The sequence below is a fragment of the Malus sylvestris genome, chromosome 2 (genome assembly GCF_916048215.2).
Source record: "Malus sylvestris chromosome 2, drMalSylv7.2, whole genome shotgun sequence".
Classification (NCBI taxonomy): Eukaryota; Viridiplantae; Streptophyta; class Magnoliopsida; order Rosales; family Rosaceae; genus Malus; species Malus sylvestris.
The window spans coordinates 34,801,934-34,874,022 of NC_062261.1; the positions used below are offsets into that span (position 1 = coordinate 34,801,934).

Below are 72,089 nucleotides of genomic sequence, written 5' to 3' on the forward strand. Positions count from 1 at the left end.
TATTTTACTTTTTATTTGAGGAATCCAAAGGCAAAGGTGCTTCAATCCATGGCAAATACTAGGAAATTATGCATAACAAAAGGGCTTATTTACTCCAACGCTCCCAGAAACTCAAACTTCCTCTCACTTTGCCCCCTGAAATTTTGAGTTTCATTGTGTAAAATGAGAGGAAGGTTGAGTTTCAGGGGGCTGAGTGAGAGGAATGTTGAGTTTAGGGAGCGTTGGTGTAAATAAGCTAACGAAAAAGCTTATTCTGGACGATGTTGAAAATCCTACTTTATTCCCCACACCGTAAACATAATTTACCATAACATCTCTTTTTCCACTCAGATGATTGTTTAATTGTACTTTGTACATTCTATTTAGAAGACAAACGTTGCATTGTAAACATAATTATAATGTAAAGCTGCAATTTGAAGTGGTTTGAACAAGAAAATCAGCTTATTGAAATGGTAAAATGTCTCATTGATCGATTGATTTATTTCAGTTTCTTTTAATGATAACACAACACTCATACAGAACACTATAGCTATAACAGCCATGAAAGGCCAAACAATTGAAAAGAGTAACACAGAGACCCTTCAAGTAATCCCAACAAACCCCAAATTTCTGTCCTGCCGTTTTAGTCAGCCTCCTCGTGCAAGCAAGGTGAGTAGGAAATCCTTATAGTTCCCATTAGCCATCTCTTCAATTTTCTCGACTAAAGAGACTCCGTGGTGGTTCTTGAATTCCTCCTTGATCTCCCTCATGTCCGAGTCAGCTCGGGTAACAATTACTCTGGTCAATCCCTTTTTGCTATGCTTATGCACATCAGTTCTCAATGAAACTTCCAAGACCTAATGAAGAGAACAAGAGTTTAAGAATTTCATGCACAATGTTGCCTGAGAGGTTATATGTAATACTGCATGAGTAACTTCATACAAAAATATATGACTCTGGCTTACCTTGCTGAAATATTTATCAGGAGTACATAGGCATTGCACCGTCTCTTTTAACCTCACAGCATGATCAAGATCCTAAACGAAAGCAACAATATGACTTTAGAAAATAGATGTAAGAGGCATTCTGAATATTGGAAGTATTTTGGGTTGACAAAATTTCTGGATAATGTTGCACAGCCAACTCCTTCTCCCAAGTTTTTTCTCTTGACATTCGTTGGGTTGCATATCACATGCCATGTAAGTAGGCGAAGAAAATTCGGAGAAAAGCTGAGAAGTTAAGGGTCTATTTGGTACTCTACTTGAATTCAACTTTTTAAATTCAAAAACAATTTTTAGGTTTTAAGTCTTAAAAACTTGTTTGGTAGGATTGTTTTCAAAATTGAACTCAAGACTAACTAAAAAAATATAGTCTATTATCTAAAAACATAAAAAGTGAGTTTTTAGAGTTTTTAAACTTAAACTCACTCCTTTCTTTTCTCTCCCTCCTCCCCTCTCATTCCAAATCTATATATCTCCTCCTCTTTTTTTTTAACCTTTTTCGTCTTTCCTCCAATCCGCTCTCTTCATTCTCTCGGTTCTTTCTCTCACTCATCTTCCTCTCTATCTCGTCTAATCATCTCTTCTTTCTCTTTCTTTCAATCATCTCTTATATTTTTCCCTCCTCTCTCCTCTTTCTCTCTCTCTCATGCGACCCTTTCTTTTTAGATATCTTTCTCTAATTTAAGTCATAAGATTTGAAAATTTTAAATCGCAAACCAATCAAGTTTTTGAGTCTTAAAAAAAATTGTTGTCAAGAAATGTTCTTAAGAAATGTTTGAGAAATGATAAAAAAAATTCAAATACGATACCAAACAGGCCCTAAGGGTTTCTCTTTGGACCTTATATACATACCTCATCAATGTTGTGGCCAGAAATCTCCTTGTAGTGTTTATAGACTTCCTTGAGATGGGGCTTGCTCCTTGTTGATAGTATCCTGATCACCTCATCATCTTCATTGGGATTCCTCTTATCGGCATGCTGAATGGCATTAACAAGTGTTTTGGCCTCAGATTTTGCAGTGTCATCCTTAACCTTTGATCCTTCATACCTATAGGCACTCACAAGGGCAACCAAGAGCTGGACAAGAAATCAAAACACCAGTTAAATGCGTTCACATGTTCATTTTATATACACCCATATTACAATTCATATATGTTTATTACCAAATCTGTTCAACCGATGGAACCTATGTACAGCACAGTCCTAGCTGTTAAAATACCGTACTGCGCATTTGGTAGCACTACCAGTATACTATCCAGTTTTGAAACCTATCTTTGTTTCAGACGTGGTCAGTAAATATGAAACAAATAGTCGTGCAGTACAATTTGAATTACCCCTGCAGAAGAGGATCTTGTCAAATTGAAAAAAACCACAGAATACCAAGGCCCATATTTCTCAATTCTCACTTGGATGATCTATATCAAATCACAATTAGAAAATAGGAACTATTATCCATCAAACGAATGAAAACTAAGAGACAACTATGCAGGTATTAAGTACGAAAGATGACATTTACCTTGCCTTCAGGGCCATCAATGTGGTAGGCAACATCTTCCTCAATGGAGTGATCAAAGAGGGAATGGTAAGCCTTCCTAGCTCCTAATAGCTCCTCGGACGATCTAGTGCATGCAATCTCAACAAGAATACCATATGATTCTGGACCTTTTTTCAAGGCCTCCTTTGCCAAACGAGCATCTCTTTCCCATGGATGCATTGTCCATAGCACCACAGCATTCTGAAAAAAAAAATCATAACAAAGAGCCTCATCACTCCAATCTCATCATTTGTGCATAAATTTGAAGACTAATGTTGCTTATTAGACTAATCTTACAATTCAAATTATCGGACTGTGAATCTAAATCACATATGCAAACATAACTTTAATTTACCTAATGAGATCTAATGAGATTCTCAGGCCGCCTTCCTTTTGAAAGGACGGATTTGCAATAATGTGTTGATGAGTATCAGTAACGTGTTGATAATCCGTTAACATCGATTTGTTATTAACTTATTAGCATTTAACTTGTCCAGCTTTATCAAGTTGTGCAAGTATGTTAAATATATTGGTAGAACTTCACAACAGACATACAATTCTAACCAAATTCGGAATGATAATTAGAAGTGAAACCCAATAATTGTTCCGTCGATAAAATAATCTCTTGTTGTCATATAAGAGGTCTCATGTTCGAATCTCGTTTCTATCAGAGTGGAGGGATGTGATAAGAAAACTAAAGTAAAAATGCCTTAAAAATAAGATAAAATAAAATGGCCAGAAAGTTACCTTAAAACGCAGGAACTCATGCTTGAGAAGCTTGACATGGTGATCATCCCAGCGCTCAAAGGAACGTTCATCTACCTTGAAAAAGTGGGGAGTTGCTTTCCTGAAGGATTGCCTTTCCTCAGGATGCGATTTTCCCAGTGTTGCTACTAGTGCCTTCTCATCAACTCCAAGTCCTGCTTCAGTTAAATTAACAGTAATTAAATAATAAAACAATTATCAATAATTTTTAAAAGATTAGTGAAAAAATTCACATTCCCGTCAAATTAAGTACAAAACGTGTTTATAAATTGACTTCATATCACAGTGAGAAGGAATCGGGATGAAAAGGAATCCAAATGAGAAGTATAAAATTACCATTTGATGGAAAATTGGGCAAGAATTGGATTTTTGGTGTTTTTGAAGCTACAAAAAGATTAGTCCGTATTCTGTAAATTTTTAATTTTTCACAAACCAGCATTTTGCATTTTGGGGTAGCGGAAATCGAACTCGGAACTTCATGAATGAAAGTTCATAACCTACTGAACTGGATTTAGCTATAACATTAAGCAAATGGGGAAAACAAATATAATCCATCAATGTGATTGACTAATTCACTAAGAAAAAAAATTTGAAAAAAAGAAAAATAACACTAAAGAAATAAAAGAATTAAAATTGGAACGTAAACGAATTGTAATTGTAAGGGAATTAACGCATTGAAATTGATATGATAAAATAAAACAGAAGAAAATTAATATTTATATGGAACCTGAGAAAGCCTTGGTGAGAGTTTGCAACTCAGGAGTAAGAGCCATCGTTTGTGTTGATTCTGTTGGTGTAGAGATCTTCTGACAAATGCTGCAATATATATGAGCCCGAAAGGTTATAATTGTCATTTCCTGAAGGGTACTTTAGTAACTTTATCTATATTATAATAGTCGGTAGACTATAGTAATGAGGGTGTAATGAACTGATTAAACGGCAATGAAACAGAAGTAGAGTTCAATGTCGTATTTTACAAATTTATAAAAGTGAGTAAATATATGTGTCATTAATCCATTTATTCATGTAGCGTTTCTCACCTGTACATTCCTTGTCTGCATATTTTGGTTTCCCAATATTGTTATAATTTGTAGTTTTCACCCCTAAAATTTTGATGTTGCCTAAATCAAATAAGTGGTGAAGGGTGATGGGAAATGGGTCAAGATTGAATCACAATACTTGTGTCATGACTTGTCATTTTGGGTTTAAAATTTCATGCCTTTTTTTACAATTTTTTTTAAACAAGCTATTATTATAGCCACGATTAAATTTTGATACAATGTAGTCATAAAACAATATCCTGTAACAAAATTGTAAAACTGTGGAAACCAAATACAATTACTATGATATGAATGTTTGATCAGTTCAGCTATTACAATTATTACGATACTGGTGTCTGAGTTCAGCTTTTGTATTCATTGTCATGTTGGCCTCTCAAAAAATACCTACCTAATGTTTTCCCTATCTACAAAGACTTCCATGTCAAACTCCCTCATTGGGTACTTAACCTTAAGGTAAAACCTAAATACATTCAATTATGTTAGTGTTACTATGCTCACCACCTATTTCATTTTCCTTCACGCACTATATAGATATGGCATCTTTATTGAAAATTTTTAGTTCAAGTTTGTCATTGCAAGTTTGTTGTGTTGTTGAATGAAAAAGAATAATAATATATGATATATAATTATATACAGTTGGTGTTATAAATTATTTTGTTACAACAAGTCTAAACACAGATATGAATGTTCATTTTGAAACCCCATGACATGATAAATGTGACCCTATTTAATTTGTTATTGACCATATCGTGCAATGGCTATAGTCAACAGCTCAATGCTATATTGTCTATTAATTCCCATATGTGTACACAACAAATACATGACACATGCCTTCTCTAGAAGGGACATCCATCTAGCACATGGACCTCACATCCACAATGTCAAATATAAATAAATCAAGAAGTTAAGGCTAATTTGAAATGTGTTTTTAAATGATTGGAAGAGATTTTAGAAAAAAAATATGTTCGTAAAATACACGACGTACAAAATTATGAATATAACTCAATTAATTGAAATAAAAAATATTATAAATTCATTGAGACAGTTGCATAACCCGCTAGACTATATTGTGAATTATTATTGTAAAAATAATGAATACAAACACTTATAATTAGAGAAAATTAAGTAAGGGCTCGTTTGGAAGTGTTTTTAAAATGACTAAAAGCGCTTTTGGTAAATTGATTTAAGGGTAAATTACATTTTGCCACCTCAAGTTTGAGGTTTATTGCAACCTTATACAAAATCTTCAAAAAATTTCACTTTCATACCTCACGTACTATTTATTTCAGTATAATACATCTGTCACATTTTTCATCCATTGGTTCGTTAAAAGCTAACGTGGTTGCCAAATTTGTGCCACGTGGCAAAAAAAATTAATTTTTATGCATTTAAAATATTATAATAATTTACCTTATTAAAAAAAATAAAAAATAAAAAATAAAAAACTGAAACCCAAAAACCCATTCCCCCCTCAACCCACCTCCCTCTCCTCCACTCTCTTCACCTCCCCTCCCATCTAAAAACCCACCCCACCCCTACCTCCCCTTAGACCTAAACCTAGACTGCTGGCTCCCCAAATCCCTCGAATTCGAACACATTGGCGACCTCCCCTCAACCCTTTCCCTCATCCTCTCTCCTCGAACTTCTTCCCGAACCTCCGCCACGACAACATTCCACTCCCGTTGCCTTCGTGCCTGGACCTATCCTGCTCCAATCGAAACCATTTTGGAAACTCCACCGATTACCTCCTCGACGCGAATAAGCTCTTGGATCGGTGCCGATTTTTGCTTTGATGATTTGTTCATGCCGTTTCTCAACACCATCTTCCAAACACCCAAGACAGCACCCACCCCCCCACCATTTTTGGATGGGGTGGGTTTTTGGATGGGAGGGGAGGTGAAGAGAGTGGAGGAGAGGGAGGTGGTTCGAGGGGAATAGGTTTCTGGGTTTCAGTTTTTTTTTTTTTTTTTAATTTTTTATAATAAGGTAAATTATTGTAGTATTTTAAATGCATAAAAAATATTTTTCTTGCCACATGACACAAATTTGGCAGCCATATAACACAAATGTGGCAGTCACGTCAACTCTTAACGGACCAATGGATGGAAAATGTAACGGATGTATTATATTAAAATAAATAGTACATGAGGTATGAAAGTGAAATTTTTTGAAGATGTTGTATAAGGTTGCAATATACCTCAAACCTGAGGTGGTAAATTGTAATTTACCCTTAAATCAATTTACCAAAAGTGCTTATCATTTTTAAAACACTTCCAAACAGGCCCTTACTTAATTTTATCTAATTATAAGTGTTTGTATTCTTTATTTTTACAATAATAATTCACAATATAGTCTAGCGGGTCATGCAACTGTCTCGGTGAATTTATAGTCTAGCGGGTTATCCAAATGACACTTAAAGTGCAATAGACCTCAAACTTGAGATGGTAAAGTGTAATTTACCTTTAATTTAAGGTTCTAAAAACACTTAAAGTACTTTTCAGGATAAGCACCAATTATGTGCCTCTTGCAGGAAACATTTTAAATGTTTTTTCATGATCCATTTGGTTTTTTATTAAGGATTGGTTCAAAAATATTTTCACTAAAAACGTTTTCAATCATTTTAAAAGCACTTCTAAACAAGCTTTAAATCAAATCTTAATTCTTAACGGAGAAGAAATCCGAATCCTTGCCTTCCAGCGTATGAAATACCTTTCGGCAAAGCTGTGAACATACATGTATATCATATACCTATAAAATTGCTATTTTCCTACTTTTTTCTTTAAGGCAGCATGTGGTGCTCAACCATCCATGCGAAATTTCTAATTTTCTTCTTTTTCACGTGCGAAATGTATAAAGATAAGCAGTGATCCATATGATATCATATATAATTCTGACGTAAAATATTTTAGATGAGAATCTTCCTCTCGAGTGAAGAAGCTCGTCGGATTTTTCTTGTTTAAAGTAAAGTGCCACCTGAAACACATGCACAGGCAGGCACAAATAAAAACAAGAATTATTTAGTTCTGTAGGGCAGCCTAATCCCATCATTTTCCGCTGGTTGTTGAACTGGAACCATATGCATGATTGCATGCACATAATTGCTAGTTATAGGTAAAGAGTCAAAATCTTAGGGTGCAGGTACAGCTAGGGATAGATATCGATCAGATAAGATCATATATTAACAAATAAAAAAAAATAGAGGGTTATAATAAAATTAATTGATAATATAAAGAGTACATATAAGATTATTTTTTTCTTTCTCATGTATAAAATTCATTCTTCAAACTCCTCCTCACGTGTGATACATTTTCAAGCTTAACATGTGAATAACAAGAATTAGATAACGTGAAGTGTATGGCCACTAAGTTTCATATGTGAAACAACTTATTCTAATACCATAAAAAAATTACATTTTCATCATAAAACTAATTGATAATGTAATAGTTAGCCCTACTTATAGGCAAATTCAAAATTTCATGTTTTCTCTTCACTCTCCAACAAAAGTGTTCATAATATTGTATGTGATTTCTGGGATATTGTGGCAGTCGCTGATTGAGCATTTGAAAGCTGGAACAGGTTGTCTTATCTTTTCAATGTTTTCTTAAGTATCACGATTCCCATGTGTTTTAATAAGGATTTTGTGCTAATCCTGGCCGATAAACAAAACGATAATCTTTACGATTTTTATTTTATTTTATTATTTTTTATTATTTTTTTTTTTTAGCATTTGAATGCTAACACATTAATATAATCTAAATTTAATTTTTTTCCCTCACTTTCCTCACTTGTTATCCCGAGATGAAATTTACAATGTTGAGAAACTATAATTTCCCCAAAAATAAATGGCGGACGAGTCTATTGAGAAAATTTTGAGTACATAGTCAAATGATCGAGTAAGTAAAAAAATGAAATTATTTATAAACCTATACTCAATTTCTTACGTAAAAGTAATGGATATTTTTGGACTAAGAATGCCCTGAAAAACAAAGTTGCAAAATATTTCCACAATTGTAAGCAGTCTTCTTTCTTGGTGTTGGCTTTGTAGTATATATAGACGTCATTACACATGATGCCTTACCGCAATAACAAAAAACAATGATGTGTATGCACTTTAGTGCTAGTTAGATTTTCATCAATTTTCCTCATTCTAATATTTAACAAGGGAGACTTTGGATGCGGTCCCTAGTTATGAATAGTCTTTGACTGAAACCTTGTTGGTTTTCAATTTTTGATCCAAGTCCCTGAAATTAATTGATAATTTATTTCTATGTACGTTACTATATTTTTTAAATTAAAAATTAAAATTTATAGTTGTTTATAGTAATGAGATTTTAAATAAAAAACCATAATTTGTGGGATTAAAAATATTAAAATATAAATATACTATTGTGTGTGTGTGTAAACATGGGTACATTCATAAAAAATAACCAAAAAATTATTGTATCAAAACATGGATACATTCTTCAAAATGGGTACATTTAGCAAAAATAAAAATGGGTACAAATAAATAAAAAAATATGGGTACAATACAAATAAAACTTTAAAAAATATGGGCACAAAAAGAAATTAATATATGGGTACAAATTAAAACTGAAAGGAAAATTGGTACAAATTAAAAAAGGGTTGCAAATTAAAAATGGGTACAAACTAAAAATAAAAATATATGATAAAAAATTTAGCCATAAATATAAATATACTAATTGTAATATTTTTAATATTAAATGAATATATTTAGAAATAAAAAATATTTTATTATTGAAATAATTAATGATATTATTAATACAAAGGACCTTGATCAAAAATTGAAAAGTAATAAGGTTTTAATCAATAGAGTAGTAAAAATAAGGATGAAAACCTAATTACTCCATTTAACAATCTAACTCACTAACGCTCTTGTTTGTTAAATACAAACATAATATGATATTTTTTTAATGAAGATATTGTGGGATCTTACCAAGCTTATTTGTATTACTGCACTCAAACTGACATGTGTTTTATGATGGATTACATATCCCTATCAAACCAGCTATTATAATAACGAACCAGAAAAATATCTATACATGCATGGATGATTGATTACGATATGGAAATTGAAGTTTAACGCTCGAAAAGGGTTTGGAGTAATGAGAACCTGGTAGCCGACCGAATGTGCATTTGTAGTGGCTGCAAATTGAAGAATAAAAAATCTCCATGGTGAACAGAAAATTAACAAAAGTGTGGTCTCTAGTGTCAAAAGCACAATTTACAAGGGTGCACCAATGATGCAAAATGATTTAAAATCGGTATTTGCATTTTTTGGTTGACCGAAAAGTTCTTCAGTGAAAAGATGTAAAATACACATCTTGATCAGTTACATCTTTCAATGGTGCGTCTTGGTCTTGCTAATCAAAGAATTAAATGGGATCGTAAATTTACATCTCTCTCGTTGGAGTAGAACTCCATTTTAAATTTACCAAAAATGTGGAATTAATGAGATATAAATATGATTTTCCATCTCTCCATTTTGATAAAAATAACATTTTTAATAGATTAATATTAAAGATCAATAAGTCAAATTCAGAATCGACAACCAATATTAAGTATAAAAAATAGTGATCTAATGAAATTTATTTTTTTACAACAATATATTTGTATTAAATGGTGAGAGAAAATAACTCAACACATGACACGTGACCAGTGATCATAATCTCTAAAAGTCAACCTAACGGCTAAGTGAAAATTGTCATAATTCCGCAACATCCAAATACCAAATTGTTACAAATAAAAACACGAGTTAACTATCTTAAAATGGTAAAGTTCAGGTACTATAATTGAATTAAATAGCCTCAAAATATTTCATCGCAAAACAGGGGTAATCATGTAAATTTATTTTTTGTCAAAGGGTAGTCATGTAAATTCAAAATATATAAAATTTAGGGGCAACTTTTCTATTGGTCTGGAATAAGGGCAAATTTGTGAATATGAAAAGATGATGATACAAAATCTTTGATTTTCCAGCGAAGGTTGAGGCGGAAGAAGAGCAAGAAAAAAACTGAACAAGGAGAAGGCAACGGCTAAATGCGGAGGTTCTTTGGTAAAAAGCGTACCTCGTCACTTCCCAAACAAAACGCTTCGGCTGGAAGCTCAGCTTCAGAGAAAGGTTACAAGCTGATGAGCGGATCAATGGGCAGTCTCAAAATACCAGAAACTGTTCCTCCTCCCGACCAAGACTGTCAAAGACTCAAAAAAGCCTTTGATGGTTTTCTTCTCACTCACTCACTCTTACACATGATTCAATTAGTATTTACGATGGTTTCGATGAAGGGTTTTGCGTCTGTCTTTGAATGTTTTATTCACTGGCTGAACTGGGCTAGCGAAGTTGGCTAGAACAGTGTGTTGGCTCGTACTGCACTTTGAATTCCCGTCGATAAACTTTAGGCTGGATTAGGTTAGAATATCGCTTTGTCGAAGAAAAGAAAGTTTTATTCAATCTTGGTTCATCAACTTTGTTGGGTTATGATGAGATTTCTGATTCTCTTTGTGAAATTTGAATGGAATGAGTTTGGATTTCTTCATGGTTTTTAATTGGATGAAACATATGTGGCTTTATTATGCATGTCACCCATCTTCTCTTATCTCTGATATTTTTTTCTTGATTCAAAAGAATATGATTGTTTTATGTAAAATTGATTTTATTAGTTTTTATTGTAAATGGATATAGGATTTGGAACGGACGAGGATGCTGTGATATGGATATTAGGACACAGGAATGCAAGCCAAAGGAGGGAAATCAAAGACACTTACCAACAGCTTTACAATAAATCCCTCATCGATGATCTCCAATCGGAACTTTCGGGAGATTTCAGAGTAATTTTCTCCAACCCTTTATGCATCAAATTTCGGTCTTAAAACTAGTACCTGAATTCGTCAATTCGCAGATTTAATCCTTCATAAGAATGTCATGTTGTTATTATTTTTATTGATGTTCTTCCGTTGGTTTATTAGTAACAATTCAAGTAATGATGCGTAACAGGATGTGGTGATTTTGTGGACACGTGATCCTCCCGAAAGGGATGCAAAGTTGGCGAGAGTTGTACTGACGAAGAAGAAGAAAGTTGTAAAACACCTAAAAGTGTTGGTTGAGATAGCTTGCGCATCTTCTCCGAACCACTTGATGGCAGTGAGGCAGGTCTACAGTTCACTGTTTGATTGTTCACTTGAGGAGGACATTGCCTCAACCATTTCCCTCCCAACCAGAAAGGTAAAATCATATTTACCTCTCTCAAGAGCAGCAGATTCAATTTTTTGGTAAATAGTCGTTATTATGATGCTTGGCAACTACGAACAGTTCGTCTGGAAATATCCTAGAAATAGGTGAAGATTCTCAAAGTAATTATCCTAAAAAACTTCTTATATTCCACTCTTACATTGCATCCTATTGACTCATCATGTCGGTTGGCACAGCTTCTCGTTGGTTTAGTGACCTCCTACAGGTACGACAAACAGCTGGTGGATACAGGCATTGCCAATTCAGAGGCATCTAGATTACACGAAGCCATTGAAACAAAGCAATATGATCACGATCATGTTGTTTGGATACTCAGCACAAGGAACTTCTTCCAGCTCAGAGCAACATTTGAGTGCTACAAGCAAAAGTATGGACATTCCATTGACCAGGTATTTATCACCTCTACTTCTCTACCCTTCACTAGTCAGAATACTTGCGTTCTTTTTAATCCCTCGTTCTTCCTTTGGAACTTGGCACTTTTCTTGACAGGACATTAAGAGTTGTGGCCATGGAGAATTGGAATCTCTCTTGATAGCGGTATATTGGTGCATAGCATCACCTGCGAAATACTTTGCAGAGGTTAGTTCATTGCCTCTGCACAAAGTACTTATATGAAGTATTATTGTTTTTGGTTAATTAGACTCCAATACTGATGAATGTGTTAGGTTGAATTATTGAAGCATTAATATCAGTTTTAACCTTCGTCGCACTGGAATTTTTTTTACAACCAGGTCATCAAAGATTCCATTGTCGGACTTGGGACGGATGAAGATTCTCTGAATAGAGCCATTGTCACCCGGGCTGAGATCGACATGATCAAAATCAGAGAGGAGTATTCAAAAATGTCAAAAACCAGCCTTGTCGATGACGTTATAGGTGACACATCAGGAGACTACAAAAACTTCTTGTTGACCTTGATTGGAGAAAGACTCTAAGTTCATTCTACCAAGAAGCACCTATTTCACTACTGTTTAGACCTCGATTGATTTTATAATAAAACTGTTATGGTTGTGTTAGAGTACCGAAACTTGTGGCTTATTTTTGATGCTATTGACCGTTTGTAAATAATTCGAAGATTTGTTTCGCTTTCATTGTCAAAGGAAAACTGCTTTTGCATAAGTAACTGGATTGTTGGTCTTCATTTCTACCAAGTGATTATTTTGGAACTAATGCAAATCTTTAGAGAGAATACAGAGAATAAGGAATCAAAATCAGCATAAGCGAGTGCCTGTCTACGGAACATATTACACATTATGCACAAAAATCTAATATAAGAATTGTACAAAACAAGTGATACTTGCTTCATTTAAATGCCATCTAGAACACTACCTATCGCTTCAAAAATGATGGAGGCTAAACCTTCATCAGCTGTACTAATGACAGTGATTGTCTCTCTGACTTCTACAAGAGCTTGGTTTGGATGGTGGACATGTACTAGAGAAGCACTTTCTGATTCAGAAACATTTGGTACTTCTCCAAGCATTTCCTTGATGTCTCTGGTTGACAATGTTGGATTATGTGGCCAAGTGGCCATATACTTTAGAATAAACAAACCAAAAGGGACAACATTATGATGTTTCTTCCTTGTTTTGGGGAAAAGAAAAGCACTTTGTCTAAAGTTTTCTTGGTCCATGGGAAGTCACGGGGTGACTTGAATGAATGACTATGTTATGATAAGGAAGTTGCTGCCCTTTAGTTTTTTAAGTGAGCAGAAAATTGGTGAGCCGAAGAGAAGAGAGGGAGAGAAAGAAGGTACTGCTGCAGTACCATTTTGAGAGAAGGAGTTGTTGTTCCTTTCATTGGATAGTTCTCACTCCATCAAAGTGTTATTGTTGTAATAGCTTTGAGCTTTGTATAGAGAAGAAATTAATCACGATATTTCTTTCTCTATTTGTTTCTTTAGAGTGTGAGAGTTATTGGGTGTATTGGGTTATTTGGGTTGTGAGATTGCCAACACTTTGTAAACTCCCATTTGGTTGATAGTGGATTATTGGGTGAGCTCCTACTGCTCCGAGGACGTACTCCAGTTACACTGACTGTTGAGGAACCTCGTTAAAATCTTGGTGTCTTTAATATTTTGTTCTTGCATTTTCATTTGAAAATTTCCTGTGGGTTAGCTTGAGTTGGTTCCATTTGGTTTGGTGCTATCCTAGCACAACAGACAACACTATCAAAAGCTTTTCCAAATTGGGTGAACCCCAATGTACCAGCCGTCTACTCTGAGGACTCTTTGCTGTCTGCCATGATCTACGAAGAACTCCCCGTTTAACCTTGTCATTTTAATATTGCCCTGCTTCAAATTCCTCCATTTGACTTGGGTAGCCAAGTCTGTAGCAATTTCTAGTTCTGGACTGTCCTTCAAGCTTGGTATACGCAAAATGTTTCATTAACGCGGTAGTGAAAGGAATTTGTTATTGAAGAGCTATCCCGGTTCAGCTCTTCAGGTAACTACTTGTGTAGAAAATTAACAGAGGACTAATTAAAGAGATGAAATCTCATATATCAAGAAAATGAAAATCTACAATACATAAAGAGATGCAAGTACCAGAACAACTTTTGGTTGCAATATCTTCAGCAACGCCTCAACTTTCTGCAACCTACAAAAAGAAGATATCCCGATGAAAAATTGTGTACTTTTTTTAACAAGTTGCGTAACAATTCAAGAGGAAGCTGTTCAATGGAGTGGTCGGGGGAGTTGACACATTAAGACCCTAAATATCAAGTATAATATTGAGTCCTGTTTTCTGGTTGAAAGTTGTAATTTTTTGGTAGAAATTAGTATGTTAAGTGTAACGTAAGTTACGAAGCCCTTGAACACAAATTAGCAAGCCAAAGAGTTTTATACACTTGATGAAATCTTCACCGAAACCAAGCGGTGTCCAGTATTTCATCATTTCACAATTTCATGTGGTTGATCCTCATTATTTGCACAGGGATTGGCGCTACAAGGATTTTCCTTCCTTCTTTCTTTTTTTTTTTCATTAAGAAATAAGATTGTCACGTTACGATAATATACATCGATCAAGAAGGAAGAGAAACCCTACCTTATCCCAGAGAGGAAAGAGCATTGAAGAACCTTCATTTCCATTGGCTTGAAAGGCAAAGGCTGCAAACTTAATAGGATTTGAGCAGTTTGTGGTTATTACTTGGCATATATAAAACAAAATATTTGAAGCCCCTTTACAAGCCAGGCATAAAAGGGATTTAGCATGGATTATAACCCATCAATGGCAAATTCCATAGATAAGAAGCTCGGTTTACTTGTGGTGCAAGCTTTCACTGAAACTGATAATGTAGTTCAATTTTTCTTTTGGTATAAGCCAACAATGGCACACCTGAAATAATGATGGCTTCTCTCTCCTCTGTTAACCACTGACGTGGCAGGTGCAGGCCTACTCCCTCGCCCAACTAAAACAAGAGCAGATGAGTAGGAGAACTTCAAGGGCGGCATACGATATAGGAGATTCCCGAGCCTGGATGGAGGCCACGGTGTTCTCGTACAGAGGCCCCACATTATTCATAATGGTAGCCACAAGGTCTTCATATGTTATAGGAGAACCAGAGTGCCACTTGATCAGCCAAGGGGTTGATTTTATCCAAGAAGTCGGTGATTGAGAGGTCATGACGTCGCATGTTCATAAGCTCGCAAGGGAGCTGGACGACACGGTTATGCGATGAGGATGCATACCATTCTTGCAGAGTCTTCCATGCATCTGGTGCACAGGTTTTGTTCACAATGACAGACAGAACATTGGGAGTTAAGTAACTAATTAACCAGGACTGTTCCAATTGATCTTGCTGTATCCATGCTTCGTAGAGAGGGTTAATTTCCTCACTTAATCTTCTCAGCATTGGAAACAAAGGCTGGAGGACAGACCGACGTCCCATCAATGAAGGAGAGCAGGCCACGGCTTCTGAGAAGGGGAATAAATGGTGCACGCAACCAGGGGTACTTAATGTGGTCTAATTTAATCGTGAGAAAGTTTGCAACATTAGGGTGAGGGATTGGGTTGGCAGCGGTAGAGGCTAAGATCATGATGAGGGAAGAGATGTTTGTCGTGGGACAGAAACGGATGATACCAAGATAGAAATTAAAGAGGAATGAATTGCTTCTGTCTGTGTTTCCAGTTGCAGCGGCTGAGATGCTGCTGATTTTGAATTTGAGTTGAGATGGAATATCTGTTTATCAACTAGGACTTCCTGTTGATTGATAGCTTAGGCATGAAAGATAATGTCAATGTTGTTAAGTGACTAATCTATTTATTCCAATTTGTTATACTGGTTTTCACATAAATGAAATTCAACAGAGGGCTGGCAACCTCGAAGCGAAATTCTGTACCACGAAGCAAAAATCCACTGCTATATATGTATGAAATGCATAAGTTTATGAATGTCATTTACAATGGTGCTAATCAATATAATGAAACTTGTACTGTGTGCCTGTTGAAATAATAACCCTAACCAAAACCGAAAATAGAGTAAAGAATAGCTGACATGACTTCTGTAAAAGTGAGTGTGGTCTCGCTGAATGCTACCATGTTAACTCATGAGAAACTGCACAATCGTCACAAGTATCAAACCAAGAATGGTAACCCCAGATCTGTCGCCCTAAGGTGCCAAACAGGGCCTATGTCCAGTGCTACAGCGATGGGACAATGTGAATGATTGACGTGAGAACAAGGAAAACCATCACGCTTGTTGTTATCAGCTTGAAGGGGTCGTTGCAAGCTGAACCACTAAGGTCTATCGACCCTGGACTAACAGATGCAGTTCCGGTACTTGTATTCGTAGAAACGCTGACTGACTGTGAACCTGAGAGAAATATTCATAGTTCATACATTCACAAATAAAAACACCGCTAGTATTTTCTGGTGCTTTTTTGCTCGTACTTTCGGAATATGATTTTCATATGGCTGATGAAATGAGTGCTGAACACTTGGAATAAGATATAAGAGTAATATCCGAACTTACAGTTATATTGAGCCCAACCAATCCGTTGATTCGCCAAATCATACACAATGATCTTGTCTTTTAAGACGAGGTCTATCAGAAAAGATGAAAATATTACTGTTATCTTAATGAAAGGAAAAATTTAGACAGAATTATATGAATGAATAAGCTATATCAGATGTGATGACCTAACAAGCAGATTTCCAGTCACACAAGCAAAATTTACTTTTATGAAAGAGAGTATATATAAACTAGAACCTAATCTGCAAGTTTATATTTAACGAATTCGTCAAATTTGTCATACAGAACTAACACAATGGGAAGGGTTGAAAACTTTTGAGCTAATAGCGTTAGCCGTTGGATTTGCACAAGCAATCTGATGAATGACTGCTCATCAAGATTTAAAACTTTAGGCTGTTAGTGAATGGTGTTGCAACAAACTTGAATAAAAGTTGCATTCATTTTTCATACCTCCTAATACAGTTTGTTGACCCTGATTTTTTGCGATGCCGATGCACCATACTTCATCACCATTCTATAGTCGGGATAAAAAAGAAGATGAAATCTTTGGTTTCAGTTCAAGATGCAGCGTAAGAAGTAGACAGAGTCATATAACAAAAAACCACTCAGAAGTAAATAAAAACTACACAAAAAGATACTCACCATAGAGTTCTGCTGTAAAAGGTAGTCCTCGGGTCTTAGAATCATGGATGCATTGCCATCAAAGTTCAAGCTAACTTGAGGAAATGCAGTCGAGATGCTGAACGGAGTTATGCACACTTTAAGAATTACAGTTCGAACGAAATAGCAATGCTCAATGACGAATAGTGCAAAATATTGAAAATGTGAACCTGGAAGTGACTATGTAGCACTGCTCTCCCTGAGAGGTGACAGGGGTCACGGATTGTGAAACAGCGCTTGTTATCTGCAAAGCAACGAAATAACCTGTTATTCAAACAGTAATCCAGGTTGAATTAAGTTTGAAAGTACGAAGAGATAACGAATCACCGGTACACAAAAGAGATCAATTGAAAAGTAAATTTTTTAACAAAAAATATTACAGCGTTGACGAAAGGATCATAGGCATTTTCTGCAAGGTATGCCAAAGTTGTTCCGGAGTCAACTATGGTTCCTTGGGTGTCCGATGTTGCAAACACTGATGAAGCAATGTCCAGTATTTGGCCATTAACAGCAATGTTCTTCAGATTTAAGTTATAGTGAGGCCTGAAATTTCGGACATGAACAATTAGATATAGTTAAACGTAATCATCCAAAGGTTATATGATTCAAAATCCTCATGTATCACTAAAAATATCTTTTATGATGCACGTAAACTTAAGTGAAATTTTACAGCTGTTCACTTGTCAAAGTGGAGCTTATGATATGTTAAGAAATTTAGATATTACTTGTACTGTTGCACATACTGATTCTGGACAAGTGGGCTATAAACTATGTTTGGTTCCGTGATCTCGCCAAGAACCAAAATCCCTCCACCGGTGTCATCTCCTCTAAAGCAGTGAGAAAATACTTTTGGTGCTAATCCCTGTGAAGACAGCTGGGAGATGACGGAAAGTTCCTGCTGCCCAAATCCAAAAATCCCATCAACTGCTGCAGCTGTTTTCTGCAAGACCCCTGTTGCTGAGGTGCTACAACTGTTTCATAATACACCATTTCAGGCCATGTTCAATCAAAATATGGACAGAGTATATGACCGTTGTGCTTACTTATAGTGCAAAGTACAACATATAACTTACCCAAAGACAATTTTAGCTGAAGAGTTTGAGGTACCAGACTGATCACCGCCGGCTGTGTCAAGAAGCAACAAGTCTGATACATAGTAGCCTGATGTGCCACTGCCATCTCCGTATTCGAAATCGTAAGTACACTGCTTATTCTGTGCATCACATAGAGAATCTTGAGTCTGCTGTCCAAGGGTACACAGTTTATCCGAACAAGAGACCAACGAGGCTGTTGAGGAGCTACTAGGATCAAAATCTTTCAGCTGGATCTGCATGAAGAAAAATGTTCAGCAGTATGTTATTTCTATGTTCCGAAAACTTGACAAATTTGAATTCAGAGAGGAAGGATGAGAAGGATTAAGAGAGGTGATGAGTTTACTTTGAGTCCAGTCGATTGGGGGCAGCCATTGCAGGAAGTGCAGCCAACCCACAAAACATCACTTCCGGTATCAATCTGCACATAGTACTCTGTTGCAGGTGTACCCAATTTCACGCTTGTAAAATAAAGCCTACGATCAAGTCATAAGTCCGAAGAAATTAAGGAATCAATATAAGAAGTACGACAATTTATCAAAATAAGACAAGTATGTGTAAAATCTATCACTTAATGATTCTGATACTACACAATTGTTATGTGTTGTGAATCAATACAAAAACTGTATGTTACTGTTTGGGCCCAAAATAATAGTTTGGGCCGAGTTTAGGATCATTCTCGGCCCTGGAGGCCGTGCGGCAAGAAGGCCATGGATCGTTCAGCTCGTGGGCCTCCAAGCCTAGGCCGGTTAGATCATAACACAAGTCGAGTCCTAGTACAATAGGGAGTCTCGGCAGGATCAGTGACCCAGAAGTGAATCCGGCTCAGTTAAGGACTAGGTTCACAATCCTAGTGAAAATAGGACTGGTCGAGGTGGTGTTGATCCGGAGAGGAAGACCTAGTCCGAGTAGGATTTTAACTCGGATTCAAGATCCAGTACTATAAATAGAGGAAGCTGTGCATCAACCAAGCCCTGCAAATCAATACAAAATTGCCCTGCGCAAACTCTCAACAACTTGAGATTTTTTTCCTTTTTCTTTTTTCGCTGACACATCTTCCGTTGGCATCAACAGCACTATGGAAGCAACCGGTGATATCTTAAGTCGGCATAGATAGCTCTGTCACCGTAGAATTAGTCGGTCTCGCAATATCTTCCGTTGGCATCAACAGCACTGCGGCGAGAACGGTTGATTACCTATCCAAGTCTCGGTCGAGAAGGGTTTCTAAATCCTTATTGGTCGAGGTCATCTCATCAGCCTTCTCGGCAAAGTGAGGTGTTACAGTCATTACATTCGGCACATTGAAAGCCGGATTTGATATTGAACTTCGTAAGAATAGTAACCTTGTCTTCAGGTTCGAGAGCCCAAGAGGCCGAGACGTGTTCCTTTCTCGGCCGCAATCGCAAGACGCAGAAGTCAGCCGCGCACCCAACGCAACATCAACAAAATTTACTCCTCGGCCGAGCTCGGCCGATGAGTTGGCACGTCCCGCATTCACCAAAGGACGTAGTTAGCTTATTAATTACTCGGCCTGCGCGCCACGTAGGCTTGGTAGTTTCTAGGGTCAACAGTTACATATTGATGAGCTTGTTTGGTTTTCTTTGTTTTAATCAGTAGCTAGTTTGTATTCTAAAAAGACATACTGCACCAATAGCCCATGGAGTTTACTTGAATTTTCACTTTCGTCCATGTAGTTTTTTGATACATTTGTGTCCTTGTAGTTTTGTTTTTATTCACTTTAGCCATTCCGTCAATGAAGTTGATTTTTTTGTCCTTTTTTTGTTCGCATCTTCTCATTTCAAAAATCCAATAGGAAGGAATTTCTCGACATTTAACAGATTGAACTAATGGTTGTGATGGAATTAATGAAACTACAAGAACAAAAATGCAACAACAGAAACTACGAGGATGAAAGTGAAATTCCGAGTCAGTACTACAAAAGGACCTCCTTAAAATACAGTCCCTTAAGCACCCTATCAAACCCATGTCATTCTACAAACAATTGAAGGAACCCAAAACAAAAAAAAAACAAACAGAAAAACAAAAAGTTTGCCCTCTTGTTTCCAAGTAATGATGTGGATTAGATAATGTGATTGCGTCCCTTTGTCGTTACTTTATAACCAACTAATCTAACCCTATCTTTACTTCAAAACCAATATGAGTAAAGCGGAAGAAAAAACAAAAAGAAATGTAATTAACAAAACAAAAGCAAGTAAACAACACAAAAACATATATATATACGAATCCTTTAACAGGAGGTATCTCTATTTTTCTAAAAAAATGGGAATATCCTCTTGACCGTTGGATTTGACTTTAATGAAATTGTGTGGTTGAGATTGTGTGACCTGTGATTTAATCTCAACCACATAATTTCATTAAAGCCAATCCAACGGTCAAAAGGGTGTTCCCATTTTTTTAGAAAAATGGGGATCCCTCTTGTTAAAGGGTCTAACTCAAAGAAGTATTTGCATTAATTCAATGATTATTGGGTCTGAGTAAACGCTAATAAAATATTAGGCATAATGTGATAAATGATCCCCGTGATCATAAGGTATTCAAAAGATAGCCCCTATGGTAAAAAAAATTCGATTTAAACCCCTATGGTCTAAGTCTATTAGGATTTATACCCAAAATTGAAACTTCCGTCATTCCTCCGTTAGTAGCATGCACGTGAGTCTCATATGTGAGGATTAGATGGTCATTTCATAGTTAGTAGCATGCCAATAGCTTAGCTAAAACCCTCATGACGTTCCCAATTCTAAAGCACGAACAAAATTCTTTTATTGAAATCAAAGGTTTGGTTCGTGTTTGAAAAGCCACATTGATGGCTAAGCAAAGAATTGAGGGAGACGTTGCACCAACATACTCAGGTATTGCTACAATCTTGGATAACTTTAGGTGATTGTTCTATTTTGAAAATGGTTTGTTCATAATCGTATACACCATGTGCGGTTTTATGCTTGAAAGTTTTTTTCTTTTTTTCCCAGTCGGTCTCCTCCTTATTATGCTTCAAAGGCTTTTTTTTTTTTTTTTTTTTTTTTCCAGTTGGTTTCTTCTTTTTTTTTCCAGTCGGTCTCCTCCTTGTTATGCTTGAAATTTTTTTCTTTTTTCTAGTCGGTCTCCTTCTTAGTAGTATATAAAGGGGTTTACGTGTAGGGTTTTGAAAGGGAAGAATGCAACAAAAAGGAAACAAACAGAGCAAACTAGAAGGCAAAAAGCTAATTAGTTGTTCAATCAAAGAATTCAGCTGCGCACCCGGATGCGATTTCAGTTCGTGATGTCTTTGTTTATGAATGGAGAGTGACTATGGAAGGGATGAAACAGGGGATGAAATGACCATCTTACATGTGACACTCACGTGCATGATACTAACGGATGAATGATGGAAGTTTCAATTTTGGGTATAAATTCTAACAAACTTAGACCACAAGAGTTTAAATCCGATTTTTTTTACCACAAGGGTTACCTTCCGAATACTTTATGACCATGGAGACTATTAACAAAACAAAAGCAAGTAAACAAAACAAATATATATACAGAGAGCTTAAGGGGAGGGATCCCCATTTTTTGAAAAAAATGGGGATTAGGTGTGGGGCCCACTTCACATCTAATTTCAACGATCCGAACCGTCTATTTTGTTAGTCTCGATTCATAGATCATCCTTGCAAAAATTCAATTCAATCCGAAACCATTTGCCTATTTAATTATTAATATCAAATTTCATATTTTCTTATATAACAAAGTATTCGTTAATTTCCTTGAACCCAATTAGATATCTTAAACATTTCCAATTTAGCTAATATTTTGCACAGATGATCTATGAATCGAGACTAACAAAATAGACGGTTCGGATCGTTGAAATTAGATGTGAAGTGGGCCCCACACCTAATCCCCATTTTTTTCAAAAAATGGGGATCCCTCCCCTTAAGCTCTCTGTATATATATATATATATATATTAACTCAATGATTATTGGGTCTGAGTCAACGCTAATAAAATATTAAGACGTGAATCAAATGAATTAGAACGTTGTTTTTCTACAATATTATGATATATTAATTACATCATGATTCCGAAGCACATATAATTATTATATTTTCCAGTATTTATCACGACAGAAGACGTGTGGACTAAGCGGCTGTGCTGTGAGAATAAGCGGCTGGGCTGGTTTGGTATTGCTATGCTTTGAAAAAAAGCTGCTGTGAGAATAAGCGGCTGTGCTGTGAGAATAAGCGGCTGTGAAATAAAGCCAGTAGAGTGTTTGGTAAACTTTTTTGTGAAAGTGCTTTTGGAAAAAAAATCAGGATGATAGTGTGTCTTTTCATTAAAGGAGCACTGTAGCTCCGTGTGCTTTGAAAAAACTGGCTTTTTTTCAAAGCAGCAAATAGCAGCTTCAGCTTTTCCTTTGATTTTCAGCTTATTCTCACAGCAGCTTCCAAAATAAGCCCTTTTTTTTCAGTTTACCAAACACAAAAATGACCCTCAGCTTTTTTTCACAGTGGCTTTTTTTAAAATCACCTCAATCCCAAACGGGGCCTAAACTAAACATGTTTTGCAACATCTACAAGAAAAAACAAAATCAACAATACAGAGAGGAATAACAAGAGTTAAATCATTAATTAATTACTGAATATGCAAGAAATTATATTTACCCGACAAGGTATGGATTGAAGGTTCCTCCAACAGGGAAACTGACGACACCACTTGGCGACTGCTGTAACATCCTTCCATGCCTGACTCGATCTCGAGCTCTGAGTTGACTCATTTCCACTTTGTGATTTGTTGGAAAAGCTCTCTCCAGAGATAGAGTGGCGGGAAAACTGCACAGAACCACCGCATGCGGCATCAGTAGCACGACGGCAATCAGAAGCTTGCCCAGCAAAACTGCCGCCATCTCTCTCTCTCTCCCTCTCTCTCTCTCTCTCTCTCTCTCTCTCTCTCTCTCTCTCTCTCTCCCCCACCCCCTCTCTCTCCCCCTCAAAGATTCAATATATAACAACCGGGTAATAGAATTTCAAAATAGGAATGACGTTAGCTTTTATATTTTATTTCATATCATAAATAAATTTAATGCTTTAATTTGGTTTCAACTTCCTTTTTTTCTTCTTCTTCTTGCCAGCAGCGTTTCAGCTAGGACGACCTCCACCGGTCCCGAGTCTCTGCATTTAACCTAACATCTATACGCAATTAGGCTAATTTTGACGATTTAATTAATTTATTGAACTAAATCTATCCCACACCATGAGTCTTCTCTCTTGCCGTCTACCCCGCTTTTCTTCCGCCGGCAGCACAACGCCAAAGTAATCGAAAAGCTTAAACTACTTTGTCGTAATTGTCCAAATGTAAAATTCAATTTCGAAAACTAATATTCAATTTGCCTTCGGCGTGACAAAAATAGGGTAGTTACGAAAATAGGTGTGCTTCGACTTTTTATTTTTTATTATTAATCGTGTCTTTCTATTGGATCACGGCAAAAGACATATAATTCGTAGGATGAACTGATGTCAGTTACCCCAAAATTCAAAATTCATATCCTAAGATATTACTCCTTACCCTTCAGGCATCCATCATATATTAAGCCTGTTGTAATTTGACATTCTATGGTAAAAGACAAGATACATGGCTGGAACCACACATCAACCACTGGAAGTTTTTTGTGATTTTGCAGAGACATGCTGAATGAAATGATGCGAAGGGGATTTCAATCTAAATACGACGTAGAAGAATTAAATTATGTTAGATTAGTTGAACCGCCACGACTAGTCTAAATACGTGTAAATGCACAGATAATAAATGCAGAGATTTGGAATCCACCTTCACCAGGTGCGTTTAAGCATGAGGTGTTTTTTAGTTTAAATAAAAAATTTAGTCATATTTTTAGTTTAGGTACTAATGAAAAAGTCAACCAAAATAATTCACTAAATACTACTATATATATATATTTTAAAATTAGTACATAATTGTCACTCAATCCTACAATGTTCCGACATGTCAAGGTATTCCATTTCCGGTCTCTAGGTCACTGTTCAACAGTTGCTTTTAAACATAACATACTAGGTGATGAACTTTATTGTAAGGTCTCTAGTTTTTATTGTGTGCATGTAAAAAACAGTAAACTCACATAACAAACAGAATTGAAGATGAAAAAGTTTTACCTATTGCTATTTTTATGTCATTGTTGAACAATGGCTTGAAATTTTGTAGCGACTTGAAAAAAAAATTCTGGCATCAATGACGATGGCCAACAATAATTTTTGACACTGAAGTCGGTGGTCTGTAGATCGTGTGTAATGGGGCGAATATATAATTATTTGACACAAGAAAAAATATAGTTGTACAACCAAATTAAGCAATGGAGTTTCTTGTTACCAGAACAGGACCCCACAAAATTTCAGGATATGTATATTTGGCGAGGAACTATGTTTAGTTTCATTTGATTGAATAGTTCACTCTTGTAAATAGCATTTTCTCATTATATAAATTTCATGATCAGAATGGTTCAATTTCTTAATCCTCAATTTAAAGATCATTCTACAAAAAAATCATTTGAATCAGAGATCGTTTACTCATTCAAATGTAACAGATGTGCATTTTTTCTTTCTTCTTTTTGTTGTGTTTGTACCTGAAAATGCTTGGGGGATTTTCTTATTCCCTTCTCCACTGCACATTAGGAATCACAGGTGGGTTTGCTTTCTCCTTTGACAAGAGGCTTGGTTTAATTCATCAAGAAGACAATTTTGGTTTCATACTTGGTTTTATGCTTAGTTGCTTCAAAAGGCTTTGTTTCCACTTTCTCCTTTACCAACATGAATTGCTAGCTACAGCTTTTAGTGCTTGGGTGATATTTGATGAAATTGTTATTTTGATCAATCAATCTGGACTTTGGAATTTTTTAGGTAGACGGGCCGATGACCCACTCTAACAACACCGATACTGTCCCCACTTGGCCACCTGCTCAATTCATCAGGTGTGGGTTTTAATACAAAAGGCCTCAGTGATAATTAGAGTGGGGTAATTATATTTAAATTGCTTGTTCTCAAGCCTTCTGGCCGAGGTGGTACAAAGGAATTCTAACACTCCCTTGCACGTGAGACCCCACTTTATGGGTCACATGTGGAGTTCCAAACATTGGCAAGCCAAGTCGGGGCTCACCCGTTTGCGCAAGGCCAATGGGGACCTACCCATTCACATGGCATCTCTTGGCCTACGTGGAGCCAAGTCAGGGCTCACCTGTTCGTGCGAGGCCAAAAGGGACCCACCAGTTCACGTGGTAGTACGGGCCCGTCTACTGGCTTTGATACCAATCTAGAATTTTTTTAGGTAGACGGACCAAGGGCCCACTCCAACAACACCGATATTGTCCCCACTTGGCCACCTGCCCAATCTGTCAAGTGTGAGGTTTTAATACAAAAGGCCTCAGTGATAGTTAGAGTGGGTTAATTCTATTTAAATTGCTTGTGTAAGCTTAGATGTATATTTTTGGGATTTAATGGTCAGCAAAAAGGGCACCGGTGTTACCACCTACTAACCAAGCATACGTATGTCACCATGGATGTTACGTTTTCTGAGCATGAGATGTTCTTTGTCACTAATCACACCAACTATAACCTTCAAGGGGAGATACGCACACATGAAGATTACAGTTGGATTGATCTTCCAACTGGGCAAGAGGATGGTCACCGTGCAACCCAGCAGTATGACACCTGCCAACATGATATCTGCCACGGTGACAGCATCTGCTAGCAGGGCCGACAGTTGCCAGTTTTCCCAATCTGTGAGTTTGAGCCCAGTAGTGTGAGTGAGCCAAATCTGGGCTTGGCTGGTTTGGAGAACAATGAAACAGCAAATGAGCTCCAGTCGGGGAATGGGCCTGAGGGCTTGGCACAGCCCATCGCACTGGTCAGTGGGCAGTCCAGCGTATGGTCAAGTACATAGTCAAGTGCACAATATCAAGGCAGCAACGAAACAACAAATAACCTTCTTCTAGTTGTACCGTCCATGTGCTCGAGAATATCCATGAGGTAAGTTTATCCCAACTTGATGGAGCTCGTAATTTGACTAATATTGAAAGTATGTATATGTTACCATCTAGACAAAATCGTGGGAAACCACCTGATAGGTATTCTCCTGATGGAAAAGTCAGATATGCTATTGCAAAGTATGTTTCTACTCATCGAGTGTCCTCTAAGTACCAAGCCATGGTGAATACAATGGATGAAATCAAAATCCCAACAAGAGTGGAAGAAGCTTTGCTAGATCCTCGATGGACAAAAGCAATGAAAGTCGATATGAAGACTCTACAGAAAAATAAGACTTGGAGCGTGGAGTCACTACCACAAGGGAAAAGACCAGTGGGGTGCAAATAGGTATTCACCATCAAACACAATGTAGATGGGAGTATTGACAGATATAAGGCAAGATTGGTTGCTAAGGGGTACACACAGACTTGCAGAGTAGATTATCAAGAAATATTTGCCCTAGTAGCAAAAATGAACATTATTCGAGTTCTTTTGTCTTTAGTTGCTAACTTTGATTGACCGTTGAAGCAATTTGATGTAAAAAATGCTTTTCTACATGGAGACCTAGAAAAAGAAGTTTACATGGAGCTTCCACCCGGGTTTGAAGTGCCGAACAGAGTGGGCAAAATGTGTAGGTTGCGAAAAGCTCTTTATGGACTCAAACAATCACCTAAGGCGTGGTTTGGAAGATTCACGGTGGCAATGAAGAAATATGGTTACCGACAAGGAAATGCAGATCACACTTTGTTTATTAAAAGTAGAGAAGGTAAGGTCACCTTGTTAATAATTTATGTGGATGATATGGTAGTTACTGGTGATGATGTTGAAAAGATGAAGAGACTACAGGGGCATCTCTCTTCGGAGTTTGAGATGAAAGACTTAGGAGGCTTGAAGTACTTCTTGGGAATTGAAGTTGCTCGTTCTTGTGAGGGTATTTACTTGTCACAATGGAAGTATATTTTGGATCTTTTGTCTGAGACAAGGATGTTAGCGTGTAAACCAGCAAAAACGCCTATAGTTCAGAATCATCATCTAGCGATTTATCCTAACCAAGTCCCAACAAATAGAGAAAGGTACCAGAGGCTAGTAGGAAGGTTGATTTACTTGTCTTTCATGAGGCCAAATATTACATATGATGTAAGTGTGGTAAGTTAATTCATGCATTCCCCTAGTGAAGATCACATGGCTACAGTAATGTGAATTTTGAGTTATTTGAAAGGTGCACTTGGAAAATGGTTGATTTTGCGGAAACATGGGCATTTGAAGGTAAAAGAATACACAAATGCTGATTGGGCTGGAAACATTACTGATAGACGCTCTACATTAAGGTATTTTACATTTGTTGGAGGTAATCTTGTAACTTGGAGGAGCAAGAAGCAGAATGTGGTTGCTAGATCCATTGCAGAGGCCGAATACCGTGGTATGGCACATGGGATTTGTGAATTGTTATGGCTAAGAATCCTCCTGACCGAGATTGGGTTCAAACCACATGGAGCTGTGCTGTTGTATTATGATAATCAATCTGCGAGAGAAATAGCCAATAATCCAGTTCAGCATGATCATACGAAACATGTTAAGGTGGATGGACATTTTATCAAAGAGAAGTTGGATGTTAAGTTGATTGATATTTCGTATGTGAGATCTGAAGTTCAGTTGGCCGATGTATTAACTCTGTGTCATCAAGAGTGTTTCAGGACTCACTTAACAAGTTGGACCTAGGTGATATCTACACACCAACTTGAGGGGGAATGTTGCCATAAGTAAACCTTTGGGAAATAAGGGATGTAAGGATATTTTAGGCATGAGATTTTGTAATAGATATCCTAGTATATTTAGGATACTTGTTTCCGAGTTTGTAGGAGATTTGTGTAAGCTTATATATATTCCTCTATGTGAGAAGAATAAATCAGATTAATATTCATGAAAACCCTAGAATTCTATCTTGGTATCAGAGCCAGAAGGCGGGCCCGTGCAGCCACGTGATTGGGTGGGTCCCCATTTGGCCCTGCACGATGGGTGAGTCACAACATGGCTCCACGTAGGCCAACGATGCCACGTGATTGGGTGGGTCCCCATTGGCCCCGCGTGATGGGTGAGTCCTGACATGGCTCTACGTGGTTGTTTGTCCCACATTGGCTAAGGGAAGGAAAGCAAACCAATTTAAATAGAATTACCCCACTCTAATTAACACTAAGGCCTTTTGTGATAAAACCCCACACCTGAGGATTGTGCAGGTGGTTAAATGGGGACAGTATCGGTGTTGTTGAAGTAGGCCCTTGGCTCGTCGACTGGAAAAATTTCCACATGGACTCTCCACTATAGACTTCAAGCCAATAATTGTTTCAAATAGAACTGCGTCAAATAAGGACTGAAACTGAATCAAAAGGCTTGAAATATTAAATAGAACCAATAAATTAAGAACTCCATCAAAGTGCATGAACTCGAGGAAGGTTCAACAACACTTTTCTTCCAACATCCTTCAAAAACTTGATTTTGATTTTTTTGAGCATGGCTACAGCTTCTTGTATGTTTATTCTCTCGTCCGGTGGCTCTGCACAGCAAACAAGAGCTAATCACAAAATGGACGACAAGCAATCTATCTTAGACATAAAATCATTATCTTCCTCTTGTGTTACCAGTAGATTGGCACCCACAACTTCAACTATTGCTTCTGATAGTAATGCATTTGCAACTCATTGCTTTAGATTCATTTCCTCAACAAACATATTCATTCGTAGGCTTCATTTTTGTGAATGTTTCCATGACTATAATACCAAAACTGTACACATCCCCTTACGTCGAAACAATTCTACTCTGCAATATATTAACATACCAAATAAAGTTAGAAGTTCAATTATTCATGATTATAAAATTGAAGGACATTAAACTAGCAAAACCCTATTTGTCATTTTCGTTTTGCAAAACAAACACTACTACGAAACCTTTTATTAGTGTCGCTATGATAATTGACAAGAAATGTATATTACTGTTGTAAATTAAGCAAAATCCGACAGAAAATGGATGCAGTGGCGGATATAATAAGCGACAGAATTGGCAGCGTCAGGAAATGAATTTTCCGACAGAAAATACTCTAAAACCGACAGAAATTGTGTCGGATATAACGATAGAGAATATATTAATAATGGATAAATAAGAGCATTCTCTTTCGAATAAAACCGACAGAAAATTTATTAATAATAAAAAAATCTAAACCACTTTCAAGAATAAAACTCGTTGGTTACGATCAAGAATAATAACCAATTCAATAAATCTATTCTACAGAGTTCCCCCCAAAATTTATTTATTTTATTATTCATTTGAACTTGATTAACTACTAATAAAATTTATTTGAAATAAAACACAAAGGTGATGAGATTTGGTCATAGCCTGTAACATCCCACATTGTCCAAGGGAGTGGATCCTCTAAGCCTTATATGTATATTCTCACCTCTACATAGCAAGAGGTTTTTTGAGAGTTCACTAGCTTCGGGTTCTATCGGGACTCCAAAGTTAAGCGAGTTCGCGCGAGAGCAATCCCATGATGGGTGACCCACTGGGAAGTTCTCGTGTGAGTTCCCAGAAACAAAACCGTGAGGGCGTGGTCAGGGCCCAAAGCAGACAATATCGTGCTACGGCGGAGTCGAGCCCAGGATGTGGTGGACCCCGAGTCGGGATGTGACAATTTGGTATCAGAGCCATTATACCGTTCGGTGCGAGTGTGCCGACAAGGATGTCGGGCCCCTAAGGGGGGTGGATTGTAACATCCCACATCACCCAGGGAAGTGGATCCTTTAAGCCTTATATGTATATTCTCATCTCTACCTAGCACAAGGCCTCTTAGGAGCTCACTGACTTTGGGTTCCCATCATAACTCCAAAGTTAAGAGAGTTCGCACGAGAGCAATCCCATGATAGGTGACCCACTGGGAAGTTCTCGTGTGAGTTCCCAAAAACAAAACCGTGAGGGCGTGGTCGGGGCCCAAAGCGGACAATATCGTGCTACGGCGGAGTCGAGCCCGGGATGTGGTGGAAGCATATGGAAGGACTTACAGTGCTTTGCTTGTCTCTGTGCTCAAGGGCTTGCATAACTTCTACCTTGTTCATCCATGGTGATTGAAGCGAGAAGGAGAAGGGGAGAAGATAAGGAAAAGGAAATAAGGAGAGGAGAAAAGGGGGAAGGAAGGGAGAAGGGAGAAGGCACCAGCGCAAGGAAGAGATGGAGGCGTTTTATTTTGGAAAATTTTCATTTGTCACTCAAATACAATTGTTTTGGGTATTTATAACATTATATATAAGCAATTTAACTATAAAATCCCTAAATATCTTTCGAAAAATGACTATAATGAACAAATAAATCCCTAAATATCTATGAAATCCCAATAAGATGGAGCCTTTATTGATATCTTCCAAAATATGAATTATTCATATCCAACAAAAAAATAAATTAAATCATAGGTGGAAGCATGTGGAAGGATTTACAGCGCTTTGCTTGTCTCTGTGCTCAAGGGCTGGCATAGCTTCTACCTTGTTCATCCATGGTGATTGAAGTGAGAAGGAGAAGGGGAGAAGAGAAGGAGAAGGAAATGAGGAAAGGAGAAAAGGGGAAGGAAGAAGGCACCGGCGTAAGGAAGAGATGGAGAGGTTTTATTTTGGAAAATTTTCATTACTGTTGGTTATAACCAACAAAAAAAAAGCGGCAAAAATCCCCCCAAAATTCCCTCCCAAAATTTTAAATTCCCCTCCAAAATTTTGTTACGATTTTAAAAAGTAAAATAATAATTGTTTGGTTTAATAAATAAATAAATAATATGTATTTATATAGAATATGTTTTTAAAAATTAAATAAATAATTGTTTGGTTTAATAAATAATACCCATGTAAAATAGGCGACAAAGAAACAAAAAGATAATTGTACAATGAAAATGTCATCACACAAACTAAATATTGTCTAATCAATACTTGAAAAACATAAATAAAAATTTAGCACAAATTACTTTTCCCACTTCAAAATTTAGGCAAATTTAACGGAGATAAGCATTCTACGAAACTAGTTTCCATGATCTAACAGTAAAAAACAAACATTCAAAGATCACGTAACGAAACAAAAAAATTCGACGGTTATAAACGAAAAATCACAATTTAATGGTTATTTTAGCTTTGATTTTAATGATTTTTTACAGCTACACTCCTTGACCCTATAAGAATGTAATGAATAAATTTGGTCTTCAATTTAAAATATTTACACTAGTGGATACCACAAAATTTTATTTTTTACTTAATGGAAGTATAACATTAACTCTCAAGTGTTTATTTAATCTATCGTTTTGACGCGATACACATTATACGAAACTTTTTTCAATGATCTAACCGTCAAACTTGTTGTACACATTCTGAGATTGCATATGTAAAAAATCACAAAAAAAAAAAAAATTCAGAAATTAGGTAACAGAACAAAAAAATTTGATGGTTATAAACGAAAAATCACAATTTAATGGTTATTTTAGCTCCGATTTTGATTATTTTTTACAGCTACACTCCTTGACCCTATAAGAATTCATTGAACGAATTCAATCTTCAATTTAAAAAATTTACACTAGTGGATATCACAAAATCTTATTTTATACTTGATGAGGAAGTATAACATTAACTCTAAGTGTTTGTTTAATCTACCGTTTTGATGTGATATGCATTCTACGAAACGTTTTTCAACGATCCAACCATCAAACTTGTTTGTACACACTCCAAGATTGCATACATAAAATATCGCAAAAAAAAAAAAACATTAGAGATTAGGTAACGGAAAAAAAGTTTTCGAGAGTTATAAACGAAAATTCACAATTTAACGGTTATTTTAGCTCTAATTTTGATGATTTTTTTATAGCTACACTCCTCAACCCTATACGAATGCAATGAACGAATTTGATCTTCAATTTAAAATATTTACACTAGTGGATAAATCTTATTTTATACTTAATGGAAGTATAACATTAACTCTTAAGTGTTTGTTAAATCTATCAATTTGATAGGATATGCATTCTACGAAACTAGTTTCAACGATCCAACCGTCAAATATGTTTGTATATACTATGAGATAGCATGTGTAAAAAATCGCAAAAAAAAAAACATTAAGAGATTTAGTAACGGGACCATGAGTGAAAAAAAAACATTAAGAGATTATTCTGGCGGCTGCCCAAAATTTTGCTTTGTTCATGTCTGTTATATCCGACAGGGCCATGAGTGAAAAAAAATATATTTAAACCATGTGTTTATTTATTTATTTTTAATCAATATAACATTTTAAAATAATAAAATAGTCAATTTTTGTCAGTTATAACCGCCAGAATACTAAAATAATAACCGTCAGAAACTAAAATAATAAAATAGTCAATTTCTATTGGTTATAACCGCCACCATTAACTTAAAAACCGCCGGAATATGTTAAAAATATTTATAAAAAAAGAGTTCAAAAATACTGGCGGTTATAATAACTTTATGGCAGTTGTATCCGACACTAAATATCCGCCAGGAATTTATGTCGGATAACCGACAGGATTTCATTGTTATCCGACACTAACTAAATATCGGATATCTTTTATCCGACATAATAGCTTATTAAACCGCCACATATAAAGCTAATATTGTAGTAGTGAAATATCCAAATATCATTTTTGTAAAACGTTACCAAAAGGACATTTAGTCATTAAGGAAGTAAAATTAAAAGATAATGCAGGCATAGTAAAAGAGAGGAAACAAGTTCTCGCCGTTGTTGTGTGCGCTGAGAACAAAGAAGTAAGAAGAAATGGGAACTCAAGGGTAGTCTTTTTTAACTTTGAAAACTTGAACTATATATTGATTAAGACTGCGAAAAAGAAAATAAGTTATTGACTAATTAAACATCTAAAACACAAAAAATCCTCCATATCTTTTTTTTTTTTTAAGAAAAACTAATAAAAAGGACTTCAAAACTTTGCATTTTTATCAAAAACCACCTAATAACTTTATTTAATGATAAGGACTAAAGAATTAAAAAAAAGAAAAAAAAACATTGGCCCAGCACCTCCCACGAATACACCACCCCCCCCCCCCCCCACCAAACCAAAAACCTTTCTTACTCGTCATTGTAGCGATCAAGTCTTTGATAAAAATCAAAGATGATTAGTAATGATGATACTCCTCGCCACAAATGATGGTCAAATATTTACATCAATCTCTAGGAAATTGGCTTGCCTCAGATATTATAGGATACAACTTTCCTCGGTAGGCAAGCTCTTGTTCCAACATTAGACGCACTTGACCATCCAATATCCTTCAACAATACTTGGAATTAACTTTAATCTTGCATTGCAAAACATGTCATCTCCATTCACAAACTTAGCCTTTGACAAAGCACGATAACGTAAACACACGTCTAGTACTATAATCTCATAAGGTGTATTTTCATGTGTATAATAAATAATATATATATATATGTAGATTTCACTCATACCTAATTAAGGCAAAAAATAAAAAATAAAAAAAATCTACATATATACACAGTGTAGTACCGTTAAGTTTAATAAATAGTGTAGTAAGTTTCATAAATAGTGTAGTACTGTAGTACCGTTAAGTTCATAAACAGTATAGTACCGTTAAGGTTCATAAGCAGTGTAGTATCGTTAGTTTCATAAACAGTGTAGTAAGTTTTATAAACAGTGTAATACCATTAAGTTTCATAAACAGTGTAGTAAGTTTCATAAACAGTTTGTGTGAGGACGTAGTCAATTTTTTTTTTAATTTTTTAAAATATTAAAATTATGTCTTTTCATTAAAATTTAAGTTCTTTCATCATTTTTATTAACATTTAAGAGTTTTTCATTGAAATTTAAGTCTTTTTCATTAAATAAAGTTATAGCATGATTTTTTATTTTTGTTAAAATAGACTTAACCCAAGCCCTTTTCATGAAAGTTCCTTTTTTTTTAATGGGATGTGTATCTTGTTGAATATGTCTGTGGAAACACTTCAACAAGAAATTTTATTTGAATTCATATAACATTTTTCAACACCAAAGCTTATTTTCTACACTCATATTATTTTTAATTAAATTATTATTATTTCTTTAAACTCAAATTTATTGCCTAAATACCTTCACGAGTCTAATTTTTCTCTTTTTCAAAACAAGTCCAATTCAATATGTCAATTTATCTTTACACTCATTTAAAAATAAAAAAACCAAAATCAAAGCATTCTCTCATCTAATGTTCTCTACTTCCAACAATTGCTTTTGATGGAGTCTCCATCACCCTCTACAACATTGCTCTCAATAAATCTCAAGTTGTTTTGTGTGACCAAGTAAGTTTGAATATGAATTGAAGATTTTTGTGTTTTCGACGATATTAAGACTTATAAGTACAACCTATAATCCTATATAGCTAGAAGAATCATGTCTGATTTGGACAAATTGAAAGAATTAAGTAGAGGACGTACCTTATACATTACGCGCACTTATGAATGCGGAGGCCGGTTTTTTTTGCTTACAAAATACAACAATGAACATTGAAAAAAGGACAATCAGTCGTCTGGTAAACGAAGCAAAGCTGACTAGAGGCGAAAGTATGTAATCGTAGGCATCAAATTAAATTTCGATGAAGTAAATGTTCACCAACACATTAAAATCTCGACATGTTAAGGCTTATGTGGCATGTATCATGTATCTGACAAATCGTACACGTGGCACGTGACTCACCAAAAATGGACGACATCAAGAGTGACACGTGTCGAAAAATGGACGACATCAAGAGTGACATGTGTCCACATTTCACCAACACTTTAGTAATTCTTTGATTAATTTAAATTTTCATTGAACAAATTAATTGATTTAAATTTTAAATGGGAATAATTATTTGATTAATTGATGAAGTCAAATCACGAACCAAGCCCAAAATTAAGTCTTGGTTCTCTCATCAATTAATCAAGTCCACAATCAAGGCAAATCTAGCTATAGGCAATATTTGTAGAGCCTATATATACGAGGCTCCAAGACAAAGAAAGAGGCTAAAAAATTCATCCATATGCCCAACTGCTCAAACTCTCAAGCCCCGAACACTCTCAAACGCTCAGAAGATTCAGAAAACTCTTTGCATTCTTTGTCACACCCTTGAAGAACCACCAAGCACCCCTACACGTGCCAGTTCCTCCATTAGCACAAGCCAAAACCTTGAGAAGTTTGTTCATTCAAGACCAATTCACCACATACCTCGGATCAACAACACACATACTTTTCACCCTAGAGGTCGAATCAGAAAATTCAAACCTGTAACATAGATTGTAACCCTACCTTTACATTAATACAATTATTACTCTGTACGCTTGTTCTTGTGTTATTTATCGCAAGAATTTCTCGTTTACAATAACGTTTGTGTTTCTTTGCCAAATAAAAGCGATATGAAGGCCAAGATGGCACAAGAAAATTGAAGGATAAGCAAAAACCAGGAAGTCAAATTTTTGTTTATTTGTTTCCTTCCTTATAATAAATAACGTTAGCTGTTGTATACATCCAATTTTAGTAACCATCATTTTCAGACAAATTATAAGTTTTATGTGTTGCACAAGTCTTGAATATATTTTAAAGGAGGGAGGTAGCGCCTTGGTCATTCAACTACCATGCACATTCAAATTGTAGAAAATAGTAATATATATATATATATATATATATATATATATATATATATATATATATGATAGACTTAAGAAACAGATAATACGATTGGAGTAGATGATCTTTCACTTTCATTCCCAAAAGTATATATCTCAGTTATTTAACTATAATAATGCTTCACCTTGTTGCAAGTCCAAACCAAAAAAAATGCCAATAACTGCACTTGGTGAAATAGTGGACGGTGGGTTTTCACAACTATATATATTCGTTTTTTTAAAACTAAATAACATGCATGGTTTATAAAATTTGCATATGCGGCTGCCTTATTCAGCTGCTATATTTGATTCTTAGCTGAGCTCCTTAGCATTTGGCATTTGGCATTTGATGCCAAGAGTTACGTACGCTCAATTTCATTTGATTGAATAGTTGACCAAACTTTATATTGTTTGAAGAACTTTAATTGGTGTATATATATATAGGAATTGCTTAAGGGGAGGGATCCCCATTTTTTCAAAAAAATGGGGACACGCTCCCCACCGTTGGATTTGACTTAAATGAAATCCTGTGGTTGAGATTCTATGGCCTGTGTTTTAATCTCAATCACACAATTTCATTAAAGTCAATCTAACGGTGGGGAGTGTGTCCCCATTTTTTTTGAAAAAATGGGGATCCCTCCCCTTAAGCTCCCTGTATATATATATATATATATATATATATTTTTTTTTTTTTCACACTAAAATCTTCGTTATTCAAATTCAAAACACAATATTTATGGTCACTTAGTATTATGATCTAGTGATATTCATCTTCATTGGTAAGTGAGAGGTCTTAGGTTCGATTCTCGCCAAAGACAAATTTGAACCATATTATTGTTTGCTCACTCCCCCACCCCTTTAGTGTAAATAATATCTATGGATTTGAATACAATACTTATAAGTACTTAATACAATCATCATTTCAACGGTCAAATTTGGTCTTCAAATTTGTTTATTGATTAGATGGTGATTGTACTAAATATATGATATTACCAGAAAATAAGACTTGCCCTACAAAAACTTGCCCAACGGAATAGTTTTCGTCGGTTAAAAGCCTTTACCCGACGAACTTTTCATTTAGTAAGGGAAATCTGGTCAATATTTAGGGTTTACAGAAAGCCTTTACAAATATTCGCAGAGCAAGCTTTTTTCCGTCGGGCAATTTTGGCACCAAGAGGGAAAAAAAAAACATGCAATACCTTGAGGTTTGCAGTAGTTCGTCGGCTAGGTTCCCTTGCCCGACAAACATATTCGTTGGCTTACTATTGCGGGTCGTAGGGCAAAGGACCACAATGATGTGTTAAAAGCTAGCCGTGAAACCCTTGCTCGACGACATCGTAATAATTGCCTGACGGAATGGTTCGTTGGCCAAACTCTTATTCATAAATTAGGTATGTGGACAACTAAGGATTCCCATCATATGGTATATTGTCGAGATGGAGCACCAACAGTTATATGACATGTCCAACATGCGGCGAGGACACTCCGTCCTTTTGGCACACTAGAAAAGTATGCTACTTGGGTCACTGAAGATGGCTCTTCTAAGATCACAAATGACGTGACAAGCCTGAAACATTTGATGGGACAACATAGTATCAACCTAGATTCAAACTATCTCTCTTATTTTTAGTATAGATTAGATAGAATATTGCTTGTATTTTAGAACATAAAAAAACAAATATGATTACGGAAAAGATTCAGGGTGATTGATTCTATTCTGACACATATGTATACATCGAATTTTAATAATATCATTTTCAGACAAGTTATAAGTTTCATGCGTTGCATAAGTCTTGAACGTATTTTATGATATCCCTGGAAAGGAGGGAGGCAGCGCCTTGGCCATTCAACGACCACATTCAATAGTAGAAAATTGTATTATAACCTTGGGATTTGGCATTTGATGCCAAGAGATATATATGCTCAATTTTATTTTGATTGAATAGTTGACTCAACTCGTTATTATTTGAAGAAAACTTCCACTTCAATTGGTATTTTTTTTTTACAATAAAATCTTTGTTATTCAAACTCAAAACACAATATTTATGGATTTTACTACAATATTTACAGGTATTTAATAAATCATTTAAATCCGAGATTGCTTACTCATCCAAATGTAATACATAATGTTTTTTTTTTTAATTTCTTTTTGTTGTGTGATTGTTCTGAAAATGGAAAAGATGCTATGGGGTTTTTCTTAGTCTCTTCTCCACTGCACATATGATTCACAGGTGGGTTTTCTTCAAGAGGATTGGTTTGACTCATCTTTTAGTGCTTAATTAGGTGATATTTTGATGAAGTTATTTATTTGATCAATCAGTCTGGACTCTCCACTATAGGCTTCAAGAAAATAACTGTTTCAAATACAACTGCATCAAATAAGGACTGAAACTGATTCAAAAGGCTTGAAATATTACAAGAACCCATAAATTAAGAACTCCATCAAAGTGCTTGAACACGAGGACGGTTCAACAACACTCTTCTTCCAACATCCTTCAAAAACTTGATTTTGGTTTTTTTGAGCGTGGCTACAACTTCTTGCATGTTTATTCTCTCGTCCAGTGGCTCCGCACAGCAAGCAAGAGCTAATCGCATAATCGACGATAAACAATCTATCTTAGTCACATAATCATGATCTTCCTCTTTTGCTACCAGTAGATTGGCATCCACAACTTCAGCTATTGCTTCTGATAATAGTGAATTTGCAACCCATTGTTTTAGATTCATTTCCTCAACAAACATCTCATTTGTAGGCTTCATTTTTGTGAATGTTTCCATGACCACAATACCAAAACTGTATACATCCCCTTGCGTCGAAACAATTCCATCCATTCCGTACTCTGCAATATTAATATGCCAAAGAAAGTTAGAAGTCCAGTTATTCATGATTTTAAGGACAACACGTATAAGGTTGAAGGTTATTAAACTAGAAATTAGATCACCTGGAGCCATATACCCAACTGTGGCTAGGGTCATTGTTCGGGTCATGGAATCCCCTAAACCCAAGAGTTTTGCAATGCCAAAATCCGCAACATGTGCAACCATATCATCATCTAGTAGTATATTGCTTGGCTTCAAATCACAATGGACAATTGGTACTGAATAACCATGGTGTAGGTATTCCAATGCCAATGCAACATCTACCATTATATTCAATCTCTTTAGGATATCAAAAGAAGAGTTTTGAGAATACAACCACTTCTCAAGGCTCCCATTAGGCATGTAGTTCAGTACCAAGCCTTTGAAATCCAACTGGCTGCAACAGCTGATGATTTTGATAAGATTTCGGTGCCGAATATTGCTTAGCATTTCACATTCCCTCTCAAAACTCTTGAAAGCCCCTTCTAGCTGCAAATCAAAAATCTTTACTGCAACATCTATCCCATCTGACAATGTCCCTTTATATACTGAGCCAAAACCCCCACTTCCAAGTAAGTTGCTATTGTTAAATCCATTTGTCGCCCTTAGAAGTTCAAGGTGTGAAACTCTTCTCCAAAGAGATTGAGGTAACAAGGTAGCCTCTGTGGCAACTTCAACTTTCCTTTTCCTATGCAGTATAAATATGGCTACAAAGGCTAGGAATACTGTTGCTATTATTATTGCTGGAATAATATATTTCAAGTTGGACGAAGTAGCTTTCCTTGAACTTGGTTGAAGTGTATTATTTTTGCATGGTGGGACATGGAGTCGAGCTGCGCCACACAACGCCTTATTCGAGACAAATGATAGAGCAGAGAAGTTTGTGAAAGGTCCGCCTTCTGGAATTTCCCCTTGGAGTTTGTTGAAAGACAAATTCAGGTACTTCAGATTCAAGAGTGCTTCTAGAGACTTTGGAATTGCTTCAGTCAAATTGTTCTTGGATAAATTTAAGTGTACCAAGCCTTTTAAGCTGCCGAATGAACTAGGAATAGGGCCTTCTAAATAATTATTTGCCAAGGACATAGTAACCAAACCTAGAAGATCCCCAATGCTGCTTGGTATAATACCAAATAAATGGTTGCTTGATAAATCCAAGTATGACAAAACTTTCAACTTACCAATATCTTGTGACAGAGATCCGTTTAGAATATTGGATGACAAGTCAAAGTACCAGACTTGTTCAAGCCCCCACAAAGTAGATGGTATTGTAGAAGTTAACAAATTGGACTTTAATGATAGCTTTCTAAGATTTGCAGCTAGATTACCAAAGCATGAAGGTATAAAACCAGAAAGTTGATTAGAACCTAAAACTAAATCAGCTAGTTTGGTTAGTTGACAAAGTTCATTGGGGATATGTCCTTGCAACTTGTTACCTAACAAATACAAACCTTGGAGACTCCCTAGTCTTCCAATAGAAGTTGGAATTAACCCACTCAATTGGTTGAGTTCCAGGTTTAAATATATCAAGCTGCTCAAGTTGCCAATATCATTGGGGATGCTACCCTTCAATTTGCCTTCACTTAAAGATAGTTTTTGAAGCGATGTAGAGAGATTCCGAAAGGAAATAGGTAGAGGAGAGTTTAATGGATTACGTCCTAGGATGAATACCCTAAGATATCTAAGATTAGTGAAACAGGAAAGGATGTTCAATTCTGGAGTAGAAGTGTCAACCGTCAAATTATTCTGGTATAAGCCAAGATACTCAAGGTTTGTTAAGGCACATAGCTTGTTAGGAATAAACCCAGAAAAAGAGTTGTCAGTCATGTCTACGTAAGTAAGCTTTGAAGCATTGGAGATAGAGTTGGGAATTACTCCGCTGAGTTTATTCACTCCTACTACTATCCATTGTAGGTTTGGAATTCCAATGCCTAGGTCTGCTAGGAGGCTGCCTGAGAGTTGATTGCCAACAAGTGAAATTTCTATCAACTTAGACATATTGAAGATTGTGGATGGAATGGGGCCATTGAGATTGTTCAAATTGAGTAACAAATACTGTAGATTTTGAAGATCGCCAACCTCGTACGGTATAGTACCTGTCATAATTAGTATTAGTACACAAGTTCAATTTTTTCGTCTTAGTATTCTAAAATATCATACTCCCAAATGGTTCACATCTTGTTCTAAACTATTTGAGAATGTGAAATATTTATTACACATAAAGATTGATGTAAGATGACTAAAAAGTCTTTTAAGACTATTTGTTGAAAAATGGTCACATTTATATTAAAGAAGGGAACTTTCTATTTTCAATCTAACTTAGGAAACCCTTTGTATATATATTTAGGAAGGGTAATGCTAGGGAGACTAAATTTGTAGACTACATTTTGGAAACTAAATAACATGGAAGTTGATGATTGATTTATTACTTAAACGTTGATAAACGTGCACATTCTTATTGGTGCCACATCATTTAGTTTGCAAATTTAATCTCCAAATTTAGTTTCCCTAGTGGTACCCATTTAAGTATTATGAAATCCTATGTGGCTTGTTTGATAACCATTTCATTTTTAGTTTTCGTGTTTAAGATATGAGAAGGGTGATGGGAGAGGGGAAGAAATAAAGAAGAATTAATTGAAATAAAATCGTGATAATTAAGTACAGAAAATAACTTAAGTTGTTTTTTTTTTTTCCTTTTTTTGTTTGTTTTATATTTCATTTTATACACTCCCACCATCCTTCACACTTACGTATTCCTAATTTCTCCTATACATTCTCCCCAACTCTATAATACAAAAATAAAAATTACACAGTTACCAAACCGTCCCTTAAATTTTTTAAACCATTAATGATTAATACCCTAATTTATTTATTCATTAAACAGGATAGAAGAAGCACCATGGAGGGAAGGGGGAAGGATGTGTCTAGATGATTGGAACCAGAGAATATTAGATAAATAGACTTGGTAATTAAGTACCTGTCAAGGTGGTGTTGGAAATATAAAGCTCTGTTAACTGGGTCAAGTTCCCAATAGTTCTTGGTATGCTTCCATTGAAATTGTTGAAGGCCAATACTAAATTAAGAAGCTCTGTGCACTGCCATAACTTGTGTGGAAGTGGACCATCAAATTGGTTGTCCGCCAAATTCAACAGCTGAATACTTGGAAGATGCTGGCATATATTGTCTGGCAAACTACCACTTAAGTTGTTTTGGGCTAGAGCCAAAATTGTCAAAGAGGACATGTTGAAGACAACAACAGGAATATGACCTTTTAGGGCATTACCCTGCACAAACAACCTTTCCACCTGATCTTTACTGCCAATCAAGTTTGGGATTTCTGAAAAATCAACACATATGGGGAAAAATTCAATAGGCAATATTAGACAAGCTTATATTACTATAACAAACTTTACAGAGTTATAACCAAAAATAATCAACTATAACAGATACATTATAAAAATGAAATGGCTGGAACAAAAAGTAAAAATATTCAAAATAAAGTGGCTTGGCACCTGATAGGGGCTTGCATAGTCGTAATGTTTTACAAAACTTTGCCCCTTCTCGTTGTTTGAAGTTCCATGGACGTGTATCTCCTAGGATGCAACTCACCTATAAATTAAGGATCCAGCATTGACCTCTGGCAAACTATTGTGTGCTTCTCTCTTTAGGCAAATGGGAATATTTGTATGTGAAATTATTTAAAGTGATTTTTACAGCAGCCTTGTATGTGTTGTAATTTATATTTCACATTGTATGATTGTGTAAGTCTTTGGCAGAGCAAGTTTCTCTCACCTTATGGTTTACAATAAATAAAGGCACTAATATTATGGAAATTACATTCTACAATTTCTTTAAGCATTATTCTCTCCACTCTCTCTTGGCCACACGTGTCTCTCCCCTTGGTAAATTGGGAAAATTACATTATCAAGCATGCTCTTGATATTGCACTAAGGAATCTGAATGGTATTTTCTGCCACACAAACCAATTCACGCCTCATCAGACAATCCAAGTTCTTCTAAAACATGGTCTTAATTGTTGATAATTTTACAACCTTGATTGCATGAAATATTGACCATGATGTATGAATCCAACTTTTAAGCATTCTGAACTATACATTCTACTTAAATTGTGTTCTCATTATATTATACATCCATAAAAATGAAGAAAACAAAAATGAGGGATTTTCTACCCTAAATAGTGTGAGCCACGGTGTCAAGTCGTTGAAGTTGCGCTGCCAACGAGCCAAGGCTTGTAGGTCATACTGTTGAGCCGAGCCACCTAAGTCACCAAGCTTATGGGTCGGGTTGACCTGACCCGTCCTTACGTTGACTTTATGAAATTTTCTCGGGAACCCTCCTAGACTAATTTTGACGTCTTGAATCTGCTTTTGACATCCGTTTAGTGCAATTCTAAAGTTTTGACGTAGTTGACCGGCTCGGCGTCTCGATTGACTTTTTGGGTCAACTGTTGACTTTTTAAGAAATTTTCCCTGGACCCCTCTTAGGGTAATTCGATGCCCTGATTCCATATTCGTGCTCCGTTTTCCCAAATTCAATCGTTTTTAGTAGGGTCTTACTAATTGGTCCCTTTATGTGTTTATGTGCGTTTATTAGTGGCGATCCTGTCCTTCTTAGTTTGAATGGCTCTTCGACGACGAAGTATCTGTAAGTAGACCACTTCTTAAATTGCATGATTTTTACTAAATGCTAGGCTTGCATTCATGAAAAGCATGATTTCATGATTTTACGTTTTATGCATTATTTATGATTTATCGAATTATGTTTTACGAAACGTTATGAATTATTAGATTTACGCGTATGAAATATTACGGATTTACGAATATGATTTGTTATGGTTTATGAATTGATGCTTTGAGCTTTGAGCTCCGATGATTTAGAAAGATTATAATTTATGTTTTCGGTGCTTATTTAATGGGTGAGCATACAACACATACACACAACATGAGTATGTATACGTCTATGGCCATATGACACAATTGAGGATATTTATGACATACTCCCAACTTCACTGGTGAAATTAGTGTCAGACAGCTTCACTAGCCACGGCTAGTGTCAGTGTGTTATGTATATGTTTCTTTTCTAGCATAACTCAAAGTTGTACAGCTTCACCTACGTGTGATGAGACCTACCATATTTCTTCACTGGAGTAACTCAATGTCGTACAGCTTCATCCTCAGGTGAGGATATGCCTTTGGGCGACTATGATACCCCTAGTTGAGTACTTTATTATTTTGGGTTTACGAAGGTTTTATGGATTTGCCTTCTGGCAACTATGTTATCATTACTGAGCGTTGTTTTATACATACACGTTTTAGATGTTTTCATGGCATGTTAGGGGTTTCAGAAAAACCTAGTATGTAGTATTATATATATATATATATATATATATATTTTTTTTTTTTTTTTTGTTTTTTTTTTCAAAATAGGGGGTTAGTATGTTCAAAAGAAAAATGGTTTTACTTAGTATTATTATTATAAACTTTGGTCCACTTACCTTTTTGTTTTGCACCCCCTTCATGACTTAGAATCAAGGCGTACCATCCCAGCGTTGAGGCGTTCCCATATTGGTACCTTCAAGTCCTCTCGGTGTAGGACCCCCATTTCTTTTTAATCTCATTGTTATATAAGACTCCTTTCGAAATATCCTTAATTAGTTGTATGCTCTGAACACGTTCCTGCATTCGCATATTTCATTATATTTAAATTTACTTATTTGAATTATGACACGCTCGACCTTGATATTCATCAAACACCAGGGTAGGCACGTGCTGGCCAACACCCGAAGGTGACGAAACCATATTAGGATGCATGAGAAATAAGATCAATTAACCGACATAAATAAAACTTGTAAATTTAATTATAATGAATATGCATCTATGGAATGTGTTTAGAGCATACAACTAATCCGAGACACTAAAATGAATAATATAATTGAATGAACAAAAGGATGGGTCCTACACCAAGAGGACTCGAAGATGCCGATGCGGGAGTGCCTTGACGCCGGGATTGTACGCCTCGATTCTAATTCCTAAGGGGGCGCAAAACAAAATATGAGTGGACCAAGTTGATATATATAAGTAATACGAAAACAATTAATATTTACCGTACTAACCCCCATATTAATGAAAACTCAATAGTATAATATGTAATAGGTTTTCCGAAAACCCTAGCATGCCATAAAACCTTTGCGTAAAACATGTATTGTGTATAATGTGCTTAGTAGTGTTATCATAATCGACCGAAGCAACTACATCACTTGACCGAAGCCAAATATAAATATCTTCCGGCCGAAGCCATCTACAAACGCCTGGCCAAAGCCAAATATAAATATCTTCTGGTCGAAGCCACGAACCTATGCCTGGCTGAAGCCATATATATATCTTCCGGCCGAAGCCACCAACCTACACCCGGCCGAAGCCAAATATAAATATCATTCGCCCATAGGCAGTATCATTGAATAATCACTAAGTAAGCACATAAAAACATTAACATAATATTTCTAAAATATATATATATATCTACCTCAAATCGTAGCTCAGTAACTAAAACGTCTCAGGAAACGAACATCATAAACGGATTCAGGATGTCAAAAAACATAAGGAGGGATCTTGTGTACCCTCACGCGCCGCCACACACCGAGCATAGTACCTCCAATGGAGGCGTGTGTGCTCCACGTGCCGGCCAAGACCTGCGCTCATGCGAGCCCACGCGTGGACCTACTTGCGGCCTGGGTTCCAGGATTGGTTTTGGGTTGGGTCAATTCTCCTTGGGTTTGGGCCTGAGGTAGCTGGGCTTGGGCCTAGCTTGTTGGGTTAGGCCTAGGCTAAAGGGTTGGGCTGGGTCTCATTTGGGTTACAATTATGGATTGGGCCGAGAGTTTAGGCTGGGTTGTGGGTCGAGTTTAACCCATTTTCAGGCCAAGGTTTGGCTGGTTTCTAGGCATAACTTCAAATGCCCATAACTTCTTTGATACTCAACCAAATTAAGTGATTCGAAAACCAAAGTTGTAGTACTCAACAAGATGAAGAGAATGGTATCTTGCACGACGGCTAACTCGTCATGGCTTGCCCAAAAAATACCTCGAAAGTGGCAGTGCTCATCATAAAACTAGGAAAAGCTACTTCGAGCTATTTTCTACGATTAACACGTATGTATAACTCAAAACAAGCTTTGATCTAACCCTAAAACACATCCCCAAGGGTTTCTAGAAACTTACCAATGCCGAAAAAATCACGAAACACATCAGGGAAGATAATGAACAGTGACACCCTGTTGGGTTTCCCGATGTTTGGCTTGGGGTTTTCAAAGCCTCTCCATCCAGGTGGTGGTGGTTTGAGGTGGTTGTGGTTGTGGTTGCTATGTGTGTGTGGTTCAGAGAGGAGATGAGAGGGAAAGTTTACTGAGAGAGGGCTCAAGAAGAGGGGAGAGATAAAGACAATGAGAGAAAGTGAGGGAGATAGATGAAAGAGTTATGAGAAGGAGAGATCACAGATCCAAAAGGAAGAAAGGAAAAAGGGCATTGGGGACAAACCAAAATGAGTGGGGCCCACTTGGGCATGCCAAATAAGGTCCAAAAGAAACCCATTTCAAAATATCTAATCCAACCATAGTGAAAATACCAAAATACCCTTTCATTCCAAAATACCAAAACCCATTTCAAAATATCTCTATCTTACTACTTGCTAAGAAACAAAACCAGTTTTCGATGAAAAATCATCAAGTATAAACCAAGTGTCTCAACTGATGTGCCTGAAGCACATGCCAACACAAATCAAGGCCAAAATCGATGCTCTAAGCATGGTAAGCATGACAAGGGTTCAAGCCCTTAACCAAAGGCCCAACGTTGACATAGTTATGGCCAATCCAAGGGAGGAAACAAAACCCTGGAATGCAAAAACCTCACTCTCAAAGCCTCAAACTTCAAGAATAAATGCACTTGCCCCAATAAAAGTAGATATGTGCTACCATTGTGGTTCCAAGTATCATTGGTTTCTCGTTTGCTGATCTTCCGCCCAAGTTGTAGCTAAGTATCATTCATGTTGTCAAAAGTCTAAGGCTAATTTTGTTAAAGTGGAAAATTATGAAGATACAACCATGGAAAATTCTAAAGATACAACCATGGAGATTCCTGACTTTCAGGAAGCATATACTCTAATAAAAGATTATATTTTTAGACATGGGCCAACTTGTGGCCGGGTTCCCCCTAGTGGCCGAATTCCTCAACTGGTCGAACCCCTATCCTTATTTTTGTTGGTTTAAGTTTTGAATAATTTCCTTTGTTGATTATTTTGTTTTAAAATTTTGAATAAATTTATGGATATTATTTTACAAATGATTAATTGAATGAATGAAATTTAAATTTCGTTGTCATGAGACCAATTCAATTAATTTATTTCTAGGTATGTCTTATGGAGAAGTTAGTTGTCTGACAGATAGTGCAACCACACACACCATCTTGCGTAAAGGAATCTATTTTACGAACGTCATACCTAAATATCACCTCTGACAAACCTTTAAGGCCAATCCAACTTGATTGAGGGGTACGGTACAGTCAGTACAATGTTGTTCAATGATATTGAATTAAACATTAAAAAGTCCATTTACTCACCCTGCTTCGAAAGAACGTTATTGAACTTTAAAGATATTTGAGATAGCAATTATCACACCGAAACCTTTGAAGAAAATAAAGTTGAATTCCTTTGCATAATTTCCTATGAATATTGCCAGAAGTGTATTTTACAAAAAATGAAGGCCCTTCTGAATGGCTTGTAATTACTACCATCCGCTTCATTAAAGTCCACCATTTGGTGAGCCCTACCCCTGAGTTTACATTGAAAACTATGCTTTGGCTTGATCGTTTCGAACACCCTATATATGATGTGATGTATCATATCCACAAAGCTTCACACTGGCATCTTCTAACTAGAAGTTTTGGTGACGTTCAACGTAAATTTACATGTCAAGCCTATTCCTTGGGTAAGCTTCTTACTTGTCCATCTACAGACAAGATCCAAATGGATCCTTAAACCTTTCTTCAAAGGATTCAAGGGAACATTTATGAACCTATTCAACCGCCCTACCCATTTAGATACTTTATGATATTGGTTGATGTGATATCTACTTGAGTAATTACACACTCAAGGGGAGATAGAAGTGTGGTGAATCCATGGTTCTAAAAGACGCTACTAGTCGGGCAGTGGGCTGGCGCTTAACACTTAAGCGGACTAATAGATTTAAGTAAATTTATTGTATATCATATATATAAGTACCTATTTATACTTACAAAAACTATACTTGTATTGAGAATTTGAAAAAGATAAAATGCAAAATAGAAGAATACAAAATTTGTTATTAATACAACATATAAGTTTATTGAGAAAAGTTTGTCTACAATATGGGCATTGTCTACTATATTTTTATGATATTAAGGAATGCTTGTTTGCATGTATTAATATAAGATTTTGTTAATTATTTAATTAATTAAGTATTATTGTAATTGCTTGTGGTTCATTGTTGGTGGATTAAAAAAGTGGGCTACATAAGTGACTTGTGATGGCCTACAAACCTTTTTGGCCCAAAACTTATCAGCTTGAGTTTACAAAAGCGGTGTCATTCACCAAATTAAAAAAATTGCTATATGCCTTTTGCAACTTTACTCTGCCACGCGCCGCCGCTATCCTACCTAATTTGTAGGCAGAGGGGGCGTTGAGGGGGAGCGAAATGTGCAGTCGCACATGACCCTAAATTTTAAGGGGTTCTAAATTTTTGCCATCTAATATTATGTAATAATGTTCAATATTTAAAAATGACTTTTGTTAACACTTTTAAATCTCATTGTGCACTGCTTAAAAGAGTAATTTTTTTTTTATTCTAAACATAAAAATTTGGAGTGCGAGATATTTTGGGTATCAATAGTAACATCCTAAAAAGGGATATTTTTCAATTTTATTATATAATTTTATATATTCAAGTGAAATTTTAAAGTTAGAGTTTTGAAGTTTTTTTTCATGTTTGGTTGTTGAAGATTGAAATGCTTTTGATCATTTAGTGAATGTTATATTTGTAGCTCTTTTTACTTATAATTAATGACATTTGTAAACTTGCAATAAGTGAGTGCTAAAGTTTGTTTTGATTTAAGTGATTGTTTCTAGCATCAATACATTGTCTTACTTTTCTAAAACTATCTCAAGGGGGGCCCTTTTGTGAAATCCCGTTCCTGGATTTCACTGTTATAATATACGTATTTGTATTATTGAGATTTTATATTATTTTTTGAGAATTTATATCAATTTATTTGAATTTAGATTTCAATTAACTAGTTATGAAGAGTGAAGTTTGGAAAATTATTATTTACTCGTTGACCTTTCGAGGTCATAAGTAACGTTTTCGAATAGATCTCAAAACCACGAATGCATAGGCGAAAACTGTTTGCGAGTCTGGATTATTATGGTATAGTTACGGACATTTGAAATCGTTTTACTAAACTATAGGCTATAAATTAATTAAAACTCCCATCATGTGGGAATGGTAACCAATCAAAGTTGAGGACAAATTAGATTAGTTGTTGATGGACCATTCAGAAAAGAAAAGAGGAAGGGACCAATCAGAAAAGAGGGAGGTTCTTAAAGGAAAAAAAAGGGGGGAAAGGATCTAATTCTAACCCATTTGGGGGGGGGGGGGGAGAATGGACTCGTTAACCCACTCACTTGGCCCGTTTGTATCTCCTCCGTCCGAGCTCCGTTTTGGGTGATCTTGGTGTCCATGGAAAGCTCTTCACGAGCCCTACATCTCTGTAGTGTTAGGTTTCCCATTTTCTTTTCCATCTTTGCAATTCGAAGCCACAAAGCCGACAACTTTTTTGACAGTTTTATCATTTTTCGGGTGATTCCGACAACCATTTCCTTTGAGTGAGGTATGAAACTTCATCAACTCTTCATAATGTTCAAGTTGGTATGCTTAGTTTGTACTTTTGTATTCATTTTAGAGTTGGGTGTTTAGAACCCTAGAAATCCGGTTTTCTCTGGTGAATTTGGATGGTTTCCAGTTATAATTTATCGTTGGCCTAGTTGTGAAAAGTGTTTCCCTTGTTGAGCCCTAGCTACCATGTAAATTTGAGCTCATTTAGTTAATGTTGAAAATTCGGGGTTTCTAAACCTTCCACCTTGACTACCACCGCATGTGGCGGTGCGTGAGACCGTCCATGAGTGTTGTCTAAGTACCAAATACCTTCTAGTGACCCTGTAAACCTATGTCTAGCTCGATTTCCTAAAATTTAATTGTTTGGTGCGGTGATCAAATTGGACCGCCACTTGTTTGTGTGATTGACGACAATCTGACCGTGGGATCATAATGAAAATTTAGTATGTTATTCTAGAAGCATAATGTGGACTTTGGGAAGTTATGGACTAGAAATCTGATGTGCGGATCTTCAGGATCGAATTACGTAGAGTTGTGGACCCTATCGTTGACCGAGAGTTGATTTGTGGTCAACATGTCTCGAAACATTCTAAATAATAAAATTAGTACTACGAGACTAATTGAAGTCTAGTGGGCTTATATTGGTTAGATAATGACTTGAATATATGAGATATGATTATTATCTTAATTTCTTATATTGGTATCATTTGTGAATATGAATTGGTCTTATAAATATGATTTCTATTGAAATGTGATTTTTATATATTTAGCCATAGACCTATGTTTATTACATATGATTTGGCTTGTGTACTGGTGATGTTTGTGATATATATATATATATGTGTGTGTGTGTGTGTGTGTGTGTGTGTGTGTGTTTAGTTATTTTTTAATAATGTGAACGATAATTATGATGAATGTTATGACAATTATGGGATCTAATTATTGTTTGATAATTATTTGGATATGATTGCCAACTGAATACCTATTTGAACTTGGCATTACTACCTAGCATGTGATAGGGATGAAAGTCAGGAGATGAGTTAGGTACTTTATTAGATTTTTCTTAGTTGAAATAGTAATTAGGGGAATTCCTTATGCTGTGCTCCATATGACTAGATGTTGGTTGATATGTGGAATCGATAACGTGTATATGTATGCTAGGAGTGATCATGCTTGGTATATCCACGATGGGTGATCACTACCTAGAGCTATATGATACAGTCCTGCTTGGTATATCCACGATGGGTGATCACTGCCTACGGTATTAGACTATGCATATGGTTCTGCTTGGTATATCCGCGATGGGGAACCATACGCATGCTAGGAGTGATCATGATTGGTATATCCGCGATGGGTGATCACTACCTAGAGCTAGGATGTGGTCCTACTTGGTATATCTGCGATGGGGGACAATATGTATTCAGGGGTGATCATGCTTGGTATATCCGCAATGGGTGATCACTGTTTGCACGATGAGATTATGCCTATGGTTCTACTTGGTATATCCACAATGGAGGACCATACGCATTCTAGAGGTGATGATGATTAGTTGTACTTGGTGCATTTGATAGGCGATCATATTTAGTTTGGTTCCGTTGAGTGGTCTGGAACCTGAGGTTGTTGGATTTCGTAGAGTGGTCTGAAATCCCATTATTTGGAGAAGTAGGCTTGGCCTAACTGTGTCACTCTAGCCTTAGTTTTATATATATTTGTGTCAATGGTTTCGAGAATCTTGTGAATTGAGTTAGAAAAGATGTTGGACCTCTGGGTGACTCCTTCAGAATTTTCTACGATTCAATTATGATTTCATAAGGTATGAATTTAGAAGATATGAGAATGATTGTTATTACCTTGATCAAATTAATTAATTAATGTGGCTAAAGAATGGTTTTGTGTTTCGTCGGTTCTTAAATATGATGTATGTTGTGAATTGTGATATCATGATGAGACATAATGATTTATATGTTGGATGGAAGAGAAATCATGATTTCATGAGGGTTTGTTATGTAACTTGAGCCCAGGAATTTCATGCTATCAGGTTATATTAAATGATTGAGGAATGTTATGCTTTTCTGCTTGAACTCAGTGGGATAAATGTCTGATTTTGTGAATGGTGAACTACGAATGGCTTGATCCCTATTGAGGGTACATAGGCAGTCTAACGAGGAGGTTAGATGCAGTCATAAAGTATACGAAAAAAATTACTACGCAAATTCGAGGCATGAGTTGAGCTTGGTACATATCCCGGAGACGGGGTATGTTAGATATACGGGGTTTTTTATGGCGTCACGTGTCGGTCCTGGACGTAGGTCGGGATTGGGGCGTGACACCTTTTATAAATTTCGTACAAGGCTCCCAAAATCTCAGAGATGACCCTATTTGTAGGTGGCAATTGCAAATCTAGTGAAGGTCATGGCCTCCACCTACTCAAACCGTCCAGCCACCCAGCCTACCTAGCCTTCCAGGCAGCCACTTAGGCGCTGCCGAATGCACTGTCCACTTTCCTTCACAATTATGGATTAATCAAGGCAACTGACTACTGCCGAGCGTCGTCTAGACCAATTTTTAGAACGCTGGGTGAACAGAGTATGTAATTAAATATAGGGGAATAAAAAACTAGTGTAATACATCCAAAGATGTTGATTACAAAATTACTAAGATGTCCATGCACTGAAGAGGGAAGACTTAGCCACCACGTCTCGACGTCAAGAATTTCAAAGCCTACTAAAACATGAAGAGGCGCAAAACAAAAGGTGTGGTTGGGCAAAAATAATCATTTCTAAAAACTTTCCTTTTCAAAGTATAAGTAACCTCTTGCCATAAAACAAGTATGAGTTCGCAAAGTATTGTACTATGTAAGTATGCAGAACGAGGTATTAAATTAATAATAATACTCGTACTCAAAATATAAAACCATTTAGAGGAATGAGGCAAGTAAAATCACAATTCCAAAGTATGTCATCGCTGATGATAATAATAATAATAATAATATTCAATGGCATCAACGGAAAGATGATATTTAAGTAGCAGATAATCACACTCAATAATCAACATATAAGGGATGCTCATTACAATTAATGCAGACACACAAGTTCATACAGAGATATTCTGACATAAAACAGGCTAAGTGTTTAAGGTTTACGCTCTAGTATTACATGCACGTGAAGTTGACACAAAACACTTATATATGAGTTCTAGTTGTCTATTGCGATCTAGGACAGGCTGGCACATATACTGGATCCAATGAAAACGTAATGGTGCATGTGAGCGTAAACATAAAGCTAATCCTTAGCCCGGAAATACAAATAAAGAACCTATGAACACTGTGTAAACATACATAATAAGCAAGTCCTATAAAAACATGACTAAGGGGTTCATATTTGTTAGCTAAGAGGGGTTTGCTCTTCTATTCTTTGCTCTTGCCGGCCGCCATTACTTCTTTCGATGATATGTCAAAACACAAGTGTCAAACCGTAATGTCACATAAAGTATTTTAAATCCAAGAGTAAAATACAATGGTGAATCTTTCCCGAAAAAGATTCACCATTCAAATAAATCACGTCGCCGACAACACAAAGTATTTGTGCTTTTAAAGTAAACGTAAAGCAAAGCAAAGCATGATTTAAAAATATATCATAAAAACATGTTTGAAATAATATAATGTAATAGTTTAAAAAGGAAACCCCACTGACTGTCATGTCGTCAGATTGAAGTTGCCTTGTGGGCTTCAAAGGTCCTCATGATACGTTTCACTTGAGTAAGAAATCACACTAATAAAAGCTAAGAGCATTTCGATGGGAGTTCTTAAATAGGAACAATTATTGTATATAATGGATATAAAACAAATATAGGGACAAAATGAATTTCTAATGGATTGGAAAACAAGTCCTTAAAGTATAGAGACTTACTGAATACATAGGGATTGTATAAGAATAACCTTGAATAAAAATAGGACTCACAATTTTGATTGAAACATTTAATGCTTTAAAATAATTAGAAAAAGGTTAATATAAACAAGAATATGTGCACCTTAAATGGAAAACGAGATCCACAATCTTGATTGAATAAAATGTTTTTTTTTTGTTGAACAAATGATATTTTCTACACTAAGGGGGCTATCAATAATTTGGTTCAAATTTACTTTTAGCGAAAATTGAACTTAAGACCTCTCATTTACAAAAGAGGAATACCACTAGACTGTAATAGTAAGTGGCAATAAAATGCTTTTAATTAATTAAACAAAGGTTAACATAAACACAAAATGTGCACCTAAACAAATTATCACATAAATCATAAAACCTTCAAATTTAAGGATTCCACTATTAGGACTCCGCCGTTGGAGGCAATATTTCTTAAGGACACAATGATTCCCTTTAAATCCTTAAATGAGTACTCCAAACTCCGTTCCTCTTGCAGACACTCGTATCGCTGAGTTCTATAATAATATGCCAAGAGAATAACTCATACATGTCACGAGAATGAAAGTCAACCAAAGACAACGATTTCTCTTCTAGGGGTATTTTAATCATTTCACATCTTTGATGATTAAAATATTCTAATTTTCAGGATGGGCTGTAACATTATTTGTACTCAATCTTCAACAAATGTGTTTAAATTATTCAGCTGGCCCTTTGAAGAGGGTTTTGTAACTTTTGTTTATAATATAAAAGTCAATTATATCCTAGCTAATTGTATTTACGGATTTGACTTCCATTAGGAACGTGTTACAATGTGATATACATAAAAATGTGGTACATCTAACATTAATCTAATAATGCAGAGGAATGACAAAGTCGAGTGTGTGGTACCTTCGAACATGTTAAAGTCAAGGAATATCCTCTTGAGCATGGTTAAGTTTCCAATTTCTCTTGCTATGCTACCTGTTAAGTGAAATATGTAGATGCCCAGTCGTAGTTAAAAAATGAACCAACAGAGTAAGTTATATAATCACTGCAACAAGAGTATATGTAATTGTGTCATACCTTCGAAATTGTTATATCCAAGTAATATCTCCTGCAACATTGTTAACTTCTCGACTTCTCTAGGTATGGTACCTATCAAAGTTTAGGCTTGTAATATATAAAGATAAGGAAAAAATAAATAAACTAGCAGATAAATAACATGGTGTTAAAACAAAAGTAAAGTAATGAATCACAAAGATTTCAAGATAGATTGTTTGGCAACTGGTTTGGCTGTACGTACCGGATAGCTCGTTGTTTCTAAGATTAAGTACTTGCAGTGCAGATAAGTTGAATATAGCATTTGGTATGGAACCCGAAAATTGATTACCATACAAATCGAGTGTTTGAAGTTTAGATAACGAACCAAACCATGATGGTATGGTTCCTTTAAACTCGTTGAAACCAAAGCTAATAAACTTCAACCTTCGTAGATGAGACAACTCTGTGGGCAAGGTACCACCAAAACTGTTGTTTCTGAATTCAAGAGCAACAAGAAATGAGAGGTTGCCTAGGTGGGGAGGAATGGTGCCGGTGAGACCCATGTAGGAGAGATTCAAGGCTGTCACTCTAAGGTGGTGTACACTGCAAGTAACGCCAACCCAGTTGCAAATGTCAGAATTGGAGGTAGACCAGTTGGTTGTCAAGATGTTTTGAGCGTCAATAGTTATATGGGATTTGAGGGCAAGAAGAGCAGACTGGTCTGTGCTGATGTTGGTTTGTGCTGCTACTGAACTCACTGTTAATATAGCTATGTATACAGAACAGTATTGGAATAGCAGCAGCAGCAACAAAGTTGTCGATGAGAGGAAAAAAGTTCTCGCCATTGTGTCCACTGTTCAGGCGGCTATCTATCGATGTGGAAAATGTGGTGTAGTCTGCAGTGATCACTCTCTGGAAACAAAAAAGAAAGAAGAAATTGGAGCTCAAAGGTTGCTTAGTCTTTTTGTACTTTGAAACTTCAATTTATAAACATTTGAAACATAATAATCGTCCATATCTATTTTATTTTGTTTAATGGGGTCCATATTTTGTTGATTGTGTCAATTCAACAAAATGCATTGCGAATTAGCCAGAAGATAGAGTATTATACTAATTAAATTCCTCTAAATTTCTGACTTTACCCTTCACAGTAATTGACAAAAGATATAGTTTTATACTAACTAAATTCCTCTAAACTACTGGAAAAAGTGTTGAGAATGAGTCACACATTGATAGGAGGAGGGATCTTGTATGAGCTTATAAGAGGTTGGGCTATTCCCTATATTGCCAATTGGTTTTATGGTGGAACCTAAACTTTCTTCATGGTATCAGAGCAGGTTATCTCACATGTGAAGTCAAACGGCCACATGCGCTCCACGTCATTCCATTGTGTTGTTCACGTGGTAGGCTTGAAAATTTGCCATACGTGAGGGAGCTGTTGAGAATGAGTCCTACATTAATGGGAGGAGGGTCCTGGACATTGATGGGAGGAGGGACGAGGGACCTTGCAAATTTGCCCCATATTGTCAATTGAATTAAAGAGAAAAGTATTATCCATTAAGGCAATCCATTATTTGCATACCGTATAGAATTATGCGTACAGACTCCTTGTTGGATTACTTGTGAGTATATATGTGTGTGTGTTTCTAATATATTGTGGTAAATATCCTACAATAATTACAACTATAATTTATAAGAGAATACAAGAACCGAAGAAATTGAGGTTTTATCATCAAAATAATTGGCAATATGAAGAGTAGTTCAACTTACTTATAAGCATTTGCAATGTTCCTTCTTTCCCCTATATGGGATTCATATATACTCTCAACACTCACTCTCACATGTAACACGTAGACAACATAAATCTGGTGACGTGGAGCACATGTGCTCGTTGGACCTTTATTCATGAGACAATCTACTATGATATCTTAAAGTAGTTGAGGTTCCACTATAAAATCAATTAGCAATATGGAGAATAATTCAACTTACTTATAAACACATTTGTGGTACCTTCTTTTCCCGATATGAAATTAATACTCTTAACAAAAACCACTAATTGTGTTGAAAACTCTGGAGTGATTAATGTTGAATAAAGCAAAAGGTCCCACTTCAACTATCTCACAAAACAAATCATAGCTTATATCAAATGATTCTACTTTTAATTGTATCAAAAGCTTTCTCATAAAAACCCAACACCTATTATTTGAACGAGTGTTTTAAATGGAGAAGTATTGATGCTGTTAATGATGCAGCCCGTCTGTCTGAAAAATTAACAATTTGTTCCAATCTAACACGCATGTGTACATTGAATTTAGTAATTATCATTTTCAGACTCATAGAAATGTAAAGGAGACTTTCTTAAAGTTAGAGTTTTTATAGATTTTCTGTTACCTCACAGTTTAACGTCAATTTTTTTTTTCTAACATTATAGTATTATGCCAAAAATTGAAGTTGACAAAATCTATAGAGTCCCACTAATTTAAGTTTAAGGGTTGCATAAAGTCTTCCTATAAATGTTATGATACCGACAGAAAGGAGGGAGGTAGCGTCATGGTATTCATCTACCACGCCCTGCATTCAAATGGTGCCCTACTGAATCATTATAATAGTTATCAAGCAGATGATATGATATGAATGAACTGTGATGATAATAATAAACCTTGTTGGAAGTCCAAATTGAAAAAAATGGCAGTAGTGGTTGAACTGGTGAATTGGTGGAAATAAGTGGACGGCGGGGCCTCCCAAGTATTCATTTTTTTATTCTACTAACATGCATGGTTTTGAACAAGGAAGAAAATATCGGTAATATCGGAAATATCTGTAGTCCGAAAACACGGAAATATCGATGGAAATATCGGGATAATATCGATATCGATAAAAATTACATGGAAACCACGGAAATTGTAAGAAAAACTTGGAAATTTTTATTGAAACTTTACAGGATGTTTATTTAGTCAATTATCTATTAATTTATCATAAAAAATTGGAAGGAAATGCATTGCATGATGGATTTAACTGATTTAAGTTGATTATATAGCGAGCTGGCAAACATTGTGAGTGTAGAAAATATATAATAATTAATGAAAGAAGTTTAAACACACCATAATCGTTTATATATAATGAATTAGTACAATATTTTACACTTTATACATTGCATGGTAAGATACATGAGTGACTAAGTACCACATAGAGTTCCTATGAGGTTCAAAATTTTCACTATCTTCATCATCACTATGTGTAAAGTAAGTGTATTGTGAAGAGTAGTCAGCAACCATAGCAATGGCTTTCAAGAACCGAAACCCAAAAGTCAATAGGAAACCGAATACTTCGGTATTTTTCGGGATTTCAGGATTACCAAACAAATGGGATTTGGAAACCAATCCCATATCGAAAATTTCGGTATTTTTCGGGATGGTTTTGGTTTGGGACTTTTTCGGTTTGGTTTGGGATTTTCGGGAATTTTTTCCAACCATACATGTAAGTGACCAAATAAAAAATAGAAAAATTAAAAACCACATGCCATTGACTAAGTAATTAATTGACACAATTTAAAATATAATACCACAAAAAATTTGGAATATGTGCAAATTTGTTTCTTGCAAAAAGAATTCAAAACAAAACCATATATATAAATAGTTTAGCATGTTTTCAAAAAAACGTAAGTGGTATGGTGGTCAAGTCGCTGAAGGAGTTAGATGGGAGGGGTTCGAACCCCTTTATGTGCATGTTTGAGACTTTTCAGAATTTTTCAAATATTTTTAGGTTCATCTCGCGATATTAAGTCTCAGAATTTTTCAAATATTTTTAGGTTCATCTCGCGATATTATATATAATATCGCGATAATATCCATAATATTGCGATATCATCGATATTATCGCGATATATTAACGAAAATTAAAGAAATACTCACGAAATATCGTGATATGAAAAAAAACGATAATTTCGCCGATATTATCGATTTTTAAATCTATGGTTTTGACGATTTGCAAATGCGGCTGGCAGCTGCCTTATTTGATTTCTACAGCAGCTATATTTAATTTTTTACTCTATATATTTCCATTCCAGAGGAAGTATTCAGCCAAGAGTTGCAAGTCTTAATAGCGTGTTTGCTCTTCTAAATACTTGTTCAGTTGTTCACATTATTATCTCTTTTGTCCAATTTTTTTGAGGTATAGATCAAGTTGAGTTCTTAATTAGCAAGAACTAAGCCATCGAGTCTATCATGACTTTTTTAGAGTACCAATAGCAACTCGAAGAAGGAAAAATTAAACAGTAGTTATATCACGAATATATGGCTTTTGATAGTAATGGTTTTTTTTGTTGGAAAAAGTTAATTGGTTAATTGGTTAGTTGGTTTGGTTTATTATTGTGTTAGGAAATATTTGGTGGTTTATATCTGAGGATTTTATGTGCGATTTGGATTTCTTAAATTAGGATTATGGTTAATTCTCTAAAAAAATGTTTATAATTAATTGGGATATGTAAGTCTAGCAAGATGTAGACTCTTCAAGTTATGTAGCATTCTTGAAAATTCTTGATAATTGTGAAATCCCTTTCTTGGATTTCACTATTTAAAATTACGTATCTCATATGTAGTATTCATATTCGTAGTTTCAATGTGTTTATATTTACGGCTTATAAAATTTTTATTCAATAACTAAAAGGACGAAATTGCCCCTATTGTGTTAAATGGGATTCCTTGTGGACGTACTTGATATTTTAATAATTTTCCAGATTTCTTTGCATATTTGGATAGTACGTGTCGATACGAATGTGTGGGCACAAACGGAACGTAATTTGGAGTTATAACGAACAAAGTCAAGGATAGAATGGTCATTTAATTATTAAGTTTGGAGGGCTCTAGATTTGTTAGAGAAGGAACGGCTAAGATGAAGCCACGTGTGTGGCTGTGATCGAAAGATGAGAAGATAAATGAGGGGTGAATCTGCCCAATCAGAGGAGGAGAAAGGGAGGGAAAGGAGGAAGAAGAGAATGAGGGAACAGAACCCTCTCCATTGACTCGTGACCCGACCTGGTTTCTGGGTGAATTTCCAACGAGAAATAGTCGAATTTTCTGGCGAATTAATCATCGTGACTACCTGTAGTCGACTCCACAACCCTCCCTCTACCAATTCCACTAAAAAATCGAAGACATTTAGCCTAATCCATGATGATCAAAGCCGACGGCTTTGAGGGCACCCACGGCGGCGATCCGCCATTTTTTAAGCCACCACTGTTGATTACCACCATCATTCAAACCCTCTTGAGACCAGGAACAAAGTCCAACCAAGTTTGGGGGCGTCGGAGCATCAATGGAGTGAAATAAACAACCACCCAAATCGAGGGTTTTTGACGGTTCGAGGAATTTTCCGGCCACTTCCCTGTCGAACTAGGCTTCGGCCCAGGTATGAAAATGTTCCTCTCCTTGAGCTGTACATTTCTGCAAAATTTGGTGAATTTTAGTGTTGGTCGGAATTTGGGGTTTCCGTTCGCTGGAAATCGCCACTCGCGATGGCTTGTGCTGGGGCGAGTAGCCAGTGGGCCAACACTGCCTTTTTAAGTTAAATTTGATATTATGATTTTAAATTTGATAATTGTTTGATATAGTTTAATAGTTTGAACCTAGTATGGAATATTACGCCACTTGACCATTTTATGATTCGACGATCCGATCGTTGGATTGTCACCAAACCTTAATACGTTATAGTATGTAATATTTAAGGACCATAGGAACTGACGGATTGGGAATCCGACGTACGGATCTTCCCAAATTGAATTTCTATGTTTGTAAAACCAAACGTTGATATCAACATAATTCTAGCAATTGGTGGAGATCCGACCGTTGGATCGTTCCAAAATTTTAAAGTATTGTTCTAGAAGATAAATGAGACCCTTGGGAAGTTATGGACCAGAAATCCGATGGGCGGATATTTCTGATCGAATTACGTAGAGTTGTGGACCCCACCATTGACAAAAACTTGACTTTTGGTCAATATGTTACGAATTGATCTTAAATATTAAAATCAGTATTACTAGAGACTATGTATGGCTTAGTGGGCCTATATTGGTTAGTGAGTTATCCCAAATAATATATACATCGGTTTATGTGATATATATATGTTTATTTATCTTCATGATAATATGAATGATATGTATGATAATTGTTATGACAATGTGATCCTAGAATCCTATTAGAAGTATTCTATAGAACTTATATACTTGTGTGACATATTAGTTGGTGGTCATGATAAGTTGATGGTGTAGGCGACTAACTCATAGGGGTTGAGGTATGAGTAAGTTGTGTGTTGAATTTATTGCACCATGTAGCAGTGGTACATGGATGATCCTGCTTGGTATATCCGCGATGGGGGACCATACATATTTTAGGGGTGATCATGCTTGGTATATCCACGATGGATGATCACCGCCTGTACGATTAGACTATGCTTATGGTTCTGCTTGGTATATCCATGATGGGGGACCATACACATTCTATGAGTGATCATGCTTGGAATATCTGCGATGGGTGATCACTACCTAAAGCTATAGGATACAGTCCTGCTTGGTATATCCGCGATAGGGTACTGTTAAGGGTGATTATGCTTGGTATATCCTCGATGGGTGATCACTGCTTACGTTATTAGACTATGCATATGGTTTTGCTTGGTATATTCGCAATGGGGGACCATACGCATTCTAAGAGTGATCATGCTTGGTATATTCGGGATGAGGGACTGTTAGGGGTGATCATGCTTGGTATATCTGTGATGGGTGATCACCATCTACATTATTAGACTATGCATATGGTTCTGCTTGGTATATCCGTGATGGGGGACCATACGTATTCTAGGAATGATCATGCTTGGTATATCCGCGATGAGTGATCACTACCTAGAGTTAGGATATGGTTCTGCTTGGTATATCCCTAATGGGGGACCATACGTATTCAGAGGTGATCATGCTTAGTATATCCGTGATGGGTGATCACTGCCTGTGTCACGCCCTGATCCCGGTATACTTCAAGGATCAACACGTGACATCACCAAAAACCCATATCTAGCATATCCCACCTTCGGGATATGGGCAAAGCACAACTCAAGAATTGAATCGCATAGTAATTTTCATATGCTTTATGGCTGCATCTAACCTCCTTGTTAGACTGCCTAAGGTACCTAAACAGGGATCAAGCCATTCGTAGTTCACCATTCACTACACTCGAACATTTATCACATAAATCACTATGTCTCAACATAATACCACAATTCAGGCATGCAACATCTCAAGGAACATTCGACGAAGCACAATAATATTCTATAGTTATCATGGTCAACAAGTCTAATCATAATAATAACAATCATATCTAACATCATTCCACAATCACTCAAATTAATCAGTCCTAAAAATCAGAGATGTACTATATTAACATTTAACTACATTAATCAATCAGTAAGATCGCATTTCAATACACGAAATTTAATAAAGGAATTCTACATAATTCCCTACCTGGATTCCAAGTAATAACATGATAATTCTAATTTATAAACATAACTACGGTGAGTAATTCCTACTCACTCGAATCTAGGGTCGGACTAACTTTATGGAAATGAGTAAGAGTAGGGATTTTGGACCACTCAACAGAATTCAACCAAAATATGATCGCCTATCGAAATGTACCATGTATAACTAATCCTTATCACCCCTAGAATGGGTATGTTCCCTCATCACAGATATACTAAGCAAAACCATAGGCATAATCTACACGTGTAGGCAGTGATCACCCATCGTGGATATACCAAGTATGATCACTCCTATAATGCGTATGGTCCCCCATCACGGATAAACCAAGTAGGACCATCTATGTACCACTACTACACATCAATCATAAGTCAAACAACAATTATCATCTTACCATGCACACAGGTATGCCATCCACACACATATGCTTTCCAACACCATTCCATAATCATATCAATCAATAACACATACAATGGATCAAGTGTAGGGCTAGAGCGACATAGTTCAGCTGAAGCCTACATCTCTGAAGAACGGGATTTCAGACCACTCAACGAAATCTAACAACATCAGGTTTCGAACGACTCAACGAAACCAAAATACCAAACGAGATTCTGAACCACTTAACGGAATCCAAAACCAGGATACGATTTCGGACCACTTAACAAATTATGGAGTAGAAGGGATTCCGGACCTCTTAACAGAATCCGAGTGGATACAATTTCGAACCACTCTACGAATCACGGAGTACAATACATATCGAACCACTCAATGAAATCCAAGCTGGATACGATTCCAAACCACTCAACGAAATTGTGGATCATGAGGGATTCCGGACCACTCAACAAAATCCAGATGGAGCAAGGAATCGAACCACTCAACGGAACGCCAGCAGAAACCCAGTTCCGGATCACTCAACGGAACCGAGTGGAAGTCCAAGAAATATAGCAACGCTCAAAGAACACGACATGAAACAATTACTCAAAATACAGAAGCTCAACAAAACAAGAAATGGAACAAAGCACAAGGTACACAATTAGAACGGCTCAACATAACGAGAAATGAAATAATGATACGATATGTGAAACAAGTCTCGAAGGAACAAACCCCATGACAATGGGTTCATGGTCCACTACTAGCCCTCACATTTCATCACATCAGGCCAAACATACAAATCAACCACACTCCATAACAGGTTCAATACACAAGTCAAATCAAATAAAATAAACAAGCATATCACAATGTGATGCCATGAATACGTAAATCAAGGTGCACGTCAATCGTGGAAGACACATCATCATGCTGAGCCCAATAATCTCCATAGAATTTCAAGAACACGCTAGAAGAACTCGGCTAGTTGACTAAATAGCAACTGTCGATCAAGGTCAAGAGTAGGGTCCACAACCCTAGAAATCTAAACCGGAAGATCTGCTTATCAAATTTTTGATCTGTAATTTCCCAACAGTGTCATTACTCTTTTAGAACAACATATTAAAATTTCATTATGATCCAACGGTTGGATCTCCGCCAATAGCAAATTCAAGTGCAGGTCAGCGTTTGATTTTACAACTTAGAATCGGGAAGATCCGTACGTCAGATTCCCAATCCGTAAGTTCCTAATGTACTTAAATATTATGTAATATTACTTATTTAAGTTTGGTGTCGACCTAACGGTCGGATCATCAATTCATAAAATGACCCTCTAGTGGCCAACTAGGCGGTCAACTACGAAACTATGTTAAAACATCAGAATTTCACTACAAAGATGTCAAATATGGAATCGAGGCATCAAATTTATCCTACAAAGGCCAGGTGAGGTTTTGGCCCACGTGTCGGACAATTTAGCTGGAAAAAGCTCTAATTTTCCTCGAACCCGCCGGAAACCCTAAAAAGGGTGTGATTTGATTCGTCACTTCCGGTGCTCCACTGCCCCCAACTCTATTGGGGCTTTGTTCTTGGCCTCTAGAGGAGTGTTTTGGTGGTGGTAATTGAAGGAGTTAGCTTCAGGATTTGAGGAATCGTCGCACGAACCTTGTCGCACCTATTGACGGTTCTTCACAAATTTACAACCAAATTTCTTCTAATTTTGGGTGGAAATGGAAGAAGGAGGGGCCAGATGATGATTGGATATGGTAGATTGGTCCAATTTATCGGACATCTAACGGAAAACCATTGGAAAATATGGAGGAAACGGGTCAGGTCACGATGCACGGGTTCGGAGGAAGGCATACGGGTCCTGTGTTCCTTCCCTACTCTCATTTCTGATTGGGAAACTCTTTCTTCTCCCCTCTCATCTGATTCATCATTTCCCTTTGTAACAACCTGTCTCTAAAAATTATGATTTTTATAATTTTAAAAAGTGAATTTATGAAAATGCCCTTCAAGGCACATAAGGTTCATTTTCTTGCCACATAAGGCGTAATATTGTAGTACTCATCACTACGAACACGTAGGCCCAAACAGAATGTGATTTGGAGTTATAACGAAGAAGATTTTAACGTTTAAAGTAGGGGGCATTTTAGTAAATTGAATATTTTCTGGAAGGCCCTAGATTTTTGGAGCAAAATCTAGAAAGCCATGTGTGTGGCCCAAATTAAAGGAAAGAAAAGATGGGCGGTGGAGATGGAAGATAAAGGAGGGAAAAGAGGTAGAAGTGAAGGCTAATCGGAAGAGGAGAGATGATAGAATTAACCAATGGGAGATGGAAGAAATGAGAGAAAGGGAGAAGGAGAGGAACCCGCCGAGTTCCCCTTGACCCGTACCTAACCCGGCAGTACCCGTGCTTTCCGACCCCATTTAGGCGATTTTTCCTGCGAATCACGCCGCGACACCACTTAGAATCAACTCCACGACCTTACTTCTTCAAATTCCATCCCAATCCCGACGGTTTTTGGTCTTGGTTTCATAGGAATGGCATCGGCGGTACCGTGGTGTTCTTGGTGGAAATTCAACAATATTTGAAGCAAATTCCTTCGATCTCTACCACCATTATACTCTCCTTGAACCTAGGAACAAACCGCAACCAACCATAGAGGCGGGGAAGCACCAGAGGAGTTGAATCAAAGCACACCCAAATCTAGGGTTCCGATGGGTTTGAGTAAAATTGAGGCCTTTCCCGGTCATATTGGCCTTGGTCATAGGTATGAAAGTTATTCCTCTCATCGATATCTTCATTCCTGTGAAATTTGAGAATTTTTAGAGTTGTTGGATTTTCCAGCGAGGCGGGGCGGCCGACCGCCACGCGCAGCGGCACGTGGAGGAAAAACTTGAGGTTCCTCGACGTGCCAAATCAGAATCCGCTATCCATTTTCCAAAATTATAGTGTTTTAGTAGAGTTTTGCTAAAAGGTCCATAATTATATTTAGGCGCGTTGGCAGGAACTGATCACATTCTCGATAGTTCGAGCGGCTTCAGGCAATGGAAAAACTAGTGAGTGGATCCCTTCTTAACTTACATATTTTTATAAAATACTAGCCTAGCATGCATGACATATTTCATGATTTGAATATGATTTATATTATGCCTTTATAGTTTTCTATAATTATGGTTTAAGAGGAATTAAGATTTATTAAAATTACTTTTACAAATACCTTTTTTTTATCAAAACTACATTCTACTAAAGGTTATGAATTATGGGTTGGCATTTATGTGTTTCTATGGATATGAATTGTTGGAATTACATATAATAATTCTATGGTTTTCGATTATGATTTATATTATGGATTTATGAAATGAGGTTCTGAGCTTTCGAGCTCCAGTGTTTTAGTACGAGTTTTGAGATATGTTCTTCCGTACTTATCTAGTGGGTTATCATATAGCACATCCGCACACCACGAGTATTATGTCTATGGCCATAGGACACAAATAATGGAGGAGTGAGATATGATATATTATATACCCCCAGCTTCACCTTTGAAAGCGGTGTCGGACAACTTCACTAGCCACAGCTAGTGTCGATGTGAATGTTATGTTATTTGATTCAGCTTCACCTTCGGGTGATGGACAGGTTATATAGCTTCACCTTCAGATGATGGACAGGTACTACCTTAGGGTGACTATGATACCCCTAGTTGAGTACTTCATTGATGAGATTTACGGATTTGCCTTCGAGCCATGTTTTCAGCATTATTGAGCATGATTTTACACGTACATGTTTTACGAAGGTTTTTCATGGCATGTTAGGGTTTTCATAAAACATATACATAGTATTATATATGTTTTCAAAACAGGGGGTTAATATGTTCAGAAATAAAATATTTTCCTATTATTAGTATTATTATAAACTTTGGTCCACTCACATTTTCTGTTTTGCCCCCCTTCAGGATTTAGATTCGAGGCACACCATCCTGGTGTCAGGGTACTTCGGCTTAGTTATCCTTGTGTCTTCTCAGTATAGGTATCATTTCGTTGTCCATATCTTTTCTTAGTAATCCTTCCATATTATTCTTAGTAGTTGTATGCGCTGAATTTTGCATCGGTTTATATCTTTCTAATTAAATATTTTATCGGTATGCATATTTTTAATAGTTTCGTCACCCTTGGGTGTCGGCCAGCATGTGTCTACCCTGGTATTTGGGGATATCGGGGTTAGGGCGTGTCACCATTTCTCCCCCTTCTCTTGTTGGTCTTCCTCATCCATTTCTTTTCTCCCCCCCCCCCCCGCCACTCATGTGGCTTCCTTTCACCAAGACAAGGCTCCCACAAATCTGGAGCCTTCTAGATTCATAGCAAAATGACTATTTTGCCCCTACCTTCATTCGTTTATAACTTTTTCGTTATAACTTCAAATTCTATTCTGTTTACGCTCACGCGTTCGTATCGACACGTACCATCCAAACATGTAAAGAAGTCTGGAAAATATGTAGGAATAAAATACGACCACGTAGAACTCCGTTTAGTTCATTAAGGGTGTTTTCATCCTTTTACTTATCGAAAAAATATACGTCGTAAATATAAACGCGGTGAAATTAATAATATGAAAATACGTAATTTTAAATAGTGAAATCCAAGGATGAGATTTCACAGCCTGCACAATGAGATTATGCCTATGGTTCTACTTGGTATATCCGCGATGGGGGACCATATGCATTCTAGGGGTGATGAGGATTAGTTGTACTTGGTACATTTCGTTAGGCGATCATATTTTGGTTGGATTCCGTTGAGTCGTCCGGAATCCCTACTCTTGCTCATTTCCATAAAGTTAGTCCGACCCAAGATTCGAGTGAGTAGGAATTGTTCACAGTAGACGATATGTTTATAAATTAGAATTATCATGTTATTACTTGGAATCCAGGTAGGGAATTATGTAGAATTCCGTCATTAAATTTCATGTAGTGAAATGCGATCTTACTGATTGATTAATGTAGTTAAATGTTAATATAGTGCATCTCTGATTCTTAGGATTGATTAATTTGAGTGATTGTGGAATGATGTTGGATATGGTTGTATTATTATGATTAGACTTATTGACCATTGTGACTAGAGAATATTATTGTGCTTCGTCAAATGTTCCTTAAGGTGTTGGATGCCTTGAATCGTGGTATTATGTTGAGACATAGTGGTTTATGTGATGAATATTTGAATGTAGTGAATGACGAACTACAAATGGCTTAACCCCTGTTTAGGGTACGTAGGCAGTTTAATGAGGAGCTTAGATGCAGCCATAAAGTATACGAAAATCACTACGCAATTCGAAGCTTGAGTTGTGCTTTGTCCGTATCCTGGAGGCGGGGTATGTTAGATATACGGATACTTGATGATGTCACGTGTCGATCCGAGACATATGTCAGGATCGGGGCGTGACAATAATTCTGTAGTGTTTCATTATTTTAAGTTAATTTAGTAATATATTCTTTTTTTTTCATAGTTATTTTGTTCGTAGCTTCTCTGTACTATGATTTTCAACTATTTCATTCATTGGTTACATATGAAATTAGAGAATTTAAGGGTTTAGTCACACCCCATATATTGTTGAATACACTCCACATCTATTTTTCAATTAAAAACTTATCTTCATACATCCTACTTTCTTTCCCACACTGACATTGTTTGGATTAATACTTAAACTTTGGGCTTTTAGGAAGGGAAGCCCAAAAAGAGCTCAAGAGGGAGATTTCGCCCGAGACCCAGCACCTAAGCCCAGATCTTCCATCTCAAAAACCAGTTGGCACTCCCCTATTAATACAAAGGCTAGTTGCTTACAAGAAGTGACAACTGATGGAAATTCACCAACTCTAGGCCCAAAAGTTCTTTTTGGATGCCAAACACGTAAAAAGGCTAATGACTCATTACCCTTTAGTTACTTTCGGGCAAAAGCAGAAACAACACAGCTGGGCCAATTCGTCTATAAAAGAAGGAAGAGGGCCCAGAGACAAAGACACTCAACCAATCAAAAAAACAAATATACAACTTGTCTCTCAGCCAAGCAAATACTCAGAAAGCTGCGCTTTGTCCAAATTCTACACCCTTTTAGCCTTAGATTTCCCATAGAAAGACATTTTTTGTCTATGTAAAAGCTCTGCTACCTTTTTTTCTAAATATTGTAGTATTGATCTCTCATATATAAACTCTTTTCCAGTCCTCCCCTTTAGTACTTAATCCTTTTCTAACTGCCAAGAGAAAAGACCGCAAGACGTTTTAACCTTGCCGACAAGGTTAAATCTTGCCCAACTCTCTTTGTTTTTGCCTTTCCATAATAGATCTGGTGTTATAATGTATCCCTCAATATATATGCAAGTCCTTTTCGGTCTCTTGATGATCCAAAGTTCCATTAACTCTCAGATCTGGTTCACTTAGTACTTTTACTAACATAAAAATAAATGAAACACATGTCTTAATCAGATCTAGACCTTCACCCTTTAAAGCATATAAGATAAACAAAAGTCCTTGATCTCAAGGCATAGAAAAGAACTTAACGTGGACTTAACCCATCCACTAAAATCCTTTGATAATAAGAAGTTAGAATAACTTGGGGCGCAAGTAATTGGCTTAAATACACTCATTCTACATCTGCCATACAGAGATGGTAGTGGTACGCCTCAGCACTTAGTTAGTTTTGATGTGAGCTTCACGGCCTACAGCTAAGGCCCGACAAATGAGAAGAGAATGCTTTGAATTGTATTATATTCTTCTCAATAAGAGGTACTTATAGGTTTACAACCCTAACATAAATGGAAAGAGAACTAATTCCAAGTGATTACATGAGAATACACAGAATTACAATCAATTAGGGATCCTACCTAAAATACAAAAATCAACACTCCCCCTCAAGTTGGTGCATATATGTCCCTCATACCTAACTTGTGTAAGAAACTTGAAAACTTGTGACTTGAAACAGCTTTTGTGAGGATATACGCCAACTGATCTTCTGTTCTTATCGCTGGTACTTCAATTATTTTCCCTTCCAATTTTTCTTTGATGAAGAACCGGTCAACTTCAACATGCTTTGTTCTATCATGTTGTACCGGATTATGTGCGATGTCACAGGCAGCTTTATTATCACAAAATAATTTCATGGACTGATCATGTTATATACCCAAATCGCTTAACAAAAGCTTAAGCCACAAAATTTCACAAATTCCCAAAGCCATACCTTTGTATTCGGCTTCTGCACTGGAACGGGCAACCACATTTTGCTTCTTACTTCTCCATGTAACCAAGTTACCTCCAATAAACGTAAAGTAACCTGATGTTGAGCGCCTTTCGTCAATTGAACCTGCCCAGTCTACATCAGTATAACCTTCAATGTTAAAGTGATTATTTCTTTTAAACAAAATTCCTTTGCCCGGACTTCCCTTCAAATATCGCAATATTCTCATCACGGTATTCATATGTTGTTCTCTAGGATCATGCATGTATTGACTCACTACACTCAATGCATAAGCAAGGTCCAGTATTGTGTATGCCAAATACATCAAACGGCCTACTAACCTTTGGTATCTTCCTTTGTCAACTGGTGTTTGATTAGAATCAACACTAAGTTTCAATCCTTCTTCTAATGGTGTAGCTACTGGCTGACTAGCTACTGGCTGACAAGCTGACATGCCAGTTTCGTACAACAAATCAATAATATACTTCCTCTGAGACAAGAAAATTCCATAACTGCTTCTTGACACCTCAATCCCTAAAAAATATTTCAGGGATCCAAGGTCCTTCATTTCAAATTATGTAGACATGTATCTTTGCAAGGCCGCACATTCTTCCAGATCATTATCTGTTACAACCATATCGTCTACATACACAATAAGTGCAGTAAGCTTTCCATTCTGTCTTTTCAGGAACAAAGTATGATCGGAGTTACTTTGTCTGTAACCAAATGCTCTCATAGATGTTGTGAATCTTCCAGACCATGCTCGAGAAGACTGCTTCAAGCCATACAAGGATTTCTTCAATCTACATACCTTTCTTTTGTATTTATCTGGAGTATTACATCTAGGTGGAAGATCCATATAAATCTCTTCTGTCAAATCTCCATGCAAAAAGACATTCTTCATATCAAACTGCTGTAAAGGCCAATCAAGATTTGCAGCCAAGGACAACAAAACACGAACGGTGTTAATCTTGGCCATATGAGCAAATGTATCTGTATAGTCAATTCCATATTTTTAAGTGTATCCTTCTTGCCTTGAAGCGATCCACCGTCCCATTAGCTTTATACTTCATAGTATAAACCCATTTACATCCCACAGGTTTCTTATCAGCTGGCAAGTCTGTGATCTCCTAGGTAGCATTCTTCTTCAAAGACTTTTAACTCTTCATTCATTGCTACTTGCCAACATGGATCAGCTAAAGCCTCATGCACACTGTTAGGAATAAATACAGTAAATAATTGATACACAACTGACTTATTTGATTCTGATAGGTGACTGGTCAACACATAATTAGTTAATGGGTATAACACATTGGATTCAGGGTTAGGCTTATTCATTGGATACCTAGTTTTGCATTTAGGGTCAAGTTCATAAGTAGGTTTAGGAATACCTCGATTTACACGGTCAAGGAGGCGACGTGGCGGTGGTGCATCCGGGATCGAAGGCAATTGATTATGGTTATTGGGGCTCAAGGGCGGAAAGATCGATTGTGAGGTAGTTGGCAACACATGGTTGTCCGTTGGTGAGGAAACTGGCAGTGAGCTGTTAGGCGGAGATGAAGGCTGTGAGTTATGTGGTGTAGTCAACTTATTACTTTCAAAGTTTTCAAAATTGTTTCCATGTGAATGATCACCAATTGTCTCCAAGACATTACCATTTACCTCCAATTCATTCACATTATTATTTTCTTGTGAATGATCACCACTTATTTCCAAGACATCACCACTTAAATCCAAATCATTCATACTATTTGTCTCCGGAATAGTATAGTCAAGAGTTTGAACTTCTGTTTGATTCTCCTCCTAAAGTGAAGACTCAGGACTGGCAAAGTACATATCATTCTCATGAAAGGCAACATCCATAGTGACAAACGACTTTTTCGTCGGAGGGTTATAACAACGATATCCTTTCTGATTTGAGGCATACCCCATAAACATACACTGTAAGGCCCAAGGTTCAAGCTTACTTCTCTGCTGTTTATGAAGATGAACAAAGGCCACACAACTAAACACATGAGGTGGAAGATTGGGGACTGCAGGAGCATAAACGTGTAAGGAGAGAGCCTGAAGTGGTGTTTGAAAATCAACGGATCGTGATGGAACACGATTAATGAGATACACAGCTGAGGTGAGGGCTTCTCCCCAATAGGATAACGGGAGATGAGTCTTGAGCAAAGAAGCATGAACAACCTCCAAAAGCTAACATCTTGCGTTCTACAACCCCATTTTGTTGTGGAGT

At 36.5% G+C, this 72,089-nt stretch overlaps 4 protein-coding genes across 7 annotated transcripts; 1 reads left to right on the forward strand and 3 right to left on the reverse strand.

Moving 5' to 3' along the window:
- Positions 1–441: 441 nt before the first annotated feature.
- Positions 442–4,080, reverse strand: LOC126614103 (annexin D4-like). Its single transcript, XM_050281751.1, has 6 exons — positions 4,007–4,080; positions 3,262–3,434; positions 2,497–2,715; positions 1,833–2,057; positions 945–1,016; positions 442–836 (listed from the first exon to the last, which is right to left on the reverse strand). Exons 1-6 carry the CDS (start codon positions 4,050–4,052, stop codon positions 627–629), a joined length of 945 nt encoding a protein of 314 aa, XP_050137708.1. The 5' UTR covers positions 4,053–4,080; the 3' UTR covers positions 442–626.
- A 6,224-nt stretch (positions 4,081–10,304) lies between these two features.
- Positions 10,305–12,726, forward strand: LOC126584687 (annexin D3-like). Its single transcript, XM_050249021.1, has 6 exons — positions 10,305–10,578; positions 11,041–11,186; positions 11,353–11,580; positions 11,784–11,996; positions 12,097–12,186; positions 12,339–12,726. The coding sequence occupies exons 1-6, from the start codon at positions 10,398–10,400 to the stop codon at positions 12,540–12,542; spliced, it is 1,062 nt and encodes a 353-aa protein (XP_050104978.1). The 5' UTR covers positions 10,305–10,397; the 3' UTR covers positions 12,543–12,726.
- A 3,212-nt stretch (positions 12,727–15,938) lies between these two features.
- On the reverse strand, positions 15,939–23,514 carry LOC126584896 (aspartic proteinase 36-like). 3 transcript variants are annotated; one of them, XM_050249274.1, is made up of 10 exons: positions 22,981–23,507; positions 18,676–18,805; positions 18,312–18,565; positions 17,970–18,209; positions 17,619–17,781; positions 17,409–17,482; positions 17,221–17,317; positions 17,029–17,092; positions 16,579–16,650; positions 15,939–16,419 (listed from the first exon to the last, which is right to left on the reverse strand). In XM_050249274.1, the coding sequence occupies exons 1-10, from the start codon at positions 23,220–23,222 to the stop codon at positions 16,247–16,249; spliced, it is 1,509 nt and encodes a 502-aa protein (XP_050105231.1). In that variant the 5' UTR covers positions 23,223–23,507; the 3' UTR covers positions 15,939–16,246. The 3 variants fall into 3 exon arrangements, 2 of the variants coding, with proteins under 2 accessions (XP_050105231.1, XP_050105235.1); XM_050249278.1 differs by having other exon boundaries at positions 17,982–18,209; positions 22,981–23,493; XR_007610185.1 differs by lacking the exon at positions 17,029–17,092 and having other exon boundaries at positions 16,277–16,419; positions 22,981–23,514.
- Positions 23,515–38,315: 14,801 nt separating this feature from the next.
- Positions 38,316–55,684, reverse strand: LOC126585945 (probable LRR receptor-like serine/threonine-protein kinase At3g47570). Of its 2 annotated transcripts, none has more exons than XM_050250587.1 (6): positions 55,012–55,684; positions 54,792–54,863; positions 54,618–54,689; positions 41,849–42,208; positions 38,958–39,785; positions 38,316–38,855 (listed from the first exon to the last, which is right to left on the reverse strand). In XM_050250587.1, the coding sequence occupies exons 1-6, from the start codon at positions 55,592–55,594 to the stop codon at positions 38,458–38,460; spliced, it is 2,313 nt and encodes a 770-aa protein (XP_050106544.1). In that variant the 5' UTR covers positions 55,595–55,684; the 3' UTR covers positions 38,316–38,457. The 2 variants fall into 2 exon arrangements, with proteins under 2 accessions (XP_050106544.1, XP_050106537.1); XM_050250580.1 differs by having other exon boundaries at positions 38,958–40,967.
- Positions 55,685–72,089: the final 16,405 nt, after the last annotated feature.

What these genes read in the sequence shown, in the direction of transcription:
- LOC126585945 (XM_050250580.1), bottom strand. Translation starts at nt 55,594, where the DNA reads ATGGCGAGAACTTTTTTCCTCTCATCGACAACTTTGTTGCTGCTGCTG. An exon ending in TGACTTTAACATGTTCGAAG is followed by an intron (nt 42,209 to 54,617) that starts GTACCACACACT and finishes TTGATTTTTCAG; the next exon opens with AAATCCCAAACTTGATTGGC. An exon ending in AGTTGGGTATATGGCTCCAG is followed by an intron (nt 38,856 to 38,957) that starts GTGATCTAATTT and finishes TTAATATTGCAG; the next exon opens with AGTACGGAATGGATGGAATT.
- LOC126614103 (XM_050281751.1), bottom strand. Translation starts at nt 4,052, where the DNA reads ATGGCTCTTACTCCTGAGTTGCAAACTCTCACCAAGGCTTTCTCAG. An exon ending in TCTCACCAAGGCTTTCTCAG is followed by an intron (nt 3,435 to 4,006) that starts GTTCCATATAAA and finishes TAACTGAAGCAG; the next exon opens with GACTTGGAGTTGATGAGAAG. An exon ending in ATGAGTTCCTGCGTTTTAAG is followed by an intron (nt 2,716 to 3,261) that starts GTAACTTTCTGG and finishes TTTTTTTTTCAG; the next exon opens with AATGCTGTGGTGCTATGGAC.
- LOC126584896 (XM_050249274.1), bottom strand. Translation starts at nt 23,222, where the DNA reads ATGGCGGCAGTTTTGCTGGGCAAGCTTCTGATTGCCGTCGTGCTACTG. An exon ending in TGCTACATAGTCACTTCCAG is followed by an intron (nt 17,318 to 17,408) that starts GTTCACATTTTC and finishes AACTCCGTTCAG; the next exon opens with CATCTCGACTGCATTTCCTC. An exon ending in TCAACAAACTGTATTAGGAG is followed by an intron (nt 16,651 to 17,028) that starts GTATGAAAAATG and finishes CTTTTCTGATAG; the next exon opens with ACCTCGTCTTAAAAGACAAG.
- LOC126584687 (XM_050249021.1), top strand. Translation starts at nt 10,398, where the DNA reads ATGCGGAGGTTCTTTGGTAAAAAGCGTACCTCGTCACTTCCCAAACAA. An exon ending in AACTTTCGGGAGATTTCAGA is followed by an intron (nt 11,187 to 11,352) that starts GTAATTTTCTCC and finishes GATGCGTAACAG; the next exon opens with GATGTGGTGATTTTGTGGAC. An exon ending in ATGGACATTCCATTGACCAG is followed by an intron (nt 11,997 to 12,096) that starts GTATTTATCACC and finishes TTTTCTTGACAG; the next exon opens with GACATTAAGAGTTGTGGCCA.